Raw genomic sequence first — 72089 nt, 5'->3', positions numbered from 1 at the left:
AATAACATATATCCCCAAATAAGTGAAATTACTGAACCTACACCGAAGAGCCTTAGAACAATGGATTTTGCATTTTTATCTGACTCAACAACACACTCATTTGCTAAAAGTGTCAGTAAAGACTATTACATTGTTGCAATACTTGCCAATTTTTATAAGTCACTAAATTTGTCACAATTTGATACTTTTAAGTAATTTAAAAAAGTGTTATGTAATTTCTTTTACATTTCTTAAAAAGTAAGATTGTTTTTAAGTATGATAAAGTGTAATGTATTATATTTTGTACCCAGCATTATTTACACTCACCGGCCACTTTATTAGGTATCCCTTACTAGTACCTGGTTGGACCCCCTTTTGCCTTCAGACCTGCCTCAATCCTTCATGGATAGATTCATTAAGGTACTGGAAATATTCCACATAAATTTTGGTCCATATAGAACATGATAGCATCATGCAGTTGCTGCAGATTTGTCGGCAGCACATCCATGATGTGAATCTCCTGTTCTTCCACCACATGCCAAAGGCCCTCTATTGGCTACACTAGTACACTGTGGTCATAAAGTGATGGACATGGTCAGCAACAATACTCAGTTAGGCTGTGGCATTGACACGATGCTCAATTGGTAATAATGAGCCCAAAGTGTGCAAGAAATTATCCCCCACACCATTATACCATGATCACCAGCCAGAACCATTGATACCAGGCAGGATGGATCCATGCTTTCATGTTGTTGACGCAAACTTCTGACCTTCCCATCTGAATGTTGCAGCACTGTCATAAAGCGTGAATCATCCCAAACTGGTTTCCTGAACATGACAATGAGTTCACTGCACTCAAATGGCCTTCACAGTCACCAGATCTCAATCCAATAGAGTGCCTTTGGAATGTGGTGGAACAGAAGATTTGCATCATGGATGTGCAGCTGACAAATCTGCAGCAACGGCATGATGCTATCATGTCAAAATGATCCCAAATCTCTAAGGAACATTTCCAGTACCGTGTTGAATCTATGCCATGAAGGATTAAGGCAGTTCTAAAGGAAAAAAGTGGTCCAACCAGGTATTAGTAAAGTGTACCTTATAAAATGGCCAGTGAGTGTATAAACTAAAAACAAAGCAGACACAGTGATTAGTTACTGTTTTATTTCTTTACACTCTTAATGCACTCTTGAAGGGTATCAGCAGGTCTGTTTTGTGTGCGTTATCACAATATAAGCAAACATTCAGAGAGAACAAAGATCTTCATCGATCATTGAAGGGGGACAGGTTGGTAACAAGAAACCACAAATAAAAACTCCAATACCACTAAACCAAGATCATATTCCTAGTTTAGTTGTGGATCTAAAGTACAGTTTTCTAAGTAGCCCCTTCCTGCAAATCCAAGAGCAATGCATAATACACTGTTACAAGATCTTCATATATAATTCTATCTTAAAATACAGATAAATACATTTCATGGTCTCTAACGCAGGTGCGCAGAATCACACTTCAGTGCTATATTAGTTTTGCAGCCTTCCTGGACTCAAGTTTTTCTGCAGGGCCCCATCATTCCTGCAGGTCTTGTCGTGTGTGGTGTGAAAACAGAGTTACAAGTAGATGCGTATGTGGGAAGAGCTACAGTATCAGGACAAAAGTGACAGATCATGCCTAAAGTGCTGAAGGATGAAGCTCTACGGGTGGAAGAACAAGTCTTGAGCATCGACAGGCAGAGATTTAGACCTAAACACACACAAACGACACTCATTTGGTTAAGGCAGGTTATTTTAAACAAGAATTATGACCACGGTAAATGTACCACATAGCCCACATTGTTCATGTGATAACTGCCTGTCATACACTGAAATGGAGTGATTTCAATAATCAAACATTTTTCTACAACACACACACACACACACACACACACAAAAGCCCTAAATTTGGTGGTTTCTTAAAGGAACAGTTCACTCAAAAATGAAAATGTACTCAGCATTTACGCCTACAAACTTGTATGTTTTTAACTGTTCTGCTGAACACAAAAGAAGACATTTTGATAATTGTTGATAAGCAAGATGCTAATCGTCCCCATTGACTTCCATAGTATGGAAAAATGGACTATGGAAAGTCAAATATGCAACTTAGATTTACGCAAACAATTTGAATATCGCATAAAAGATTCACAAATGAAGCACCGTTTCCATCCAGTGAGTCAAGAACTGAAATCGTAACACTGTAAAAAAAAATACTGGTTTCCTAACATAATGTGCCAATTATCTTAAACTGGTTTCTTGAACATGACAATGAGTTCACTGTACTCAAATGGCCTCCACAGTCACCAGATCTCAATCCAATAGAGCACCTTTGGAATGTGGTGGAACGGGAGATTCATCATGGATGTGTAGCGGACAAATCTGTCACAAGACCTAAACACAATTACTTAATGTTGTAATTACTTAATGTAATGTACTTAATGTTGTCCCAACACAAATTAAAGTTAACTTAATAGTTTTTACATATTAAAGTGCATTGAACATAAAACAATTAAGTTGTCCTATAAAACAAAAGAAATTTGCTGTTTCAACTTATTTTAAGTCATTTTTGAGAGGACAAACATGTTTTTTTGAAGCACATTCAGCAGTTTATTCAGTTAAAACAGTGTTTCTCAACCACGTTCCTGGAGGACCACCAGAACTGCATGTTTTGGATGTCTCCTTTGTCTTCCACACCCATTCCAGGTCTTTCAGTCTCTGCTAATGAGCTGATGATCTGAATCAGGTGTGTTTGGTTGAGGAGACACAGAAAATGTGCAGAGCTGGTGGTCCTCCAGGAACATGGTTGAGAAACACTGAGTTGATGTGTTTTCATCATAACTTATATGCGTTTTTTTTTTCTTATCAGATTAAAGGTTTATCCTACTCAGTTGTGCATTTAAGTTTTTGATTCGCATTTATTAACATTAATGTGCATCTGGGTGTTTCCATTATGCAATTTTAATACAATAATCCAAAATGTAAATAAAAATGAATGGATGAGCTAAGGGGGACCACATTATATCCTTCATAATATCTTCTTTTGTATTCATCCAAACAAAAGAAAAAGTAAATAATGACAGAATTTGTGTTTTTGAGTGAACTGCCCCTTTAAATTGCTTTCATAACAGTCACCATCATGCTATAACGAGTGGCAAAAAACTATATTTTGTCCTCACAGTGTATGTTCAGCTCTCCAAGATGAGGCTGTGCTGTTCATTCGGCATGGTAGACAGATACATCATAGCTTTTTCGTAATATTTCACAGGAAACCTAACATTCTTACACCAACATATATTCTATCTATTTGAACATGCCACACAAAGCTCGGAGCAGGGATGCAGAGACGTTGCGTGAGGTATTCTGGCTGTCTGACGGAGCTCCTATGACTTTTTAACGTTAAAAATCACCTGTATACATTTTTTCACAATGGTAAATAAACTGAATGTAAAAACGGCCACGACAATACATTTTGATACCGTGGAAAGGGTTTAGCGGGAGTCGTCTGGAGCTGCGATCTTCTCCAGACTGGGCTCCATGCCCCAGATCTCACGGGCGTACTGACTGATGGTGCGGTCGCTGGAGAATTTGCCACAGCCGGCAATGTTGTGGATTACCATCTTGGTCCATTCTTTAGTATTCTGTTTGAGAACGAAGGAGAGAGGAACAAGAGTTGAGTCACAGTTGCTGCATTGCTGTGTTTCTGCTGTGTGTAAAGATGTTTAAAGAGATAGTTCACCTAAAAATGAAACTTCTGTCATCATTTACTCACCCTTTACGTGTATCAAACCTTTATGAGTTTCTTTTCTCTGTTAAACACAAGAGGAAGATATTTTGAAGAAAGCTGAAAACCTGTAACCATTGACTTCCATAGTAGAAAAAACAAATACTATAAAAGCCAATGATTACAGGTTGGATAACAGAATTACAAGCTGGAAACCTGTAACCATTGACTTCCATAGTATTTGTTTTTCCTGTTATGGAAGTCAATGGTTACAGGTTTTCAGCTTTTAAGTCTGTTATCCAACCTGTAACCATTGACTTCCATAGTATTTGTTTTTCCTGTTATAGAAGTCAATGGTTACAGGTTTTCAACTTTCTTCAAAATATATTTCTCTTGTGTTCAACAGAAGAAAGAAAGGGTTTGGAACCACCGGACGGTGAATGTTTAGGTGAACTATCCCTTTAAAGCACACTAAATGTCAAGCACTATGTAAACCTACACATTGTTAGTGAATCATATCACAAATGTTTTCAAATAAACATATTCCTGGAAGTAAGAGAAATGCCGACTTGAATTTATAACCCTGAAACTTGGAGTAATGCTAGTGTACTAAATCAAGGGTTCCCAAACTTTTTAACCTGTGACCCCCAATATTCTCTGAGGGAGTTATAAATATATAATCCTTGCACACAAAAGTGCACACAGCAATAGGTCTAAGTTTGTTTATCCTTTAATTTTGGAGATTGCCACTCAGAGACCATTCTCCATGTTCAGTTGTGGCCTGCATTTATTTTTAATGTATGTGAGTGCCGTAAAGGTGTCAGAAAGTTAAACCTGGTGCCATAAAATCAATGTGTTATTTGTCAATATGTGTCTTTAATATAATGTAATCACCACAGGGGTCACAAAAGAATCAAAAGGCTGATGGTTTTTTATTTTCATGTTGTTTTTTAATGTTTATTATTAACATGTTAACAATTTTACTATTAACTACTCTTTTGTTCTTCAGATTATGGATAAAATATGGTAATTCTAATAGTTCAATAAAATTAATTTGATTGACCGCCAAGCGACCCCTCCTCATTGTCACGCGACCCCCAATTTGGGAACCACTGTTCTAAATAATAACAATAAAAAAAAGAACACAAATATTGATCACTCATCTTATTCATATACGCTATAATTCGAAAAGTTAGGGCTGGTAAGAATTTGTAATGTTAGAACTTGTCATTCCTCCGCAGTGGGCTCACATCATCATAAGATGATAATAATAGGTGAGATTTAGGTTGTGATGTTAGGTGACCAAAATTCAATGTCTAGCCAACGTCTAAGGACAACGTTATTTTGACGTCCAATAGTGACGTCAAATGGCATTGATATTTGGTTGTTTTTAGGTTGTGTTGCAAAGTGAACAAAATCTAACTTAGAGCCAACATCTTAAACCAAAATCATATTGAAATTAAATACTGACATTTATTTGTCAGGTATGGCAACCAAAATCTAATGTCTGATTGACGTCCTCACAATGTCAAGCTGTAACATCATTAGACATTGACATTTGATTGATTTTAGGTTGGACATTGATGTTGGACACGGACGTTGGGTTCTGGCGTTAACCAGATTTTAATTTCCAAACAAAATGCAATGCCCCCTGACATTAGGATACAACGTCAATCTGATGTCATGTTGACATCCTGTGCCTGCAGGGTCAATGTCACATGATCAAATCATCTTGATTTACCGATTTGATGCTCAAGAATCAACCATCACTATATATCATCTATTGTTTCCTAATATTTTTGTGGAAAGCCTGATAGTTGTTTTTTCAGGATGCTTGACCAACAGAAAATTCTAAAGAAAATTCAACAGCATTTACTTGAAATAGAAATTACTTTAGCGACATTATATGTTTCTTTACTGTCACTGTTGAACAATTTAATATCAGCTTTGTTGAGTTTGAGCATTAATTTATTATACAATTCTAATATAACTAACCCTAATCTTTCAAACAGTAATGCATTTTCTGTATTCTAGAATAAGAAATATGATATCTAGAATAAGAAAGTCAAAGTATGTATCAAATAAAAAAGTTGCAATGCATTTTGCTAGACTCCTCAACCAATACATACCAAAACATTAGTGTTGTCAAAATATTTTAGTTCTCTGTAATACAAACCTTATAGAGGGCACTGACTTTGTCCTGACATTGGATGTAGTCTTCATAGTCAGCAAACACCTTGAACCTAAACACCAGACAGTCAAAATTTAATCCACGTGACTATTTAGATCATTTAAACTGTGACTAACACAAAGTATTGACCCCATTTCCACTTTACATCAGTCTTTGTTTAAACACTCAAATACAACGAAACAGCCACAAAACACCACAAACTGTCAATTTACTAAGTACTAAACTAATAATTTGTGATTAATAAATCAGGTCAAATGAAGGTATCCATACAGACCATGTTCATAGCATCCTCATCCTGATTACTTGCATGCTACTTTAACATTATCTTAATGTATGTAAGATGGCATTTGTTTATTTATAATAGTACTCACACATTGCACTTAATGATGCCATGATGTAATATAGAGCATGACAAAATAAATCTGAGCAAATCTAAGCATAAGTGGTCAGAAGAGATGCATTTGAATATATATTAATACCATGTGAAAACAGTAATGCATCTTGACTGACCACTTGTGATTGAATAACCTAAAAAGCATGGTGGAAACAAGACCTTCCAGAGTTTTCTCTAACCTGTCATGATGCATCAGCATGTTGACAATGTCTTTAAACTGGTCAGGGTCTGCAGGGCTGAAATATCCTCCAGAAATCTGATCCATGGCTTGCTTCAGTTCTGGAATGCGGTTATAATACTCCATGGCATCGTATCTGGAAACAAACCAACTTCAAGTAAGTCAAGCAGCTCTGCATCTAATGTGATCATTTCCTTCAGTACAATAAAATCAGCATTTTATTTATTTAAACCTTATATTCACTTTCATTATAATGCATAGAGAGATCACTCCCTAAACTGTAATAAAAATTCCTGGTTGCTTTGAACTTTTAAGTTGAACAAAAAAAACTTATGAGTTAAATTACATTGACTTAAATTACATTAATTTGACAAAACAGCTTGTATAACAAAATACATTTAAACCATTAAAACAAGAAGCATTAATAACCCCCAAAACTAGCTGAACGTGAGAGCAAAGTTGAATAGATGAAGTGGGGGAGAAGTACATTAACATACTCTCCTCAGGCCATGACCCAACAATAGTAAATATATTATAGATTGAAATACAATTAATTAATGTCTCTGTTGATTTCATCACTACAACACTGAAGTCACAAACTGTCAAATGACACCAAACTTGACAAAGTTATCTGAAAGAAGAACACAAGCCGATGAATTGTGTATGGTGAAGAGCATATGGTCACTGTAAGCAAATGGCAGAGATGTGTATTGGAGCTGTGAGGAACTCTGCCTCACCAGGAGGACCCATCCCATGCTTGGAATGTCTCAGTAGTCCTTCATTAGCATAGAAGGAAAAGTATATCATATTTTCTCAGCTTACACTTAAATTAATAAGTATAATTAGCATAAAAACAAATGTTGTTATGATTATATAGTTGTTTTACAGTCAATGTATCTAATAATTTTTCTTCTTTCATATCTATATTTTAGATAAATAATACATTTAGCTGCAGATTTAATATTAGTGTATGATACATGGTATCAGAAATGTGAATGTTAATGTTAAACTCATGCTGAATTCCCCCCTACAAAACATACATGCACAAAAATCACAAAAAATTTGCACAATGGACGAAAAAATTTCCAAATTAATTTAGGACATTGTTGATTAAAACTCATTATATTACCCTTTCTTATCCATAGCCTCCACATCCTTCACTCTCATGCCGAAGATGAAGAGGTTTTCTTCTCCCGCCTCCTCAGCCATCTCCACATTAGCCCCATCCATGGTGCCGATGGTCAGAGCTCCGTTCAGCATGAACTTCATGTTGCCTGTTCCAGAAGCTTCTGTTCCTGCTGTGGAAATCTGCTCAGACAGGTCAGCCGCCGGGATGACTGTAAAAAGACAGATTGAAGTACGCTGAGTAAAAACTGTCAGTTCTTAAATTATGAAAGTATTTTTTTTTTAATTCAGATAATTTCATCTTTATTTCTATGTAGTTCTAGTAAACTAAAACGGCTTCAGTCCAGTTTTCAGAGTTGAACTTCAATTCAGTTCATTCATTCATTTATTTTATTTTCGGTTTAGTTCCTTTATTAATCTGGGGTTGCCACAGCGGAATGAATCACCAACTTATCCAGCATATGTTCTACACAGCGGATGCCCTTCCAGCTGCAACCTATCTCTGGAAAACATTCATACGCACTCATTCACACTCGTACACTACGAACAATTTAGCCTACCCAATTCACCTGTACCTCATGTCTTTAGACTGTGGGGGAAACCGGAGCACCCAGAGGAAGCCCACTCGAACGCGGGGAGAACATGCAAACTCCACACAGAAACATCAACTGACCTACCTACTGCGCCACCGCCTCTCCCTCAGTTCAGTTCAGTGTAAAGTAAATATCACTGCTCAAAGTCCAGACATTAAATTTTAGTTTAGTTTTAGTTTGTTTAATAAATGGTTTTGTTAGATTCATTTAGAATTTAATTTGTGAACACATTGCTATTTTGTTTTTAGTTTTAGCCATTCCAGTTTTACGGAGTTAACAAAACAGGCCCATAGCCAAGGGGGTTGGGGTGGTTCGGAAGACCTGCCCCTCACTGACAAAAGTCCAGAATTTGCCCCATACACGAGTTCATTTGTCCTATTTTGACTGCTATACCATTACAAATAGTGAAAAAAAAACATCAAAAAAAGGCTTTGAGACCAAGCGGAATTGGGTGTCACTTCAGTGTGACTTTAGCTAGTCAGTTTTAACCAATGCTAAAAATATATTCATTTTACAATCTGACGTAAGTGAAGTCCTCTTTCGCTACTGGATTGTTTTTAAACAGAGAAAAAATTTAAAGGTAACTTTAATTCTAAATCCGGGACCTTATTCTTGAAAACAAAAAATGAGCAATAAAAATGTGTAAAGCATCAAAAGCGGACCCTATTAAAATAGATTTGAATACTATTTTGGCTATTGTTGTTATCCATAAATTTTCTAATGTACTTTCTTAACAAGAGAAGCTAGAAAATTTGTGAAGCTCTACATTATTATAATTATTTATTTATTATTTTTTATTTTTTTTTATTTAAATGGCCAAACTCTGATTGAGGAAAATTGAATGTGCTGGCCAGGTTGTTATTTGTCTAATAAATGGCAATAGACTACAGTTTTTAGTTTAAAACTTTAACAGAGTCTTGTTGTTTCTAATGATATTGAATTTAATAAATATGTATTTTAAAAATAAGTATTTTTTTCTTATTATCTTCACTATAAATCTTTAGGAAATATTTTTGGTAAATCCAAAAATGTGGTTATGATAGCCATCTGACAAGCTAATCCAACTAAAATAATACATAAAATGTCACTAAAATGCAGTATAATTAAATAAAAAATGAGGCCTATTATTGCAAAAAGGTCCACTTTTTGAGAAAAAGAACCAACTCTTTCACCAGGCTGGCTACGAGCCTGCAGAACACAACAGCAAAGTTTAATGTTTGCACAGTTTACATTAACCTCTTAGTAATAAAAATGGAATAATTGTTTGAAGAAACACTGAAACCAAAACCATGAGTGCAACTTAAATGTATAAAAGTAAACATTATGAAGAACTCAGACAAACTTGCTCATATTAAAAATAAATGTATCCGTTTAAATGCAGTTAGACGTGGCTAGTTTCTTTTTTTCTTTTGGGGAGAAGAAGAAAAGATGTTTTATATTTTTGGTACATCAGCATGCACTTGACTGATGTGTTTGGTGTAAAAAGCACCATCCTAGGTGTTGTCTAACAGGCACAGGTCAGATTTTCTATCATAAAATGAGTGCTTCTTAAATCTGATGATTGTACTGTCATTTATTTTTGCCAATAATTGTTTTATTTCAGTTAGTTTTAATAACTTAAAATATGTTAAAATAATGTTTTAAGTTCAAATTAGTTTTTTGTTTAATTTTTTCATTTGTTGTGTATTTCATTCATTATTATATATTAGCATAGTATTATAGTATTAACAATACTAATAGTAATAGTAATAATAGAATATAATTTTTTTCCAGTTAACAAAAATGTTGTTTTGACCAATAGTTTTAGTCTTAGATTTAGTTTTAAAAAAGAACTGAAAAAAATCCAACCTTTCTCAGCCAGTGTAACCCTGTAGTTCTCAAGGAAGATGACTTTCAGGCGATCTCCAACCACGATATCATTATTAACCACGTCTCCGATTGACGTGATTAGTTTGATGATCATCTTAGCTGTGTGATACCCAGGAGCGGCCTGAAAGAGGAGCGTATTAAACGATTAGCCTTCAGACTTCAGAAAAGTACAAATCTGAGTGGTCGGCGAGTGATCGGTCTCACCTTTCCTCCAATCATAATGGTCCTAGGAGTCCAGGCCTTGTTAGGCTCCTTCTTGATGCCTGATTGGAGGAAATGGTAAAGGTAAATGTAGGGATGCACCCATACAGAATTTTTGATTGTAATCATAACTGATAAGCTTTTATACTTGGAAGTTAATAATTGCTACTAAATACAATGTATATATAAATTTTAATCAGCCTGATTTCACAAAGTATATGCAAACAAATACAGTGGACACATGATTTTATTGTAAAAACCTTGATTGTGGAAAAACAATGCAAAGAAACACCTCTTTGCTGTGTAACATGTCATGTTAATTCTCAAAATATTTCAGTAGTGTGTAAGAAATGAATTAGTTAGCTTTTATATGGGGCACAGTGTGCTGGGCAGTAAGTTTTTTAATAATTGCATGTTAATGTGATGTTTCATTTTGCTGTAATTTGTAGTGTAACTATCACTAATAAGACTGAAGTACAAATATTAATTATATTACATTATATTAAATGAATATTTATGTATTATGTATATTTATGTCTTGTATTATAGAGTTGCTATTATTGAGTTACACACACTCATTTTCTTTCAGCTTAATCCCTGCGATTACCACAGTGGAATGAACCACCAATTACTCTGGCATATGTTTTTTTTAACTCATCGGATACCCTTCCAGTCGCAACTCAGCACTGAGGGTTGAAACACTCATGCATTCTGGTTAAGATACCTGTTATGTTCCATGAATGTCTCTTGTAGATATCATGTATTTATTTCTCTCCTTCAATGAGGCTTTAATTCTGATCAGGTGGAGTCAACCCTGTAAATTGGCTCCACCGATGGATTCTCAATCCTGATTGGTCCACCAAAGGATTGGCTTGTGGATATAAGACAGAGCTGGGATCTTTGGAGCAAGAATCCCTTCTGCTGGCTTGTTATTGGGGTTTTGTTCTTTTTGGTGTGGTTAAATTGTTGATGATGTCTGTGAAGACCTTCACTCCTCATGTGAGAGGATTTGTTTAACCAAATCATGTGGGTTAACACCTAACCTGTCAGAGTTTCTTTATTTTTCTCTGTGGCACAAAGACTTATTTATTTGTTTAATTCATTGTTAATTTATTGGAAGCTGTAAGGAGGTGGTTGCCATTTTCTTTTGTCTAAGTTTTCTCCTGTGTAAGAACAGAAAGGGAGTTAGTGTATTGTTTTGTATTGTGTTTTCTTTTATTTATTAATTTAGGTAGTTTAAAATATTGAAGTTAGGATGTTTTGTTTGGTATGTTGGCCTTGACCCCTCCTAAAAACTTGTTAGCTTCCTTATGGTAAATAAACTTTTTTTCTTGAACGCTAAGCTTGTTGTTTTCTTGAGTCAGTAGATGGGAACAAACTTAATCCAAACCTTCAGCTCTTTCTTTATTACTCCTTCCCAACCCTAGACTGGAAGGATGTAATATACAACTATTTGAAAATCTGGAATCTTCTGATTTACTGTAAGTAATACAGTGTTGCGGATTGCACTATGACTCTAATGGCTTCCATCACGTCATACTTCCAATAGAAAATGCACACCCTGATGAACTGATTTAATATTAGCAAACAAAGTCATTCTTACAGTTTTTTGGTGCACAAAAGTATTCTTGGAGCGTTGTATGATTACAGTTGAACCACTTAAGTCACATGGAATAATTGTACAATGTTTTTGGATCCTTTTGCTTTTGAATGTCTCTGGACCATCACTGACTATGAAGGACAAGAGAGCTCTCGGATTTAATCTAAAACATCTTAATTTGTGTTTTGAAGATGCATGAAGGTCTTACGCCCCATTCACACAGGGCTTCAGCGTCAATGCTTGACTGAAGGCGTGTCTGAAGTTGGGGCTGAAGCGATCGTCATAGAAGCGTCAGCCAATGAAATTCAGTCAGCAATAGGCCACTGTCTAGCTGGTGTATTTGCATACAGCGATCTAATTGGCTGACGCTTCTGTCAGCGCTTGAAAAGTGAAGCTAGTCCCAACTTCTGCAACGAGCAACACCTCTGAAGCGGTGCCAATGGATCTACAATGCAGTTCGGCAGCGCCTGACGTCACCCATTCAAAGTGAATGGGAAGCGTTGACGCTGAAGCCCTGTGTGAATGGGGCGTTAGGGAGGTTGTAACAACATGAGCAAAAGTAATTCATTACAGAATATTCATTTTTGGGTGAACTAAACCTTTAATTAAAATTTGAGTGATATTTTTTTCAACTTACGGTTGTAGAGAGTGATGATGTGCAGACAGTTCAACAACTGTCTTTTGTATTCATGGATCCTCTTCACATGGACGTCAAACATGGAGTTGGGATTGATCTTCACCTTGTACTGTTCCTCGAGATGCACGGCAAATTTCATCTTATTCTCCTGAAAATGGCGCAGCAACATGCATGTGAAGTCCATCATGCTAATGATCACTACACTGAATTTCTGCTCCATGTTTTATTTACTTTCTTACCTGTTTGACTTTGGCAATGTCTCGAATTAGAGCATCATCATCCACAAACTTCAAGAGCTTCTTCAACTGGCTCAGATCACGGATGTAGTCTTCACCAATTCTCTAATGAGTAATGTCAAACAAGGATTTACATTTCTCACACAAGCTTACAAGATACAGTTGAAGTCAGAATTGTAAGCCCTCCTGAATTATTAGCCCTCAGTATATATTTTTCCCCAATTTCTGTTTTATGGAAATAATTTTCTAAATATAATAGTTTTAATAACTCATTTCTAATAACTGATTTATTTTATCTTTGCCATGATAACAGGACATAATTTGTTTAATATTGCTTAAGGGGGTTGATAATATTGACCTTAAAATGGTTTTAAAAACAATAAAAACTGCTTTTATTCTAGCCAAAATAAAACAAATAAGATATTTTCCAGAAGAAAAAATATTATCTGACATATTGTGAAAAATTCCTTGCTCTGTTAAACATAATTTAAATGTTTTTAGTTTTCAAAGCTTACAAATTATGATAACTATCAGCAATGTTCCTGACCTCAGCGATAACCTCGGCCAGTCCAGGGTTGCACATGACGAGCCAGCGACGAGGTGTGATGCCATTGGTCTTGTTCTGAAACTTCTGTGGGTCCACATCATAGAAGTCCTTAAATCTGTACACAAAATCAACCCAAGTTAATTAGATAGGCCTGTTTTAGGGTTTTAAGAATATGCAAGTCATACAGCAGACCTAATGAAATTAAAAGAAATAAATTAGGTCATTAGAAGAACAAGAGATTGTGTAATAAGCAATATATTTGGAATTAAGGTATTGCCAGATTACCTAAATATGTATGCTTAAAATGTTAGTTACCCAAAAATAAAATCCAAAACCCTGCATACTTTACTCATCCTCAACTTGTTTTTTTTTTAAGTTTATTTAATGTTCTTTGTTGAACATTAAGAGAGATATACTGAAGAATGTTGGGAGAAAATGATATTCATTGATAATTATATTTTTTGTTCCTAATATGACTGTTGCAACATCCTTCAGAATATCTTGTTTTGTCTTCAACAGAAGAAATCCATAAAAGCTTAATCTTTTAATTTTGCTAATTGGAAAAACATATGCTATTTTTCTTTAAAATAGTTGTTATTTAGTTTAAAAACAATTATTCAAAAACTTTGTTCAGCAAATATAAATATCAACTATGTTTAATGTAATGCATAACTAAACAAATTATTTCTGTTTTAAATAAATACTGTTTATAATCATCAAAATATCATAAACACCTATCAGTTTCCACAAAAAAAATGACTGTAGACTTGGTAAATAAAAAAAACTTAGTATACAATTAACCCTTTATCAGGTGAAGAACCATAAGTAGTAACTTCGTTGACATTGATTACAATAAAAAACTGTCGCAGCTAAAAGGTCTTGTAATAAATGCCAGTAACACCCCTTTTCCAGTGAGTATTTCAATTCTTTATATTTATATATATATTATAAGGGTTATAAAAAATGTCATAATAACAAATAACTTTGGCTATACCAGGGGTGCCCATACTCTGACCTGGAGGGCCGGTGTCCTGCAGAGTTTAGCTCCAACCACAATTAGACACACCTGAACCAGCTACTTTTAAATAAAGTAAAAAATATAATGTTCTTAGGTGGGGTAAAGACTTTTAACTATATGTACTGTGATTGTGTTATGGGAATGTTTTGTTATTGTATGTAAAGCAAGACAAAGAATTTTCTGCCTCGGCTTGACGTAATAATAACAATAATCAATAAGTGCGTCTCAATCAGCACCCTTTTTCACTAGTCAGTGCACTGATGAAGTGCTGTTTAAACGTAAGACTGAACAGTGCTAAACTGAAACGTTTGCGCCCTGAAAAGTCCCACAGTGTACCATGAAAATCAGGCCACATCGATGTGCACTATGCGCCCTTAATGAAAGTTCAGAAGCTCTAAATATGAATCATGTGACCTAAATCATCAAACGCAATTACAAACGAGAGATTTTTAACATGAACGATCATATCTAGCTGGTGGCCCAGCGGTTAACACTGCCACCTCACAGCAAGAAGGTTGCTGGTTTGAGTCCCAGATGTTCTCTCCATGTTTGTGAGGGTTTCCTCCGGGTGCTCCGGTTTGCCCCACAGTCCAAAAACATGCAATATAGGTGAATTGGAGGAACTAAATTGGCCGTAGTCTATGAGTGATAGAATATGCTACATATGCTAGAATAGTTGGCGGTTCATTCCACTGTGGTGACCCCTGATAAACAAGGGACTAAGCAGAAGGAAAATGAATGAATGTTAAAATGTTGCTCGTACATGAAACAATCTAATTATTTAGCTAGAATGTACTTTTAAAAAACAGTGTATAATGAGAACATTCTCATGTCACAGTCAGTGTGTCCCAGTGTGTAGTGAATCAAGCTCATCATTGTCTTAACCAGTGTTCGAATTCGTGCACATTTAACCTACTGATGAACAACCTCGGGAGCTTGGGTGCTGATTAAGATGAAGCCAGTGTCTGTCGGTATACTAGAACCTTCCTGGCAGATGTATTAAAGCAAGTTGGAGCTAAACACCAGGACCGAGTTTGGCCACCCCTGGTCTAGACTTTTCTAATATAAAAATGTTTGTTCACATACACGGTGTCTTTAATAATGTCCGAGTGGATCTGTGCCACGCCATTGACGGCATGTGAGCCAACGATGCAGAGGTGAGCCATGTTGATCTTCTTCTGACCTCCCTCCTCTATGAGAGACATGCGCCTCAAACGGTCAAAATCACCAGGGTAGAGCGCAGAGATCCGCTAAAAAACAGGACACAAGGTCAAAACAGAGAACGTACATGGGCAGATGCTGTTCTTCATGAGAGATTTACTGAGTCATGCAGAGCAGAAGAGGTTGTTTATTCGACCTCACTGCACTATTTACTCCTTATTTGGAAGGGAGACTGTACTAATGCAGTAAGATACTGGCCTCCCAGTCAAAAAAAAAAACCATCAGATCTAGAAGCTTAAAGGTAATGTGTGTTCCCAGACCTCCATATGACGTCTGTTAATCTCATAGATGATTTCCAGGTGGCGGGGCAAGAGGTTTTGGAAGAGGTCCACAGGCCAGCGCTCCAGAGCTTCTGGTAAGACTGTGTGGTTTGTATATGCGCAAGTACGCACAGTGATGTCCCAGGCCTAAGAGAGAAATTGGAGAATGTCAAATAGAAAAAAAAAAAAGGATTCATTGGATTTACTCAATTTTTTTATGCCAAACTCAGGCAATTTTCAAAGTAGTCGTGGCGCAGATGTTTTCGCACTGCATGACTATCTGGGGTAGAGATCTGTTGCTGCTGTGTTTACACTGAAGGATGGATCGGTGACAGGGGGTTTTACACTGCACGACTTTACAAGAACAAGAAGAATTGCCAACAACATTGTCTTGGTCCACAACCAAACCCACGTGAGAAGTGACATGGAAACAACGCAAGGTCATTTAGTATATCTTTTGCTATTAACTACATAATGAGAAAGAAGCTTTTAGTGGGGAAGAAAATAGGGCTGTGTGATTTAGAGAAAATATCTAATTGCGATTTTTTTTTTGACAGATATTGCGATTTGATTTACGATTAAATCCCAACTTTAATCTGATTTCAATTTAATTCAAGCTTCAGCTCAATAATCAATTCTGCAACAGCTCATAAAAAATAACTGGTTTTTGTTCGGTGTCTGTGACTTTGAAACCAAAAGTTTCCCGTATTACAAATGCTGTTTTTCTTTAATATTAATTTGTCGATTAATGCATCTGAAGCAGCAGATGCCATCATCCCACTTGTTAGCGCTTTGATGTTTGTTTTATTTATTTTTTATTGTTGGTGTAGTTCAGTTGTGCAAGTCTTATTGGGCAGAACGAAAGTGTGCTTACTCAATTGGCTAGTTATAAAGCCCCGGTCAGATCACATGATTTCAGCACAATTTCCGTGACGTAGGGTGTTGTGGGGAGTTGTAAATGACAAATGTACATCGCGACACAAGATTCGATCGTTTCTTCTCGTGTAGTGTGGTATAGTTCATGACAACCCATACCATGCCTGCCATGCCTCACTACACTATCACAGAAAGTCTAGTTTATTTTATGAAGCAGAGCAGACTGGTTTTGAAGCACTTCTCCTCAGATGTTATTCGTGACTCTTGTTTACATATGTAAATATACATTTTATATTTTAATTCGATTTCGCTTAATTGCAGAACCATAGTAAAAAATGTACTTATTTTGCTCAACTGGCCTTTGAAGGGAATTAGCAATTTCTCCTCAACTTTTTTGTTTTTCTACCGAGTTGAGATATTGCTTAGATGACACGTCAAACAGACATGGTTGCTCGTGTCAACTTTGCACAAGCTTTTTTTCCATTTCTTGGGTCCAAATAGACCAAAAGAAGACCTTAATTTGTCTTCCACCCTCCCGCTGACCTGCAAATACCCATACTAAAGGAGGCTGCTCTCTCATTGGCTGTAGATAATCGCTGATGTTATTTTCAATCAGACACATTTTACACAGCATAACTCTGAATCGCAGGCAGCTCCAGATATTTAGCATGCCAAATGTCTCACGGGTGTTGGCGACTCATCTGTAATTCTCTCAGATTGAGTCTTTGATAGTTTAGACTGGTTAATCTGTGATTTCAGGTATTTCAGGTATTTGTTGGCAATTTCTCAAAATCTGTCTGCAAGTCAAAATCGGGGCTAAAATCATGCAGTCTGAGCTTGGCATAAGGTAAGTGGTTGCAAACAATTTATTTGGGTTGAATTTAAACAAACAAATTAAGTTGAACATTATTAAATTTCATGTTATTTCCCATATAAATAGTTTGCAGCAAATTTTTTAAGTGTAAATGGAAACATTACAAGAGGTAAAGGAGCACAATTTTATGGTGTCGGTAAACTGGACAACATTTATTATCCAATTTGTTAACATTAGTTACTACATCCAGCCCAGTGACATTATTCTCCTCATATTGTATTTAATTATGAGATTTACACACATTTTATGCACTAACTTGTGTTGAATTTGTTTGTCTGCTGGTATCATAATGTGTATACTTTTTATGAACTTTTAATGCACCTACAGTGCTCAACATATGAGTACAACCCTTACAAATCTCTCTTTTTTATCACTGTCTTTATTTATTTTTTGTAGCTTTTAACATGTACAACAGAAATCAAAACCAAACATTCAAAAAATAATTATAATAACAATAATAATAATAAAAATGTGTATATATGTATAAGTAAATGCGTATACTTACACATACAATGTAAAGGCACATCATATAACAACAACAGTATATCAATAGCAGGTGATTCAAGTTATACCGAGAAAAGATTTGTATCAGCTTCCTTCAGGAACTCTACAAAGGAATTCCAAGTTTTGAAAAACTTTTCAGGTTTTCTCTTGACTATATAAGTACATTTTTTTAAAGCAAAACAACAAGACAGTATTTTATTAAAATGAGCTTTTATAAGTTTTGCATGTATTAAACAGAAAGTTAACAGTTTTTTTATTTGAACTAGTAAAAGCGTTGTAATAGGAAATATATTTAGAAAACAAAGTTTTGGATATTTGGGTATATCTTGTTTTAATGCTATGGATGAAAAGTTTAGAATTGTCCCCCAAAAATTCGACCAAATGAAACTTCCATAAACAATGATATACAGTTCCTATCTCTTTATTGCATTTTACGCATTGATCAGGAATATTTGGATTAATAAAATCTCATTTAAATTAACATTTTCTATAGAAAACTTTACAATATTACAGTTGTGCATATACAATAGATTAGTCAGTACTTGAGCCAAATCTGGAGCTGATCTAACAAAATAACCTATGATAACGGTCCAGAATTAGCACACCCAAAATTATATACTAGAGAAAAATAGTAAACAAAAAATTTAAAAAGAGCAAAATTCAAAAGAAACAAAAAAAAATAATAAATACAATTTTGTTGAAACTGAATTTCAATATATATTCTTAATATTTCCAAAGATGTTTGGGGTCTAAAATATTATTTTAATAAATATATCTGTTTAATAAATCTGTTTTGTTCAAATGGATCAAAATACACTAACTATATTCACTGAGAAATGGATGAAAACATTGATTTTTAAAATGGGGTGTACTCCTTTATGTTGAGTACTGTATATACTGGAAAGGGTTCCTTTCATTCATTCATTTATTTACTGCTTAGTCCCTTTATTGATCTGGGGTCGCCACATCAGAATGAACCGCCAACTTATCCAGCACATGTTTTACGCAGCTGCAACCCATAACTGGGGGGGGGGTTACTTTATATCCTCAAATAATTCATATTCATTAGTTCAACAGTCATACAATTTGACTGTGTGTCCCTTTTTTATCTATCGTTTATTACTAGTAAATAACTCGAGTTAAATGAAAAGGGTATTTCCTACTCACCACATCCCAAGTCAGTTTCTCGTCATCCACCAGTATCCTCATCAGCTCAGGGATTGCCATTGCAGGATGAGTGTCATTCAGCTGAATAGCAACCTGAAAAGTACAAACAAAGGAAAAGACATTAGTACATTAGTATTTCTTTTTTTTAAGCCGGATACATTACATTTCTAACTGTATTAGTGCTACTAATAACTATTAAAAAAAGTATTATTAATATCAACCAATTACACGTGATGTGATCTGAATTGTGTTGAGTATTCGCTAAAACTCTTTATAAAAGACATAGAGACTTACTAAAGACTTAGTTCACCCAAAATAAAAATTGACTCACTATTTCCTCTTCCCTCAAGTGGTTATAAATCTTTTATGTGTTTTTTAATTCTGTTAAACACAAAAGAAGATATTTTGAAGAAAGTTGTAACACTGACATCCAGTAAAAAAATAAATACATAAAAAGGATGTCAGTGGTTACAGGTTTTCCAACATTTTTCTAAATTTCTTCTTTTGTGTTTAACAGAAGAAGAAACTCATAAAGGTTTGGAATAAAATAAATATTTTGGGTAAACTATCCCTTTAACATAAAACAGCTCTGGGTCTGACCTACCTTATCTGGCAGTGTGGACAGATCCATGCGCACTATTTCAGTTGAACCAAACTTGGAGGCTTTAAACCTGCGGATGATATCCTGGAGAGTCGCGGCCACCACAAAATACTCTTGCTTCAGACGCAGCTCTTTACCCTCAAAGAACTGTCAAACACAAACACAAACACAAACAGGAGGATTTGTTTACATTCAGGCTTCCAGAGTCATGAGATTTTTCGTCCTGTTATGCTTTATGTGAATAGACTTGAGCTGCACTCACATTGTCATTAGGGTAAAGCACACGGGAAATGTTTTCAGCCAGATTCTTGTCCAGAACGGCCTGGATGTAACCACCGACATTAACTGTTTGAAAAGTCAGAGAGAGTTTCATAAGACATATAGAACAAAGGAGCACAAAGCGACAGTAAAGACATTTATGATGTTAAAAATCATACAATGGCTGAAGAGAACTCACAGTCTTTGAGATGGAATTCACATGGAGCTTTGGCAGACCAGAGCCTCATTGTGTTAACAATGTTGTTCCTGTATCCTGGGACAGGAGTGTCATATGGGAGGGCAAGGACGACCTGGTAAAGCAAGCGGAATGGGAAAACATACAAATTAACCTGTATAAATAACATGCTGATTAAGTATGAGGCTGAGTAAGTTGCATAGTTCCACACTATATAGTGCACTAAAAACAATATTCAAGCCATGTAGTATGTCCGAATTCCTAGAATGCGAAAAAAAAAAAAAGTATGCAAGAAGTACCCAGATGACCTACTACTTCCGGCGAGATTCTGAAATGCACATCCGAGGGATGCTACGCTATCCCATGATGCTTCGAGAGGGAATTTATGTATGGGAGTGAAGTGATGCAACTGACATCTTGTAATCATAACAAAATGGTGGATGTAATATGTCTGAGTTCCATTCACAATACACACATTCATACTATATAGAAAATACTTTTCTAATGGTCGAGCAGTAAATTCAGACCCAAATGTAGTACCTACTGAGAAGTAGGTGATTTTGAACGCAGTCTTTTTTTAGTTCCACTGTCACTACAGAACAAATCCTGAATGCTTTACACTGTAAAAATGCTGGGTTCCACAAAATAATTTTATGTTGTTACAACACAAATCGATTAAGTCATCTTAATCATTTTCACAAATTTAAGTGGATTGAACATAAAACAATCAACTTGTCCCCCCAAAAAAACCTAAGAATCGTGCTGTTTCAACTTATCCTATCTTTATATCATATATATATCAGGCAGTGAAGATAACAGAGCTTAAATGTGCCAATTTTGTAACTGCATACTGTTAAAAAACTGTAGCTGTTAAAAAGAGTGCGCGCTCCCGTTTACTTGCGCAAAGCAACCGTGCCTAGAGGAAACACAAATTGAGTTTTAATGTGATATATGTGATGACATTGAATGTATTTGTGTTGCCTGTTTTTCTGTGATGTGTGTAATGTGAGTGCTGATGTGGTTGTGTGTTGAAGCCAAAGATAAATTTCCACTTGTGGACAATAAAGAAAGTAAAGAAAACAATATTGCCTACAATCATTTTCCACCAACAGTCAGACTATGTGTACACCTATTAATTGTCTTCTATGTATCCATTGTCAACTGTATATTGTCTTGTTTTTTGAGAGTATGTTGTTGTATTTTGCACTGTCTATATTTTGCACTGTCCGGAGGCAGCACCTTTGCTTTTAACTCATGATATGACATGATAATAAAAGTGATTTGATTGATTTTAGGACAATTTTGATAAAAGATGCTGAACACTTCAAATGTTGACTACTGTATATTTAAGTCTTTCTAGGCTCTCACCTGTGTGTCCACCCATTTCACTCCATCCGGGTGGTGCTCCACGCGACCATAGAAATGCACCGGACGCATGTATTCAGGCCGGGCCTTTTCCCAAGGGTTGCCATAGCGCAGCCAATCATCTGCCTCCTCTACCTGTCACATGACAGCACTCATTTACTAAGAGCAAATACACCAAAGGGAAGTGAAATAGATTTCAGTGAGATATTGGGTTTTACCTGCCAACCCTTCACAATTTTCTGATTAAAGATTCCAAACTCATAGCGGATTCCATATCCATATGCTGCCAGACCCAGAGTTGCCATGGAGTCCAGGAAGCAAGCTGTAGAAAAAGAGAAATATAAAGTCCTACTTACACCACCAATTCATAAACTATGTTAAAGAAACTAAACCCTATTACACAGCTTGTTTAAATACACGTTTTTGAAAATGAATGCCACTTCAGGTTTAGTTTCTGGGCCGTATTTGCTGTGTAAAGCAATTCAAACAAAAACAACTCAGCTCATTTAAATAAACAAGTCTTCCACCATTAAAGAGATAGTTAGCCAAAAATGTACTTCCCCTTTAGTTTTTGTCTTTTGTTGAACACAAAATGGAAGACACTTTGAAGAATGTTGGTAACTGGTAGTCATTGACTTCCATAACAGGAAAGAAATATTAAGGAATTCAGTGGCTAAAGATGTGCAAAATCCTTCAATATTTCCTTTTGGTTTTTAACAGAAGAAAGTGATAAAGGTCTTAAACTCAATTTCTGGAGGGCCACACCTCAGCACAGATTAGCTTCAACTACCTCCAACTCACAGCTGCTTAAAGCCGTGATCACACTGGACTTTTCACCTCATAGACTTCCATTCATATGCATGCAAATGCGTCAGACCGGAAACGCAAGCTCATGCGACAAGTTTAGCAGGTTCTGATGTTCCTGTATTGTCAGGTTAAACAATAAAAAAAACAAGTTTTGCCAAGTTCAAGCTTGGTGAACTCTGACCTCCGAAATCGCATCACTTGACTGCATGAGACCATTTAAAGATCAAAACATGACCTCTCTGGAAAGAAAATTTAATTTTGGAATATGTTTTTTTGTAAAATGTCTAATCATCTTGCGGTGTCACGGTGGCGCAGTGGGTAGCACGATCGCCTCACAGCCAGAAGGTCGCTGGTTTGAGCCTCGGCTGAGTCAGTTGTTATTTCTGTGTGGAATATGCATGATCTCCCCGTGTTCGTGTGGGTCTACTCCGGTTGCTTCGGTTTCCCCCAGTCCAAAGACATGCACTATAGGTGCATTGAATAAGCTAAATTGACCGTAGTGTATGAATGTGAATGAGAGTGTATGAGTGTATCCCAGTGATGAGTTGTAGCTGGAAGGATGTCCACTATGTAAAAAACATATGCTGGACATATGGCGGTTCATTCCACTGTGGCAAACCCAGATTAATAACGGGAATAGGCAGAAAAGAAAATGAATGAATGAATGAATGAACGATCATCTTGTTTAATCGTGGCCCTTTTCGCAGCACCGTACAACAAAATTTCGCATGCTGAAACTATTATGCTAGACCGCAGCATAATAGTCTCTTGTAGTCTTGAACACCTTGCTTAGTTGGATCAGCTGTGTTTGATTAGACTTGGAGGAAAACTATGGAGAGCTGCGGCCATCCAGGAATTGGGATTGGGACCTATAGTTTAGAGGGTGGGTAAATGATGACAGAACTTCATCGAAGATATCCCTTAACTTAATGATCCCAGAATTTAAAGAGACTGAGTTCACCTGCCAGACGACCAAGGCCTCCGTTCCCCAGGCCAGCGTCCTCTTCAATGTCCTGCAGCTCTTCCATATCCAGACCCAGCTGAGAAGAAACACAAAATATAAAGGCCCTTTCACACAAAAAAGGATATAATAACAACAACAAAAATGTTGTTCTAATAGTTAATGAAATAAAATATTATAGAACAATCCTCAGACCTCGCAGAAAATAATCAACTATCACAAACATTTATTTCCAGCGTATCTATCTGTATTAAAGCTTGTATATATTAAGCAGCAGACCAAAAAAATATTTTACAGCGCACATTTAATATACAGAACAGTATTGATCATAGCTTGAAAGACCCTCAAGAGCCAGATGGAACTAAATCAATTAGATAACTTCTAAGAATACAAATCACATTGTGTTGCATGCTTTTATATTTCATCAGCCCATATTAATAGGGATGGCCAAATAAACCAAGGATTCATAATGTTGTCAATAGCACTATTAATCTCGTCTGGAATTTATTCAAGTTGTGATTATGATGATGCAGCATTTTTCAATGTCATTTTAAAAAATTTAAAAATTTAGCCAACAGAAATTGGATCTCAAGTATGAAAGTGAGATAACATTTCCTTGGTTTCTAAGTTTTACACAGCAGTTTTTAAAATTGTATTTTCTATGTAAGTTTTATGTTTTGAAAGCGGGAAATCTCTGGGGTAAACAAATGCAACAGAGCGTCTCGTCTGTTTACAGCTCGTCTATGCACTAATTTTGCTGAAATGTATTCAGAGCCACATCGAAGAGGTCTGTTTGCTAGTTTAACATTTACAGTGCTGAGCATAATTAAAAACACCCTATATTGAAAAGAAAGATTTGTATCCATTTCTCAGTGAATCTAGGCATTGTATTTTGGTACATTTAAACAAAACAAATTTATTAAACAGATATATTTATTAAAATGATATTTTAGTCACCAATGATTTAATTTAGGCTTGTTTGGCATGCTGTCCCCGGAGAGATCCCTGAGCTGTGACATTTGCGGTGTACAATTGTAATGAGGCAACAGACAAATGTAAACACTGTTGAATAAGTGTTTAATGTATTAGGGCCGCACAATATTGAAAAAATATGACATTGCGATATTTTATTTTGCTGCAGTATACATTGTGATATGAATAGAATTTCACCAGATCTATTTGGAAAAAGTTCATTTATTTAGATCGACTGGGACGGTCAAGTCTTTTTCTTTGCAGTGCATCTGCATAAAATATAAATTTAAAGCAAATTAAATAAATAAACAGTTCTTTATGGTTTTCTGGGTGGTCTAACAGTATTCAAGTACAGTAATATAATAATCAAATGTTAAAAACAGGGTCATCATTGTAAAAATAAAAATAAATAAAAATGTAATAATATCTTCATCGTTTAAGCTTGAGTGAATAATCTAATTCTGCAATGTGACTATTGCAGATACACATATAGCGATATCGATGCTCAAATGAAATATTGTTCAGCACTATAATGTATCCTGTTATATCACTCAGCCATTAAAGTCATTTTCCTGAAATAAAAACACATAGAGCTCATCTGTTTATGCAGATCTATTCCTGCCTATGCTTTTATATATTTGTTACACCCACAAAATACAACTCTAAATAAATCTCTGTCTGTCCCTTTTGGGTATAATTATAACTTAGCCTATAACTATTCCATGAAAACGCATAGCAATTGTCATTTGACAAGGCATCTTCTCTGTTTGTACTTATAATATTTTTCAACAACAGAAGTATTATTGATTAATGACTGACAAATGATTACCATTTGCTCAGGATATAAACACCCCATGTACAATCAACCACAATATTTGACTTAGATCTCTATAATAAATCAAGCTCTTCTGCTTTGGGTTGATGGGCTCGTTTTACTGAAATCATGAAGAGTGCTATCACGTTATCACACAAAGATCTTCATACTTCTGTAGATGGAAGTTCATTCATAAAGATAATGATGCATGTGGGTCATAAACACGTTTTCTAAAACAATTAAGTACATATAAATAATAATAATAATAATCCAAAAGACAATGAAAACTCCTACAAGGGAATCAGGGGGATTCTAGTTTCAAACTAGCTAACAAAAATATCATCAACTAGCACTCTATATCAGTGATTCTCAACCACGTTCCTTGAGGATCACCAGCTCTGCACATTTATTTTCCATGTCTCTTTCAGCTCATCAGCTCATTAGCAGACTGAAAGACCTGTACTGGATGTGACAGACAAAGGAGACATCCAAAACATGCAGTGCTGGTGGAACATGGTTGAGAAGCACTGCTCTATGCTCTATCATTTATTAATATAAATGTATAATGTATACGTTAATACTTATTCATTATTATTTTTCAGTTATCAATCTCCTCTCACCTGATAAATGGCCTCGTCGCAGGCATTCTCCAAAGCTAAGTTTACCATGGTGTTTTGAAGGGTTCGTCCCATGTAGAATTCCAGAGAGAGGTAGTACACACGCTAGAGGTAAAGACAAAAGAGGATTAATGAAATCATTTTACTAACAATAATATAATATAAGAGCATATATTTAATTTAACCCAAGCAGCTGAGCGCCATTTAGAGCAACAGTGAGGTGGGAGCCATTACAGTCCCTGCTGCTGAGCAGACTAGCCTATCCAGTGACATGTATTATTGTGACAGGTGCACAACACAAGCCTAATCTGTGCTCCACGTCTGAGTCCTCACTGACCGCCACTGCGAAACATTCAATCGCTGAAGGTTGCACAATGATACATCCTACTATCGTGCAGGATTTTCCAGTTAAGAAGACATGTAGTAGTGTGTAAGTTATATGTGGCTTGTCTATATATGATAACAAATAGGGTTAGGGCAGAAGAATGTGTGCACGCTGTGTGTCTGGCACATTGCTCATGTAAAAATAGCAGCATTAGCTGTCAGCATTTTAAGGTTAAACACTTTGTCAGGAAGCCAGCCATTCAGATATAGCAATCACACCAAATTCCAAACATAACTACATACTAGCATTTACAAATGCAAGTTAAAACTTTAATTTATAAGCTGTTTATTTAGGAGGGAGGGGGGGGGGGGTAAAGAAAACTCCACAAAAACTATTGATTCCATTTCTAAGGTTTCCTTTGGAATGTGTTGAAGCTTTGTTTAGGAGAATATCTGTGATTAACATTAGGTATTATTATGCAAATTGCTAGAAGGTTGTAAGGATTGTTTTACAGGGAGGGTTTCAGTCTTTTAGATGCCACTCCCCCTACTTAAAATGTAAAATGCATCTGTTGTTGCTTGAATAAATACCCTATATATGCTGTGGAAAAAGTATCTTATAAACATACCTAAATATTATTGAAAACTTACTGTACTATAGCTCTAAAATACTGGTGTGTAAACGGTAGTAAATCGTCAATAACGGTTTATCTACAATAGATAATGTGTCATGTGAAAAGTCGCTAAAATGCTCACATGTTTGTGCAACAATAGACCATTTTGTTTGAATAGTCTGTGGAGACCTTTAAGGTTGCAAAACTGAGTAAAATTGACGCGTTTTATGGTAGCCTATTGCACTTTTTTAACGCTTCTGTTAAACGCACATCTGAATCAGCTCATTTCTGTTCCCGTCAATATGATTTAGTAGCGTCCACGACAATCTCTTAAGAAGAACTACTCACAAAGTAATATTTTGAATTACTTTGAATTCTTACCTGAGAAGACAAAAAAAAAAAAACAACCACAACAACAAGAACAGATGAAAAACCCAAAATAGCAACAGGAAACATTGAATGAATTTTTGACGACTTCATATAGCCTAATTTTGTTGGGAAAATGCCCTTTTTGTAAATAAATTTAATTCTATATAATTTTTATCTTTATTTTAATGTATTATTTGTTGGTTAGTTATCTACAAAATTAAAAGAATGAATACATTTTAGGTGAAGTTGGGTGCAAATAATACTTTTTAGCCTTAAGGGGATTAAGAATTACATTCAAGTAGGCCTGTTATAACATAAAATATAGTATTTGTGACAATTTTCTTTATAGTTAGAGTTATGAATTACAGTATCGCAATACTACTTGGTATCGTGATACTTTAGCTGCCTGGTATAGTATCGTAAGATTAATTAATGGTATCGACAACCCTAGTACTGTATTTATTAATCTATTTACAAGTCCTTAATTTCCCCCCTTTTAATAGGTATTTATAAGTTTGCTTTTAAATATATACATATTTTATATTTTTAACAAATGTTATATTATTTATTTATTTGAATAAAAAACAGTCATGTATCCATTATTTTAAATTTTTAAATAATTGTTATATCTCAAAATCAATAAATGTATCATAATATAATGTGTGATTTTGTAAAAATAGTTTTATAAATTATGTTAGATTTATATGTATCTTTAAAATTGTATACACTTTTTTTAAAAAATATGTTCTCCAAACATTTCTATGAAGCAACAAAACTATCTTGTTGCCCCGTTGGGAGTCCTCCGGCCCCAGTTGGATTCCATTCGTGTCTACACATCATGAATATAAATGAGCATCAGTTTTGTGAAAACCAAAGACCTTCGTTCAGATTTCAGGAACGGTCTGCATACTGAACAACGTTAGACAAAAAGAACCAATCACAGATCCGTATACAAGTGAGCACAACCAATTATAATCAGGTATGTATGCATAAATTATGATGATGACCATAACACTGTCAATGCAATCAACAGGGAATAATAAAACGATAATCTGAATTTGTGAACGTTATTTCAAAAATTCAATTAAAAGCGCAGCAAAATCTGAAATTATGTATTATCAATAACAAACCTTTCGCCTGTAATGTACACATATTTAGCGGCACAGAGTTGGACTTTAAAAGATGTTTCGACGTAGACATTTGCCTAACGTTACAGAAAATAGCTTGTTTTAGCTAGCATACGCAAAATTACGATTGATATTCCTTAAATAACTCCATTTAAAACGATAGTTTGACCTGTTGATGCCTGTCAAGGGCACGGCAAAGCTCTCTTCATACATTCGGTCTGCAGGACCTTGAATGAAGGAGCTCCTGACATCACTTATTGACATATTATGTAATTGCTGAAAATGCTTGCAGTCTTCCGAACCACAAGTATCAAGCGGTATTTCCTGGCAAAATACCAATATAACATAATATCACAAGTGCAAAGCGATATAAAGATGTTACTCTGCGGTTGTACTGCGCAACATTATGTGAGTCGTGTTTTCGGACTCCTCCTCCTGCTGTCAGTGGTGTACGTGCGGTCCCGGACCCCCAGGATGAAACTGCGGCATTTCAATAGCTTACTTTCGGGTCTTTTTCGTAGTAATGCTGCTGGGTCCGGATCCATCTTCCCACCAAATGGTCGCGGACGGTGTGCGCCAGGGCGAAGTAATAGTCGCGCTTCGTTGCAACATTGCGGTCCTTAACCAAAGTGAAGTGCAGATGGCGATTAAAATTGGTCTTAAGGTCTGCGACGTTTTCAACTCCGGCGAGACCCCGCACGGAAATTTGCTTCCTCTTCTCTTGGTCCGTCAGTGGCTTGGACATCTTGCAAGATTGTAATTATATAATCTTGTGTTATGTTCGTGCAGCGGGGATCTTCGTCTACGTGATGCCTGCTGCGTGTGTTGCTCGTCACCGTGATCTCCAACTGATGCTTCAGGGTCAAGCGCGCTCATTGGCGGCGCGCACTGCTCTCTCTATATTAGTCAATACACGAGAAGGCTACTATATATTTACAGGCTGGGCGGGCCATAATGCATTTAGACCAATTGTCTAAGAGTCACAATAGCCTAGTGACACAAAGCCGTGGGTTTGGAGGATTTGCCCAATCATGAAACACTGTCTGTCCAGATTTTTATATCACAATAGGTCCCATTATAATTACTTAGTAAGTTCAGTAGATGTTATTTTTTTTCACTCGAAGAGCATCCATGTGCAACCCATTTTCGAAGAACAAACATACTGGTTGTCAGTTTTTCTGTTTTAATTTACTATAAAAGCTGATTTTCAGTGATAGGATACTACAGTAAATTAAGTTAGCACAAATAGTTTTGAAATTCTAGAAGTTCCAGTCACTATATGTTGTCAGTCTCATCGATAAGTTAAAAGTCTTCAAAATGAAATGCATGATGTCAGTTCCATCTTTAGCTTTTTTTTTTTATTTTATCAGCATTTTAATTTAGAGTTTGGTTTGTCTTTCATTAAATACTTCATCTTGCAGATTAAGAGGGAGATGTGGAAGTCTGAGGGGAACTGTTATTGTGTTCAAATGTTAGATCTAAAGGTTCTGGCACTAACAAATCTATACTACAATTTACATCAATGGATTTGCTCTTCAGTGTTTGGACTTTAAGCAGTGAAAATTGAACCACACTGAATTAAACTACACTTAAACTCTAAAAACTGGACTGACAGTTTCAATTTCTATGTTAAGCTGCTTTGAGACAATCTACATTGTGAAAGTGCTATAGAAATAAAGATGAATTGAATTGGTGCAGGATTTAAACCTGATAATCATTTTCTAGTAAACACCTGCTTTTAACAGAAGCAGGAGAAATTGATTAATCAAATTACAGTTACAAATTATTTATCTGATATTTAAAACAGCAAATTATGTCAAACAAAGCCCTGCCCATTTGACATTTTTTCTACTATTATCTATATTAGTAATCCTTTTTTTCCCAGCTAGCTCCAGCAGTCCAAATCTGCTGCATTCTCACATCTTGTTGATACAATTAAACAGCTATATCCTGCCAATTCCCCCTTGACAGTGTGCCAGCATGTTTTTTGTCAATGTTGGTTCAAGTACTGTATCTTTGGTTAATCTCTAAGCTGCAAGGTCTTATTTTTTAAAACGTAGATTTTTAAAACGGTTACAATCAAATTTTTGAAGTCCATTTTAGACCCAGTGCTGTTGTCTTTACATATTGCCCTTGGAGTAAACACTCACAGGCCACCTTATTAGGTATGCCTTACTAATACCGGGTTGGACCCACTTTTGCCTCCAGAGATTTTTGTCCACATTGCATGTTATCAGAAGATGGGTTACTTTTAAAGAACCCCAAAGTTAATGTTATAAATGAATATGCTTCTTGATATAAACACATCCTCAACTGTAGCTTTCTATGAGTTGAATGGTTGAAATGTGCCAGTTGCAGGAATACTGATTGCTGACAAAGAGTTGTTTATGTGATCAATAAGATTCTACCAAACAAACTTTTTATTCATTTTTATTTAATTCTTTGCTTAATTAACCAGGAATGTACCATTGAGATACAATATCTCTATCCCAGGGAGTCCTGGTCAAGACTGGAAGCGTAGGACAAAGTTACAGAAAAATACATATCACAACACATAGACACACTGTAAAAAATGCTGAGTTGCGCACACACACTGTCCCTTCATGTCCTTCCAATGCAAATCGATTAGGTTAGCTTAGTGGTTTTTAGTTGATTGAACATAAAATAATTAAAGTAGCATAAATTAACATTCTCCTCTGATCTCTGGCATTAACAAGGCATTTGCCTCAGACTGGCCCATCTGACACCAACAACCTTGCCACGTTCAAAATCACTTAAACCACCTTTCTTCCCCATTTAGATGCTGTCTGAACTGCAGCAGATCGTCATGACCATGTCTACATGCCTAAATGCATTGAGTTGCTGCCATGAGATTGACTGATTAGAAATGTGTGTTAACGAGCAGTTGGGCAGGTGTACCTATTAAAGTGGCCAGTGAGTGTGAAGAGTATTTATTAGTATTTATGTATTGAGGAAGTATTTTCTGTTGCATTTGTTATCAAATGATACAGGTAGGCTTGATTTCAAGGTAAAATATGTCTTGTCAGAAAATTGGCAATATAGAACAGTTCCATAATTCTGCATTAAGATTAGTGAGGAGACAATTGGGATCATGCATGATAAAACAGTTAAAAAATAAAATAAGGAGCAGGTCACTACTGGTACACTATGCTGGTTCTGATGATATAAGCTCTCTGAGAAGCACAGGACAGGGAAGAATATGGAGCTACAACTAGGCTGGATCTAGATCACATAAGCTCTATGAGGAGCACTTAATGCTGGTTCGGTTTAAATAGGCTCGCTGAAGAGTACAGAAGAGCAACGGATCCTAATTAAATCAGCTTGCAGTGGAGCACAGGAGAGGAAAACTTTCTGAAAACTACGCCTAGGTAAGACTTCTGCAATTTGACAGTTTAAAATGGGATATTGTAATTTGCTGTAATAGCTCAGTGTAAGAAAACGGAGATGCTGTGTATACGAAAAGGAGGAGTGGAAAATACTTTGAGTTCGACAGTAACTTGACTGTTTAGGTTGTGATGCATTCATAACAGCAATGATGTAAAAGAGCAAGCAAAAAGAGACTATGATAAGTTTAAAAATGCAGAAGCTTGTAATTTAAATGTATATTTCCATTTCTAAAGATGTTCAGCGATTAAAACAGTTTTGATATACATGTTTTGTTTATATGTATACCATTTACTCACAACACACAAAAGATATGCTTAAGACAGCTGAAAATGTAACCACTGACTTCAATAGTAGGAAAAATGAACACTATAAAAGTCAATGGTTACAGGTTTCCAGCTTTTTTCAAAATATCTTGTTTTCAACAAAAAAAGGGTTGTAATGAGTAAAGGTAGTAAATGACAATTTCCTGTTTTGAGCTTTGAAATGTAAACTAAATGGAAAAACATGGCACATACCCTAAGGTCACAGTTTCTAGAATGCCAATTGGGACAGTAATGATGACAGAGATGACAGCACCAACTCAACACCATGCCAACTTTTATTTAGTTGAATGCTTCATTACAAAAATATTGAAATACATTTGGTGGAAGGCAATTAATGAAAGTTCTTTTAAATAAAAACAATTTTGAAAGGGGTGGGGGAACAAGTTGAACACAAAAAATAAAATAAAATACAGACCACCTAAATAGAGAAAGCCAATCATCTACAACATCTCGAAGACATCATTGATGCCCTTTTACACTATGCAGCAACAAATGCACAGTTGGTTAAGAGTGTAAACGGTGGTTTATACACCTGTCGGAATGTTGCTAGCTGAAACTTTAGCAGATGTCATTTTCACTCGCTGGAGACTTTGAAAAGAAAACATGGAGAAAAGCAAGCTGGCAAAAACAAAACAAACAAAAACAAACATTCCCTGCACATCAACTTCTTTTGAACAAACATCCTACGAAGAGATCAAATACTACAGTTAAAAATCATGAACAATTGAAGCAAATTTACAAAATGAACCACATGGTCTCACTTACACTCTCGCTAATTTGATTTATTTTGTCCAAGCATGGGAAACAGGTCTGAACTAAAGCCATTCGAAAGAAAAATAAATCTTTAGCAACTAATCACATCAAGCTGTTAAATGAACAGAACCAGGTACAGTCCTGTGATGTTTGAGTGTATATCTTTACTGCACCTTCACAGGGCCACAGAGACTAAAGCAGGCCTTTAACTCTGAGGCGGAGGTGGTGGAGGTGCAGGTGGCATCCCGTAGGGTGGCATACCAGGAATGCCCATCATGGTCACAAAGTTAGGGTCCATGGGTGGAGGTGGAGGCGGTGGTGCATACATCATGCCAGCTGAGCCAGGTGGAGGGGGCGGTGGAGGAGGCGGGGCACCAGGAGGAAGCGGAGGTTGGACACCAGGTGGAGGTGGCACCATGGATGGGTTGCCCATGGGTGGAGGAGGCTGAGATGCTGATGCGGCCGTCTGCTGAGGCTGTTGCCAGGGGGGCAGGTTTCCAGTGGCAGGGGTGGAAGTGGTGGTCGTGTCTGGGGGAACAGCAAATTTAAGTCATTTCAATCCCAAAAGATTATTTATTAGCCTTCAATGCCTAATAAGTACCTCTGTTATATACTTACTTTGTTGCCATGGCATTGGAGCACTGGTTGCCATGCTGCTGGTGGGTGGAGGGGGAGGAGCCTGCTGTTGCCATGGCGGAAGAGGTCCTGAGGGCGGAGGAGGTGGTTGGTTGTTAGGAGGTGGTGGTGGCGGGGGCATCATACCCATGGGTGGTGGCAATAAGCCTGATCACCAGACAAGTGAAGGAAAGATTTTGAGCGTTCGGGAGCACTAACTTAGTCGGTTGGTGTTTTAACGCCATGCAAGCTTTCTAAGCTATTTCCATGGGGAGTAATAAGTTAAAATAGTACAGGAGAGGAATCCATTAACCAATATAAGGCTTTCATTTCAATTTCAATTTGCTGCAGGATAAAAACTCAAAAGGTGCATTTTTCACGACAACAAATGCATGTTTTTCATTAGGGTTTGTAATGGTAGATGATAACAATGCCGTTCAAATCTCAGTTCATGTGAAAAAGTGACAACCTATTTGCTATATTGTGCATAATCAGCCAGCAAGCTGGCAAAACAATGCAAACTTAACACACAAAAAATATTCCAAATACAATTATGCAGATCACATCAAGGCAATGCAATTTTGAAGCTGACTTCTAGTGTTTTCAGGCCATTGTTGTGTAAATAAAAAAGCTAAATGCTTATTTTAAAAAAGTGTGATGAACACACCCCACCTATAACTGTTTGCTACTTGAGTAATACATTTTCCTAAGAGAATTCAAGAACAATTGATTAAATACTAAAATATGCCCAAACAAAGATGCCAGTCTGGAGTTGTGTGTGGAAATTTAAAATAAGCAGAAACATCACCCATCTGACTAGGATTCAGCTGCATGATTTCATCCATAAAGGAAAATGTATTACCTCATCTCTGCTAATACTCACCCATGGGGTGTCCAGGTGGTGCTGGGCCCTGGCCCATTGGAGGAGGGGGTGGCTGCATCCAGGGCGGAGGCATTCCATTGGGATTTGGTGGCATAGGAGGGCCACCCATGTTTGGCATTGGTGGAGGGAAGTTATGAGGGCCACCAGGACCCTGGTGCATGCCGTGGAAGTTCCTATTATCAGTAGGGCCGGAGTTCATCCAAGGAGGGCGATTCTGAAAAGTGATTAAAAAGACAAAAATTAGGTTATTGTTAATCAGCAACATACCATTGAAACGAACAAGACAGTAACTGAAAGGGCAATTCATTGCCTGTTTACTAGAGGCCATATCTAAGAGACTTAATCCCATAGACTACCCATGTTAAGACACCCAACCCGTACATTCATTGTCCCGTTTTGTGTGATATTTTATATTATAACTTTCTTTTATTTGATATTAGAAGTTAAAACTTTACTACACACCAGAATCCGACAAACTGATTAGCTATTGGCGTTATAAAAGTCATCTGAAACATTATATAATTTTACACCTGCATTCATAAACAGCCTAGCATAATAACAGTCTATATTGGAAATATTTGTAAGGAATCACTTAATAAGTTTTTCTTATGCTTAACATTAATCAATACATCAAAACAGTGACTTTAAAAGACCAATTAGTAAAGGCATTTATAAAGTTTACAACTAAGCATGTGTGTTCAGAATATGAACATGATACGCCAACCAAAAAAAAAAAAAAAAAAACCCCGGTCAGGTATCTCTAGCTGCCCCCATGTCTGGCTTCTGTTCAACTGACATTATCTGTGAGTGATGCATGGTGATGTGCTACTAAGATGGCGACAACAAGCCCCACCTACTTTGACCTTTAAATATACTCTTCAGAAACAGTCATGAATACTAGATCCATATTTTATGGATCTTTCTTTATTATGGATCTTATTAAACACTTTCAGCAAGGGTGAACTAAATAGCAACAATATTATTAGGGATCTTTACATTGTTAGCAAAAGTTATTTAAAATAAAGGCTGTCCATTTTAACTTTACATTTATAAAACAGTCTTTCATGGAAACCAAATCCAAAGACTTTTAAATCACTAACACCTTCGTAATTTACACCCCAAGCATATATAGCGCAATGAAAGTCATAGCTATACTTAACATTTCATCTGCACTTAATATTTACATAAAAATGTCATAATGAGGATTTGAATATCATTTTCAAAAATGTTGACCACTTTAAAGTCATGTTTAAAGAACTTTAATAGCAGCATTGAATTCAACTAATTGTAACCTCCAAATGCAGATTCTGGAGTACTGACAAAAGGCTTTTATTATTATTATTTTTTTTTTTTTTTTAAATTAAGAATGAACAATATTTTTGCTCAGTTTTTGAAAGCAGCACAGAAGAACACTATAAACCTTAAATTCAATTCTTTCAAGGACATAAGTTTTGACATAAATGCTTTCTAGGCCTTAAATTCAAGTCTAAAATTTAAGTACTTTCAAGAAACATGGTGACCCTGATAAAAGCAAGAAGAAATAGGCACCCTATAAGGGAGAACAGAAAGACTGTTTGGGCTTACTGGTGGTGGCTGGTTGTTGTTGGGTCCTGAAGGACGAGGTCCACTAGGCGGAGCATTGTTATGGCCTCCACCAGAAGAAGGGACTGGAGCCTCTCCTAATTCTGCCATAAGAGACAAGTACTCTTTATCCATACGAGCTTTATCCTGGGCAGACTGGGGTGGTTCACCTGGCCGTGGAGCAAAGGAACTGCAGAGAAGAGAAATACAATTATTTTTCTAGCCAGATGCTTACTCGACATGGCCAGATGGTGATGCACCTCTTTGATGGAGGAAAAACATTGCTCTGTGTTACCTGGTAAACTTGCAGTCTGAAGAGATGTGACCTGCTCCACCACACTTTGTACAGAGTGTTGTGTTTGTGATGCTGCGAGGCTCTGTGCTCTGCCACGGCCGCAAGATCCTAAGAAAACAAATCGTGAGCACACAGGAATCAACGAGATTTACTCAGCTACTGCCCTAAACGTACGATCAATGCATCTGTGCGAGTCTCTCACCTGTTATCATCCTCTCTCAGAGTGCCGTTTAGCCGTGCCAGCTCTCTCAACTGCATTTTTCTCAGATCATTCTGGTCCTCGGGGGTCTCAATGCCCTGCTTGAGGATATTACGAATCTGTGGACAGAACGCAAGCACTTAACATTGAACAATTTTTCTTTCATTTCTAGTAACATCACTAAACACCTGTTCAAGGGATCTCACCTGCTCTACAGCTTTCTTCACATTCTCCATAGTGTTAGCAGTGACCAGAGCATGAAGAGGTTCATCTTCTCCTGGAAGCATCTGTCCATCTTTACGACCCACCTTTCCTTCCTTTACTGAGCCTTTACCGCGAATCATGATCTTAGCACAGCACTCCTTCTCAATGTTCTTCAGAGTGTTTCCACTAAAAAAAAATATATTTTTTTTTTTTACTTACGTTGCGCTATCAGTATTTTAACTTGGGAGTCTCTAGCTCAAAGACACACTACTCACCGTGGCCCAATTAAAAGCCCAACAAAGTTGATCTCTGGATATTCATCCTGAGGAATCATCACCTTATCACTGACCCGTGTTGCCGGTGGTCTGAGAAATAAGAAAAACAATTAAACTACCTGACAGGACAGAGCTAAAGAGGTTTACACACACAAAAACAACACTTCTAGTAGCCATACTTGTAGTCAGCTGGAGGTTTGAATTCAGGGTTCAGTCCCACCATCTCTGTAATGAGAGAATGTCTCTCTTCTTCCAGTTTCTTGCGTGTGCGATATTCACGTGTGTTAAGCCGCTTTCCCTCGCTGTTGTAAATGGGCTCAGGAGATGGAGACCTGAGGAAAGGAAAGAACAGAAAGATGCAACGGCGTCAAAATGCAAAACCTGTAATGGTTATCAACAGCTAAACATTCAATGACTTGCCTATTCTGACTGAGATGTGTTTGACTAATTTGGAGGTCATTTAAAAAGTGCATGGGATGCCCCAGAGTGCTCACGTTCTAGTGACAAAAACGAGACGAACAAAAAAAATAACGCACCCTAGAAAACTATATTGAACAATTAGGAAGGGAAAAAAAGTTCAGATTAAAAAGTCAGAGAAGTCAGCAGCTTCTATTAAAAAAACGGTTGCAAAATTTGGGTCTCAAGTTATATTTAGGCATAACTAAAATGGGTTTGTCTCAATTTTTCTGCAGGATGAACAACAGGACAAAATCTGAGACAAACGGGGCAACCAACACACTTGAGCGCCTGTTCTTGAACGCTGATCTAACTCATCACATGCTCTCAAAGAGCATCCCAAATGTTACCTTTCCCTTGGACGGTGCTGAAAACCTGTTAACCTGCACAATGAGGCTCTGTGTTTGAAAAAAGTTACGAGACTGGGAATTTGGGTTAGAGAAATAAATTTGGATTAAATATTAACCTTCAACAGCTCTCAAACAGTACAGCCACACAAACGTGACAAGTTCATGAGAGGTAACCCGAAGAGGAGAAAAGAGGGTTGGGGGGAGAGAGAAAAGAATGCTCTGCTGGTTTTCTTTTGGGCTGATATCTCCAGCGCTGACAACTTGAAGCACCTCCAGCTTTGTTTTTGGCGAGCTGGAAGTTGATGAGCAATCGTTCCTAAATCCTGGAGTGGATAGACCTTTAAGAAGAGTTGGCGGTGTAAAAACGTCGGATTAAGATTCTGCCGGAGAACCTAAGGCTGTTCAGAGAGCAAGGGATGTGGCTACTAAAAAGACACTCTTACGTCAGAAACATGACATTCCTGCTATGTTGGATGCTTATGAAGTCTATGAGCGGCCAAAGTGATCAAAGTGTTAAGGTTAAGGTTATTCCAGAAAGAAAAGTTCAGAGGAGACTCCTCCGAGCGGTCTTCCAGTGCGGAAATCTGGAATACTGTGGAAGTTCCTGGACAAAATGGTGGTAGCCCCATTATGGAAAACCATTATTGACCATCCAATTAACCAACCATTCAGATTTTTTTTAATTTAAGGACTTGAATGTGTTTAAGACTGGATTTCGGAGGTTAGAAAAAAAGGGCAGTAATGTAATATATAATCTAATAAAAAATTAATACTTTCAAAAACTTAAATAATGACCGAACCAACTATCTTCAACTACAGCAACTACACTGGGAGAATCAATAAAACTACTGCAGCATTTCTAATAATACACAAGTATCATAGCACATGAAAAGCATGCAATTAAATATCTACAAAAACAGTTCAGAATAAAAGTAAACAAGATTTACTTTGGACAATCAAAAGAATTGTTGGTTTTATGCCTACACGTTTTGATGGGTCGAGTTAATCATCACTCTGTTAAGATATGTTCTGCAAGACAACTTAATTTCAAAAGCATGTAACACTGGCTAGCCAATGAAAGTCAGATTTTTTGTATGACAATGTCCTACAATAATAGCCTTTATTCAAATCTTTGCCTCCACATACAAAACAGATCAGATGTTTTTTAAAGGGCCATGAAAAAATACTACACAACAGTAATAGTTTGATTAAGGTGTTTACGTTCGGAGCAGCATTTTACAGCAGATCTTTTAGTCCTTAATATTGTAGTAACTTTGTAACTAAAACATTTTGACTAAGGTATGTCTTCAAAAAAAATAAGAGTACTGCTGATGATACTAACTAACTTTGCCATTTGAATAAACAAACAAAGAACATTGATTGCACACTTACTAAACCTGTAAACATCAAAACTGGAACCAGGTCTTTTTTTTTCTTTCTTTTTTTTTTAAGATGAGTAGCAAATCTAGATTCGTCAATTCATCATTTCTAGATTCGAAAAGCTCTCGTTTAAAAAAATAAAAAATAAAGTCCCTTACAAACATTTTTGTCGCATGTTAGCAGACCACTGTAATCCACACATGTGGGTCCACATGCGAGCTGTGCTCTCATCACAGGGAAATGGAAACAAAACCTGTTGCGGCACATTTATAAATGCAACACTGACAACTCATGTCTCATAACAATTCTTCTACTTGTTTGAATTATGATTGGCAACACAACATGGTATCTCTCTAAACATTGTAACAGGTAAAAGGGGGCTTCGAAGCTATATCATGCATATTAATTAAGTTGCATCTTGTTTATATTAGAGCACGCTGACTGAAAACTCAATTGTGTCACTTTGTACCAACTGGTACAGACAGCCAATCTCCATGCTGGAATTTACATAATGATCTCGTCGCTGTGACGTTGCTACAAAATTTCTCCTTTCAACCCAGGAGAATGAATTTGCTCTAAACAATGCAAAAACATCCAATTTTCACTTTTTAGCTAAATTAAATGTGTCGTAATAGTGTTTTTAGCAACGCGAGACACCTATATAACTATCAAGATCTCAAAAAATGTGTTTTGTCATTTCGTGACCCTTTAAAAATACAAAGTGTTTAAAACACTGAAAAGTTTAGGTTTGTAATACAATCTATTTAATTACAATAAAAGAACTTTCTAAACTCTTCAATTAAGAGGCAAAGATATGATGTCAGTTAAAAGCAAGGCATTTAAACTTATTTCTGTCACTTAATTACTTACCCCTACATAGACACTAGTACACTTACGAACTGGCCTCACTTAAATTGGCGCATTGAAAAGGTAAAGAAAATGTTACTGTTGGTGGGTTTAAATCGTTATTCCGACCTGTCCTCAGGGTTAACAGGGATTCCCAGGTCTCCTGTACGCAGTTTACGTGTCAGGTCTTCAATCTGCAGTTGGACTGGAAGAAATCAGGTTAGGAAAGAAAAAAAAACAAGGATGGAGAAAAATGTGGTTAACAACAAAAAGACCCCACAAAACCAGAATCAGTACACTGTAAAACTCAATGTGACTAGGGTTAAGCAACAAACAAAAAATTACCATGGTAAATTGACAGTTCACTAAGAATCAAGGTCAAGTAAAGACATTTGATCCTCTGTAGTATTTTTTCTGAAACACTGAAAGCCCGACAGGAATTCTGCAAAGCATACTTCGGTTTAAGCTTGTGTATTCTCATGAGCCCATTCCCCAAATAATCAGAAATTCAAGTTTCAAATGTTCAGCCAATTTTAATTTCAGAAACCTGAAGGGATTTCAGCAAATAACCATTTCAGAAAAAGATCATAGCAACAGGCTTTCCATTTTATGCCACCAACTCTGAGAAGTAAAATTCACATTATGCATATCCTTAAAAACATTAGGTCACATGAGCTAAAAAGGTGGCAAAAACATGAAGGCCTGTCGAGGGGGGAAAAAAAGTTGTGTTTGAAGAAATCAAAAAACATATTGGCTAAATGGCTTGAGCAAATGCATCCTCATATAAAAAGTTATAGAATAACACCAGCGTAATGAAATGAAATTGCTATGTTAAAAAAAAATAGCCATTAACACTGGGTGTGAAAAGCCAATACATTAACAATTACATTCAACACTCAAGTTATTGACACGTCAGCAACTTACCAGTAGTTACAAACAATACTCAATTAAGTAAAATCCAATATTTATAAATAAGTTCTAAGACAAACAGATCAGCCTTTAGCAGGTCGTTTTATCATGCAATTTATTTTGCTAAGGCCTCAAGCCACGCCAACCAAATCAGCCTGTACAAACCCAAAGACTGACCTGTAACCAACCAAATTACTGCATCACTCATGGAAGCATTTCATGGGCTTTCACATGCATTTCTCTATGACATGCTTAAGAGAATCGGACCCCACATTGAATGGTGCAGGTTGATGGTGGGTAAGAGACATGAGGTGTCAGTTATCAAAAGGAGGAGTAGTTAAAGAGATGTAGGTCTAGGTCACATTATAGTCGAAACAAACACTACACCACATGCTACTGCAAAACAAGTGCCTGACAGCAATGAGAAAGCAATTTACTACACACTGCTTTCAGACACAAGGGGATGGAGATGACTTTAGCAATTCAGTATCGGACCTGCATTGCTTTCGCAGTCGAATTGGACGAGACATTTTTTGCATAGTAAACATGAGCAGTGATGGAGTTCTGCAGCTGGAGACAGTTCACAGCAAGCAGCAACATCAGAAAACACAGTGGGTTCTTGCTAATGGACATCAGATGGTATATGCAAACATTGACAGTGCTACCAATACCTCAGTGTGTCCTAAACGAACAAAAATAAATAAATGGCACTCACATTGCACATTGATGGAGTTAGTGCATTCTAGTAAATACGGGGCAAAGTGCTGAATTTCGATGGATTGACTTCTTTGAGAAGACCATTTCTGAGAAAAGTCATTTGAGACATATAGAGATGACCGTTTTGAACTGTTGCTTTAACATAAAGGTTCTTTCACTAATTTGACATCAGTTGTATCAGCAAAGAAGTCAGACTAATGAAATTAAGCAGTTACATCCTTCATGTGATGTGCAAACTGTGAGAAAAAAAATTATAAACAAGTTTTGGGACAAAAAAAAAATTGACTTGTTTGGGTGTAGACAGAATATTCCCCCGTTCACATACAAAATGTTTTGCAACCTAAACTCTATGACTCTGACAGATGTTGTAATAGCAAATTTTAGATATTCACCTATATAAGCTCGTTCTTGGTCCCGAGTCAGCCCAGGAGGGATCACGGTGGGCATGCCCGGGATAACAGTCTTCTGATCAGGGGTCTCGCTGCTCCAGCGACTTCTTTTCCTTTTCTTCTGTCCAAAATCTGACAGGGGATGTAAAAAAATTAAGCCATTATGTCTGATTTGTGGATTTCTAAAGCCTGTAAATTAAGACCAAAACTTTCACAGAAACGTTCACCATGTCTTTATGATGCAAAATGTTTAATTTATTGAATTATTACACTTTTAAAAAGTAAACATAGGATTTTTTCTTTAATTAAAAAGAAATTATAAATATGAAGAGTTCAGATGCAAAAACCTCTTAAGTGTCGTCTGAAATTTCCATAAATTTTTCACCTTTGCCTCTCTTGCTTATGTTGAAATATTTTACTTTAAAGACCTGGAAAAGGACTTATTCTTTTCCATAAAAGTGATATTACGAAACATACTAATAATTTAAGGAATATTTAAGACAGCATTCTAAGGTTTTTAGCAGTTTAAGCAAGCAGTTTGCTGCTATATGCCACGTTATATTAACTTAACATCGTTAGCCATATAAACACTGCAATGTAATAAACATCTTTGTTCAGTCTGGGCATGTACATTTGCTGTGTAAAAGCTCCCAATCCTTTTTATACCATATTATGCACTAAACTGAAAAAAAATCTATATTACAAAAACAGTGTGCACTTTATTGTCTAATGTTAACACTGCTCGATTTCAAAACAATAGATTTTTCTGCATCGTATTTCATTTCAGAGTTCAGTGTTAAATACAACACAATACTTTAACGTGTAACGTTAGATTAAGTTTTGATCCCCCAAATGAACCACATGTTAAATAATTACACATTTCAAAGGTTTTTATTATGCAATGGCATTGTAAAAACAAGTAAGACTATTAATGACGGTAACCAGCCATTCTACTTTTATAAATGGAGGCCGTTGATCCTGAAGGAGTCAAGGCCTGTCCACGGTGTTTACCTCCGCCTCCCGCTTGAGACTGCTGTCCTACTACGATAGGGTTTGAGAGCGCAGAGCTCACGGCTCCGGGAAACTGCGGGAACCCAGGGTTTGATAATTGTGGCGGTTGGAAGTTCTGCAGCGGGAAAGGCACCGAAGGCCCAGGCGGAGGCATTAACCCCGGACCGGGGCCAGAGTCAAAGCCTCGCTTTGCGCCGATGCTCGGGTGCAGCTTACCAAGCGGGGTTGCGTTAGCTCCCGTTGCCATTTCTGGGCGTCAGGGGCTTCTTCGTGGTTCGATATCTGCACAGAATGTATCCGTTTCTTTTGTTGATAAATCAATTGATACGAACGCGTGTCTCCGACCACGCAACCTTCTTCTGTCACCCGCTGGATAAGATGGCGTCCGCTGAGATCGACAAAGGAGCTTTGACGTCAATTTAGAAATATCCGATTGGTCGATAGTCGTGTCAATCTGTGTTTGGGGAACATTCATTGGATCATTTAAGGTCTGTCGTGTTTCCGTCGGAGCAATTTTCTTACCTCTCATTGGTCGCCAAGCCGGCCATATGTTCCAGGATAGGTTTGCTCTTTCTGTGCGGTGTGGTCAGGTTGTAGCTAGATCAGATACGGTTATGGCTGGCAGACAACGAAAATTACATTTCCCATATTTTATTAGGGCGACAGTGTTTTTTTCACAGTGGTTAGCACTGTCGCCTCACAGCAAGAATGTCACTGGTTCAAGCCCCAGCTTTGGCAGTTGGCCTTTCTGTGTGGAGAAAATGAGTATAAATGAGTGTATGGATGTTTCCCAGTATTGGGTTGCAGCTGGAAGGGCATCCGCTGTGTAAAACATAGGAGCAATTCCATGCAAATGTCAACCTTGTCATAAATAAAAAAAAGATTTCAACATAATAGCAAAACTGTTTCTGGGTTTTTGTGCTTTAAAATACTCAAAAATGTCTCCATTAATGTTTTCAAACTATTATATTTGACTTACCAAAATCACAAGAGCGGCAATTCCCCATCTGTCACATCAATAACGAAGATTTTGCCTAGTAAATGGAAAAATGCCAAATTAAATTAAATCAATCATTTTTGTTTTATAATGAGCCAACTCTTATCCTTTTGATGAGCATTGTTTCTGAAATTTTACTGCAAATGTCACATCCATAACGCTGGAATTGCTTATTTGCTGAATAAGTTGGTGGTTCTGTCCACTGTGGCGACCCACGATAAATAAAGGGATTAAATGAACACTTTAGCTCATGAAAATAACCCTACCCTAACCCTAAATCCAACCGTCACAGTACTGTAAACATGTTAATTATTGGTATACAGTGTCACAAAAAAATGATGATATACATATACACAGCAGTATCTTATCTACTCTTTACTGTGCAGGTCAGGTTTTGGTAGATACAGTAAGTCAATATGAGTGATAAAATTACATTTTAAACTTAGATTTTATTTGTATTATAGTTTATTTTTTTCCCATTTACACTACTGAATTACATTATATCCTGACCTAGCTAATTATTCTACATTTGTATAATTCGAACCCTTAGAATCAATAACGGTCGAAGGAGTGGCGCAGTAGGTAGTGCTGTCGCCTCACAGCAAGAAGGTCTCTGGGTCGCTGGTTCGAACCTCGGCTCAGTTGACATTTCAGTGTGGAGTTTGCATGTTCTCCCTGCCTTTGCGTGGGTTTCCTCCAGGTGCGCCGGTTTCCCCCACAGTCCAAAGACATGCGGTACAGGTGAATTGGGTAGGCTAAATTGTCCATAGTGTAAGAGTGTGTGTGTGAATATGTGTGTGGATGTTTCCCAGAGATGGGTTGCAGCTGGAAGGGCATCCGCTGCGTAAAAAACTAGCTGGATAAGTTGGTGGTTCATTCCGCTGTGGCGACCCCACATTAATAAAGGGACTAAGCCGACAAGAAAATGAATGAATGAGAATTAATAACAAAACAAAAAAGTGCAGTTTTAAAATGCTGTTTAGCAGTTTTCAAAAAGCTATATCTCATTACTTTTGATGTCCTCTACAGACACATGAGTCTCCGACATTATGCATTTGCACAAATCACCCAATTTAGCAATATCAGAACAATGTAATAACTTAATTTTCAAATTAACTATTAATTCAAACTATAAAGTTTATTAAATGATAGAATTTATGGTTATCATATTTTTAATGGATTCAAGATTCAAGTTTTAATGGAGTCGTCAGGTAGCCTATCTAGAATTATAGCACACATCAGCACAAACACTGTAGCACTTACTAGTTTTCGTTTCAAAATGATCATTATTGTTAATATAGATGTGTTTTCGTATTATCATTATTAATATTAGGTGTGTGTGGGTGCAAAACCTTTACCTGTTCAAGTATTTTTCTTTATGGTATGGGCAGGTGGGTGTAATGAATTTGATTTTAGTAATTGTTTTAAAAAAAATTATCTGTGCTTTTACAAATTTAAAGTGATAGTTCACCCAAAAATTATATACATAACTCAACATTTACACAACCTTGTGTGGTTTTAATTCTTTTAATGATTTTCTTAAAGTAGGATAAACAAATAGTATGGAAGTCAATGGTTCTTTAAAATATTATGCTTTGTGTAAAAAAAATAAAGGAAGAAACTGAAATTAGTTTAAGTTAAACAAGTAAAGACCGAGTTAATGATGACAAATGTTCATTTTTCTCTGTAAATCAGTCTTGGCATGCTGAAGTCTATCTATTATCCCATCATGGGAGAATTTCTAAGGGAAATCAAGAATATCAATGAAGAAACAAGAAAAGAAAGGCTAATTAAAATAAAACACAATTTCGATAATTATTCTCCATACTAAACCATAATGATTTATAGTTTTATACAAGTTAAAGCTTCCAGGTTTAAAAGAGTACCCCAACAATGACTGAAGGTACAAAAATTGGAGGGTCCCTTAAATGGCATAATGTATTGTCGGCCCAAAGTTTTTTGGTGACTGAAAATCTCTTAAATCCTCACATCTCTAATATCATCATACTTTTCGATTCCCATTGTTGCACATTTCTGCTGTTTGATTAGCTCTTAGATCATACAGAGTAAATAAGTCCAGAGCTTATCATTGTTATTGACATAAATTACCATGATTTAATATAATATTGTTTATCAGCCTGAGTGAGATTCTCTGATAGGAGCTCTCCAAGATTTACTAAATAAAGGGAAACTGCAAAATTAAATTTTTCCGTTTTCCACCATGTGTCTTTGACCCAATTTATGTGTCCAGAGCAACTGCAAAAACCCAATTGTGTTAATCTAGAGCAGGGGTGGCCAACCCTGTTCCTGGAGAGCCGCATTCCTGCAGATTTCATTTGCTACCCATATCAAACACACCTGAACCAATTAATTAGGACCTGAACACCACGTGATAATTACAGGCAGGTGTGTTTAATAAGGGTTGCAACTGAAATCTGCAGGAAGGCGGCTCTCCAGGAACAGGGTTGGCCACCCCTGATCTAGAGAGAAAAAAAAGACAAGATTTTTTTAAACTTTTTTTTTTTAATTAATGAAGAAAATATTTACAGGTTTTTGTACGAAGAATAAAAAAAAATAAAAAATAAAACAAAAACACAGGACTACATCAAGTTTATGACAATAAAAGTAGATTAGTGCTGAGATGTGGGCCATCTCTACTGCCTGTGACCCAGTCGAGACAGGAAGCATCACAACTTCTAAAATGTTCCGTGTGCAACCAAGAGCCACCTGCACAGAGAAGAGATTATCACAAAACTGTCAATCATTCCGGCTTTAGTTTAGTGGACTTCCACGTGCCAATACTGTAATACCTGAAATGTAAATAAGACACTTGACAGGTAAAGTAATACATTCATTACATCTAAAAATAATAATGTGTCAAATATTTATGACCATATTTGGCCTCTAGTTTAAATACATGAGGTTATAATTAATTGTAATATGGACATTGCAAAATGTAAGATTCAGGTAATTTGACATGAATAAAAATTGCTTCCCAATGATAGACAGCATTTAAAAAAACCTACTTCATCCAAAAAAAAAAATTCCATCATCATTTATTAACCCTCATGCCATTTCAAATCAGTATGTCTTGACATTATGTATGTATATGTATATATATATATTTTTTATATAGTATCCGAGGGTGAATAAATGATGATAGTAATTCCCCCGAAAACAGCTTTCAGTTTGTGCCCTAACCTTTTATGATCCTAAAAAGATCTCACCTGAGTGCGCACAGGAATTAGGCTAGTAAGCATAGCGCGCCCGTTCAGCGTATGGGTCCCGCGGCACGTCATACGCAGCAGTCCTGGGAAGCACAGAGATGGGAGAGAGGCGCGACCGCTCATACGCGTATCCCTCCGCCTCGTGTGGAGCTCGTCGGACCGGGCTCCGTTCACGGACATAGTATGAAGAGGTGGGAGCCGGAGGAGGGGGAAGGGGATGGCGCTCATATGGGTCGACAAGGTTAGAGGGCAGGCGCTCTCTCACAACTGGCGTAGAAGTGGGGGGAGGAGGGACAGGAGGTTGAACCGCGCGTCTATCTTCGAAATAACTGCCTCCGTACGGACGTGCCCGATATTTCTCGTAGAAGTCCACTACCCCATACGGATCTCTTTCCTCATAAGGTGGTCGTCGTATCGGGTACGCAGGCAACGCACCGGGGTAGGCCATGCCACTAGTCCCATACGCAGCCTCGCTTCCGTACACTGGAGCCATGCTATTATCCGCGCCAACACCGTAGCCCGCTGGCATACCATAACCCATTGCACTCTCAAAACCCGCACCCCTTCCATACCCAGGGACAGCATACCCTGCTCCACGGGTGAAGCCATGTGAAGGTGCAAAGCTGCCAGCGTAGGCTGGCTCGCCACTGAAGCCGCGATGAAAACCCCGGCCACGATCGCCGCCCGAATCGAACCTGACAGGCCCAAATCCTTCCGAGCTCGGGCCCTCTCTGTAGGAGCCGTTCTGGTCCAATGGACATTCTTTGGACCAGTGGCCTTCCTGTCCGCACCGATAACAACCCGTTCTCTCTCCCATTCCCGGCGCGGTACGCAGGCGGCTAGTCGAAAGCTTCACGCTCATCAGTTTGCCTTAAGGAAAAGAAAAAATTTGCCATGATGGTTTTGTTTTACTAAACACGGAGCAAACGTCAATACAGTTAATGCAGCCATAACTTACACTTCACACTACGATTCACAACAACTATCGACAAAGACACGGCCAAAAATTTTTTTTTTTTAACTCAGCATTGAAACCATTACAGTTTATTATTAAATTAAAGGGGATAGTTCATTCCAAAACTTAGAATACTGTCATTAAATGTTCACCCTTCAATTGTTCCAAACTAGTAAGAAGTTAAGATATTATAAAATAGTAGGTAGTCTCTGACCTTAATAGTATTTGTTTTTCCTATGGATATCAATGATTACCATTTTTCAGCTTTCTCAATTCAATTCATCTTTATTTCTATAGCACTTTTACAAAGTAAATCAGCTTAACATGGAAGTTCTGGTAAATTGAAACAGTGTCAGTCCAGTTTTCACAGCTGAAGTTCAGTTTAGTTCAGTATGGTTAAATTTTTATTGCTGAAAGGCCAAATACTGAAGAGCAAATACATCGATGCACAGCTCCACAATTTCCAACACACAAGTGTTGAACAGAACAAAAAAAATAATAAAACACTCAAGAGGTTTGGAACCACCTGATGGCAAGTAAACTATCATTTTGGGATGAGCTATCCCTTTAATGTCAACATAAAACAGTTTCCTCACGTTACTTCTGCAATCTGAAGAATTTCAGAGCAAAAGAGGACATAAAAGGATGGTCAATTACAACAAATGGCATGACTAGGCCCAGACAGAATCTGTGGACATTTTTTTGCTATTTCTGCAAAGAATTTTGTAAAAAAAAAACAAATATATTAATACATTTCTGTGAATTTATGTGGAATGATTTCAGGAGCATCATAACTAAAATCTTAATATGTAAAATAAAAAATAATACATTTTTAACTTTCATTAAATGTTTAGAATGCATTTAGATCCACCTATTTGGTAAACAAAGCAAGTCTCTCATATAATTTCTCTACTAAAGGCAGAAAATATGACTTTACAAACTGTATTGTAAATAAATCATATGAACATTTTAATATTAATATTATTATAATCACAATAATATTAGTGAAATTAATTTAAACATACACAAGAAAATAAATAGGCTTAATGATGGGCTAAAAAAACTGCGCTCGCAGATTCCGTGTGGGCCAAGGCATGACTTTATAATGTTCAATTTGAAAAAAAAATAATAATAGAAGTGTACTGGTTAATTTAAAAATGAGGCCCTCATAATGACAAAATTAAGAAATTACTAGTAAAGAAACCTATGGACTTTAAAACAGTCAATTTCATGTTAACATTAACATTGAACAATGAACTGTCTGTGTGGGAAAAAAAGGTGACACATTTACTCTTACTTCAAATAATTTACGCTAAGGTCATCCCATTGTCCATTTTGTCCTGTGTTTTTGGCTGATATAAAAAATGCCATTTTAGAACTACATGCACATCCTCCATAGATCTCTGTATAGTAAGCTAGCAGTAAATAAACCAAATTATACTCACTTATCACTTACCAATTTTTCTACTTACCAACCTGAAATGCTCACTTTTGGTAATGTAACAAGATAATATTATTTTTCTTTATTTAAACAGGTCAAAGGACCATACTGGTTCACCTTGAAAGGCTGTGTTGTCCAAGCCACTGATGGCTTCCATAGCATCTTCCACTCGCTCCATGTGAACAAAAGCATAGTCCTTCACAATATCGCACTCAACCACAGGTCCGTACTCCTCAAACTTGGCCCTGAGTTCTTGGTTGGTGCAGCTACTGCTGATGTTTCCCACATGGAGTTTTGTAGAGGTCTTGGGTTTCCCTTTGCTCATCTCCACATTCATGGCCATACCATTCAGCATGTAATGATGAAGATTTTGAATGGCTTCATCTGCCTCCGATTTGCTATCCATGTGCACAAAGCCAAAGTTCTTCACAATGTCACACTCTGAGATCTTGCCATACTGAGAGAAGAGGGAACGGATCTCCTCAGCCGTAGTGTTCGGCGAGAGGTTCCCAACAAAGATTTTCACCATTTTAATAATGTAAATTCAAATTTCAGGATCTGTTGAGAGAAAAAGAAAACAGAAAAATCAAGAACATGTAGTGCACATCTAAAGAGAATGGTAAGCTTCATACAAGTTTATAATTCCATAAAAGGCACATTTAAAGGGATAGTTAGAATAGTGTAAGAAAGTAAAACATTCAACGGTTTGCAATCGCTTTGACGGAGAGTAAACACGGACTACATTTTCATTTTTGGGTGAACTATCATTTGAAAAGGAAAGTTCACAGAAAATTTGCCAAAATGTACTCACCCTTAAGTTATTCCAAACTTGTGTTGTATGAGTTCATTTTTTTCCTGCTGAGGTAAATCAACTGTCCCACTGACTTCCATAATAATGTGACCAAGGTAAATAAGGGACAAGAACAGTTTGTTTACCCGTGTTTTACAAAAACATTTTTTAATCGGAGGAACAATACTAATAAAGAGGAAAATGTGAAGGGTAAGTAAATGAGAACTTTCCTATCACTTTAAACACAATGCACACAAATAACATGATTTCCTAACAAACTGCTTGTTTTAAGCTTAAAATCTAAATGTAAATGATGGAAAAACTGTATAAATCTGGTCATTTGTTCCACAGATGTTGACATCATGGTCTGAATCAAAAACAGTTTTTTATTATTAACCCAATCTTTAGGAAGATTCGGCTGAATTGGAACTAAATGGAGTGTTTCTCATCTCAGGTGAACAGTTTATTAAATCATAAAACTAAGACTCTCTCTTGAGGATGAATAGGATTTGATCACTTTACACTACATTTGGATTACGGTACAAAAACTAGTAAACTATGGAGCCTAATCGGTCTCAAAAATAATACAAAGTACAATTCCAACAAACACAATTCATGTTTACAAAATCAGATTGTGAATTCAAAACACGGTTCATAAATACACAAATCTAATTCGTAAGTTCGAAACACGATTCAAAAATACGCAACTCCAATTTATTTGGCTTAAATATTTATTATATTTACTTGTGGATTCACAAACTTCGTTTACAAATTGGATTTTGTAAATATGAATTTTGTTGTGCATGCATAGGTTTTCATTTAGTAAATGTATTATTTTTGAGACTGAGCTGGCTCCATAAACGAGGAGAAATGCTACATTAAATTATTGCACAGCTACAAAGTTCCTTCTAACAAATAATTGTATTGTGGAAACGTGCATTAAAGATTTATCTCCAGTCACGCCACAAAACTGTTCAAAAGAAGTCGCGAAACGAGGCGGGCTTCCCATCACTAGCAGAGGACAATGGGAGAAAAGAAAAACTATCTTCCGTGCACTGATTTACGAGGCGCGTAGTGACAAAATCTATACATTTAAAACATCAATACGCGACAAGTTGTGTATTAACAATGGGATCCAAAGCATTCACTTGGCATGCGTTACCTAAACCAAGTTAGCCCACCATCCATCTAGCCTTGCAGCAACTAGCTAACCAGAATAAAGGCTAAAGCACTGTAGAGAACGAACAAAACGCCTAATCGACATACACAAAAGCTAAGACAAAGTGATTAAACGTTAATCTAGAAAACATTGTGTTATTTATACGTAACAATGGATGTGTTTCATACCTTTTCACAATGCTTGCAGAAGCCGGTGCGAGATGAAATGGCGTCACTGTTGCGTCGCATAAAGCGAGGCTGGTTGGAGAATCGCATGATGCTAGCGCTGCTGCCCATCCCCTTTTCATTTCTCCACCGAAGATATGCTGAAATTGCTCGCAATTCGACAGCCTTCAGACATTTTTTTTTCCACCAAGCACGTGGCCAGATAGTTCATTCCATTATGTTACATAAGCACCAAGCCCCAAATACGATAAAGTAAAATGAATAGCAACTATCTAAAGAAAATAAGATGTTAGTATGAAGCACAGACAGATTTATTGTCACCAAAATACCGGTTTATTACAAAAGATAATTCATAAAACACACTCCTGACTTCTGTAGGAAATATACAAACTACAGAAAACCAAATTTATAAACATTTTCACAGAACTTCCCCAAGGCACCCATTAAAGAAGAAACGCCAGTGAACGCCAGCAGTCTCGAAGGTGGACAAAGCCCTGAGTGAGAGTTGGTCAGCACATCGCATTCAGATTTTCAATTCACTTCCATGTGAAGCCAACCTTTTCATCTACGTGGTGCTTTTTACAATCTAAACATCTCCTGTCATAAACAGTCATTTGTGTGAACAGAACACAAAACAGTTTGCATCCACCTGAAAGCTGCCCAACTACTTGGGTTGTATTAAATCAGATCTTTTTTATTTTCTTTTTTAAGTCAGTTGAGAAGGGAGAAACGATCAAACAACCTTAGTATATTCAAATAAACAAGCTCTCAAAAAACACTCACAGACATTGGTAAAGTAACAAGTTGTATGTCCAGTTTAACGCATTAGATACAAGACATTTCAACGAGCAAGATGTAAAAACAGTTTGTACATACCAATCATCTGTAGAAAATAAGAATAAAAAGAAAGTGGAATGTCGAATTTGAGTTTATTTTCCCATTAAGTCTGTTGCAGCTGCAGGATTACAGATTGCCACACCCCCCGCATATACACAATGCTGGCATTATTATTGCCAAAAGAAAAATAACCAGATTGTCCTCACAAAAACTCAAAAAAAAAAAAGGTGGCAAGTCAACCCAACAGCTAAAAGGAAAAAAATTGGAGCACAAAAACTAAATAAGTGATCACAACATGACAGGGAAAAGCAGAAAAAAAAAAACAATTCGTTAAAAAGAAACTAAATATGCATCTTTAAATCGCAATTAATAGCAGTTAAAATATTATGCTGACATGAAAAACCCCACCTTACCTCCTGATAAAAGTGAAAAGCTAAGCAGAAACCAAAACTTTCTTTGCAATCATGAATCAATGTCTCCATTTGGTAATTAAACAACAGTTTGTGTATCATGGGTAATACATTAACATGGCGGGCTAATAAGCATTGTGTTGAATGTGCCTATCCAATCCTGAATCTTTGAAATCCAATAAAGCATCTGATCAAGCCAAAGTCATATCGGTGGAGCAGAAGTCTCATCACTTGACAATACCTAAAAGAAAAAAAAAAAAAAATGGAAAAAAAATATTTTCATGAGACAAAACACTCAACAGGTTATTTTTGGCTATACATTTGAACCCAATTAAAGTGGCTTTGCTTACTAGTGCACTCGAAACGGTTTACGCTTAGAGAACAGATCACGCTGATATCTCAAATTGAACGACCCGCATTTCGCTCACCTTAGCATGTGTGTGGCTTAGTATGCGTATCGAACTCGCTCGGTGTATCCCTCCCTGGCCCGCGGCAGGCTGTAAGCCGATGAGCTCCTTGAGACCGGGGAAAGTCGCGAGCGCTCGTACGAGTAGCCTTCCGCACCGGCGCCCACACGTCTGATTGGACTACGGTCCCGCGCGAAGCTCGCTGCTGCTGCTGTGGGAGGTGGAGGCGCCAGAGGGCGTCGCTCATAGGGATCAAGGCTGGGAGGAGCCAATCGCATCCTTGAGAGGGAGGAAGAAGAGAGGGGGGGAGGAGGTGGAGGAGGGGGGATGGCGTGAGGCCTATCCTCATAGTAGCTAGAGGCAGCTGGATGAGCCCGAAACTTCTCGTAATAGTCAATGCTCCCGAAGCGATCTCGTTCATACACAGGAGGTCGCTCAGGATAGCCGGTCGGCACCCTGGTTAGGTACCGTTCTCGAGGCTCTGCTCCATACTCGCCGTAGCTGGGACGCCGACTCATGGGTGGGGGAGGGGGAAGTGGCCCTGCTGGGTAACCTCTACTAGGATGACCTCCAGGGCCACCCATGCCGTAACTCGGGCCGCCTCTTGGAGGGCCTCTACTGGGGTATCCCCCCATGCCTCCGCCATAGCTACCATTCTGGCTATGCCTGCAATCTTTGGACCAATGGCCCTGTTCTCCGCAGATGTAACAGCCGGTTTGGTCTCCCATGCCGGGCGCTGTACGAAGACGACTCGTGGACAGTTGTACTTTGATCAGCTTGCCTTTTGAGAGGAAGAAAACACACGCAAGACAATGTAAAACTTTCTTCCGCTCACGTAAACCGTCATTTTAAAGAGAGAATTATTGCATCAAGACAGCTACTTTGTACTTACAGCACTTTAAGGGTTAGTTCACCGAAAAAGTAACAGACTGGCACTATTTACTCACCCTCAGGGTCATTCCAAACTGAGTTTGTCCAAAAGCCTTGGATTAAATGATCAGTTTATAAACTTTTTTTTGGTTACAATAATGGTGGGGGGGTCAGAAATCTCTTTCGTTTTAAAAATAATATATTTATATATACATACTATCAACTATCATATATACATACTGTTATGATATATGAATACATGTAAAGCCAATATCTGAGCGGATAAAGTTTTACCAACTAACTAGAAACTTTATATCATAAATAAATTAAGTGATTAATCCAAGTGTTCTGAAGAGAAATAATTATTTTTAAATGTTTAAATCATCCTGGTTATAGACTTTCAATGGCAAGACCCAAAAAACATAAGTTTCATTAAAAATAGCTTCTTTTTGTGTAAAAAAAGATGAAGCGTAATAATAGATTGTTCAGCAAAAAAAATATTATTTACTCACTCTTCACATGTCCCAAACCCGTTTGAGCGTCACTTTTTAGTTGAAAAGAAGAGTGAAGAATGTTGGTTGGAAAGCAGTACCTTTTTCCAATTTTACCAACAATTAAAGCCAATAGACCCTTTTCACAAAACTTATGACGTTTTCAACGGACATCATAATCTTAAATTCTTTTAAGTTTTTAAAGTGTATTAACATTTATGTATTACATCACCTTTGTGTCAAATTACAAAAAAACTATTTACAGCTTATGCGAGATGTTTCTAATGCAGCATCTATGGGGCAGAGAGTAAACTTGCCTCAGTCTGACTTTTTTTTTTTTTTTTTTTCCCCTTTTTCTGAAAGTCTTGATAACACCATTTTGGCGTTTTTCTTTTATTATTTCAGCAAACAGGATTGTAAAAAAAGATTTGTAGTACTCTCTCATGCACTGCCCTAAAAAGACGACTTCTGCTGCCGAGAAACCCAGATATGTAAAAAGGGCCTATTACTATTGGTTTCCAACATTCATCAATAGATCTCTGTGTTTAACGCAAAGAATAAACTCAACCAGGGGCGGACTGGGACAAAAATTCAGCCCTGGCACTGTAACCACATCAGCCCACATTACCACATCGACACAGCCCCACTCACGGACACGCACATTCAGTATTTATTTTGGTGTTCAGATGGTAAAATAATGACATTCTTGCCAGATTTTAATCTTGGATTGGGTCGGCCAATCTTGAAATCAGGCGGCCGTCGCCGATTGGGCCAAATGCTTAACGTTTATTATTATTATTATTATATTTATTTTTTTATCAACATCATAATAATAAAATAATAATAAAAGCTTCCTGCACGTAAAAACAATATATTAAAAAAAAAAAAAAAAACTTACCGGCCCACATTTAAAAATTGGTCCGGCCCTTCTGGTTTTTGCCAGAATTGCCAGATGGCCAGTCCGCCCCTGAACTCAACTCATTAAGGTTTGCAAACAATTTAGAAAGATAATTTACTTGGAGGGGAACTACCCCTTAAGTGTTTGGAATGACCTGAAGTTGAGTAAATTACGAATAGTATAATATCAGTATACCAAAGTTCTAGAAAAACCTGTAGCACATTCTTCCCATGCTAGAAAAAAAAAATGTAAGGAGTTAAAAGCAACTTTGGGAAACCATGGACTTTCGTCGTTTCAGGGTTATTGTTCACCTTGGAATGTGGTGTTCTCCAGCCCACTGATGGCCTCCATGGCATCATCCATTCTCTCCATGTGAACAAATGCATAGTCCTTCACAATATCACACTCAACCACGGGTCCGTACTCTTCAAACTTAGCCCGAAGCTCCTGGTTGGTGCAGCCACTGCTGATGTTGCTCACATGGAGCTTGGTGGAGCCCCTTGGTTTTCCTTTGCTCAGCTCCACATTTATGGCTTGACCCTTCAGCTCGTAATGGTGCAGCTTTCGGATAGCCGCTTCGGCCTCCTTCTTACTATCCATGTGCACGAAGCCATAATTTTTCAGCACGTCGCACTCTTTTACTATGCCGAATTCCGAAAAAAGAGAGCGCAGATCGTCCGCGGTCGAGGTCGGGGATAGGTTGCCAATAAAGATCTTAACCATCTTTGTTGCCGTTTAATCCTGGACAGAGGGAGCATAGTTTCGAAATGCACGTTATATCAACAGATGTTTCCCTACATCACTGTTGTGTTGGCCTACAAACCAAACACAACTAATCGATCGCATCAGAATGATTTACATACAGCTCAGCCATAAACACGCAGTGTGTGTGTGTGTGTGTGTGTGTAAAGTGTAAGATCGGTTTCAGTTTTAAATGGAAGTTGTGGCGCAGCTGAATTTACTCGCGTTGTAAGTTAGGCCACGGAGTCGCGTGACCATCACGAATTAACCCCCTTTCGGTGTCTATCATTATATATAAAATATGTATTTTAACACCCGATACAAGAATTTGTAAGGCCGATAAGCGTCGGTTGATTTTTTAAAAAGCTGTAGGCCAATGATGTCGGCTCTGTTATGCTAAGCTAACACGACTAGCGTTACATCAAGTTACACTTAAATAAACGTCGATTTATCATGAATACTCGTTTTTGTAGCACTCCGCTATTAACTACATTAAGTAAATGTAGAATTTAAACTAACAGTGGTATTAAGCACAATCAAAATCGCATGTTGTACTGATTTAGCATTGCCTTACCGTTGCGAGCACGTAATCTCACCGCCCTGCGAAGATGAATGAAGCCTAAAATGGAGTCGCCCGCCGTCACCAACAGCACTTCCGGTCCACAAGCAAACAGGAAAAACGCAAAGCTATCAAATGTCTGAATAGCTTGCGAAGACGGTGCTTAAAATATTTTAAATAAGACAAAATATGTGTCCAGTCTTCATTACCGATAAACATTAATGCAAGTGCTTGCATATTAAAAGGTACTACCGTAGCGTTGGTTGCGTTTTATATACCTGTATAGTAGCGTATGCAGTCGAGTTTATGTATGCGGTACACCTACACAAGTGTTTGATAGCAATATGTATATCTATTTTGTGATATATCTATATATTTTGGTATATTTAACACTCTGGTGAACAAAAAATGCGTAAATTAACTCTTTAAACGTATAAAAAAAGATTTTATAATTTGTGTAGCTTTCTTTGAGTGGTGCGGACATTAACATGCAACTATGAAAAACTCGTATGCACCGTTTTTATTTTACCTAAACAGGTGATACTTTTACATCAAAACCTTTATTGCTTTATTTAAAATGTATTTATTTGTGCACTTACCAAATGAACATATGCTTTTATTGAGAACATTATGGATGCATCACATGCATTTTTCATCTCATATAATAATCATGAGGAAAATGACAGAACAGCCATCTTTATATATTTTTATTGCAGTATTTGCACAAGACAGAATAAAATGGGGGGGAAAATCATTAACTGTTTACATAAAACTTACCCTTAATCATGGAGGCCAGCCTGAATCAAGTCTATTTTACAAAGTAACTTGTAGATGCAGTACGGCTATATGCATTATAAACCTACACCTTGTTACAATCAAGATAAAATGCATGCTTAACCTTGATACATCAAGTAACTTACCTGGCATAAATCATACATTAAGTTTATAAAAGAACCATTGATTGTTTATGAAAATATTGGGAAGTCCATAGACTTGATTCTAAACGATTTCATTGAGTACATAAATTTAGACGCCACTGGTTTATTGCAAATACAGACGAAGTGTCGATAGAATGATAGGAATTTCGCCGCAGATGCAGTCCCATACTTCGTAATGCTAACCAGGGGTTATGAATTCTAATGCGAATATTTCAATAACCAGGTTGCTTGGTAACTTCTATGCCCTTTTAGGCAAATTTAACAGGTTGGCAAAAAAAGCAAAACGACGATCCATGTTCCAGTCTTTTTATTAAAACTTTCAACTGTCCCTATGAAAGAAAAAGATACAAAGTCTTTGAACTGCGATATTCTGCAATTAAAATACACACTTACAGCACAACTTCAATAAGCCAGTAAACGAAAATGTTTTATTGCTGCGGAGACTGTATTCGTACTTGCATGCCGCACTAACAAATGTATTGGAGAGGAAAAGGAGAGGGAAAAAGAAATTTTATACACAAATGTATTTTTAGCTCTGAATCAAAACTCTGTCATAGCGCATGTTACAGTAGATTGATAACAAAAGAACTCATCCAGATTTTAAAGATAAAAGGTACAGTGTGATACATGTGTTCTTTGAAAGAAACTCTTATCCTTACCCTTAAATGGGTTATTCTTTAAACCAGCAAATTAACCTAATTTACGTAATCTGGCTTAGTGCTGCACTCACCTATAAAAAGCTAAACAATAAAAACAAAGGCAAAATAATAAAAAAAATAGCAGAATTGACAATTTATCATGAGGACGATTTTAAGCGTGTAAAAGCGGTTGTTTTATAGAATGTGCAGTCCGCAACAGAACTCTTCCACTATGGTGCGCAGGCGAACGCAACGCGCTCTGGCAGACAAAGACGTATCGCGGGACGTGCACCTGGAGACGACGACGACGATCTTGTTGAATAATTTACACCTGGAAAGAGAGCAAACCACATGAGTCAAACGGCTGCAGTGTCATTTGAGATTAAATAAAACCGACAAGTTTAAGAACATATTTATGTGCAATCTAGTTCAATTTTACGAAGAATGAATACGGTCACTTCAATTTACAATCTAAAGCACTTCGATGCGAAGGCCACTGTTACACGAGCACTGCTTTAAAAAGACCATTCGTGAATTTACGAACCAGCACCTTTGATACAAAGTTTACGTTACTGCTATGTGCGCATCATTTAGATCACACGCAGAAATGAAAAAAAATATATATATTTAAAAAAATTAAAAAAAGTACATAAAACCTGAGTTTTAGGGCATTTTTAGATTGCGGGTCCTATTCTCACCTTGGGTTACAAAAGCACAGGTGTGCACTCTAATAGTAGCGCGCAGGTGGTGGAGGAGGCGCCGCCCTGTCAGCATAGGGGTCTCTGGGCCGAGGCACGCTGTACATCGGGGCCCGAGACATGGAGACGGGGGAGAGACGAGAACGCTCATATGAGTAACCATTTCCTGCGGGTGCCGGAGGGGCAGGAGGAGCGCGTCTGATGGGACTGCGGTCTCGTGCATAGAATGAAGCTGGCGGGGGTGGGAGGGGGCGTCGCTCATAGGGGTCAAGGCCATTGCCAGGCATTCGATCTCTCATTATAGCGGAAGATGGGGGCGGAGGGGGTGGGGGGATGCCGCCTGGACGACGGTCATCATATGCGACACCGTAAGGACGAGCGCGGTACTTCTCATAATAGTCAACCACATCGCGTTGGCGCTCGTATGCTGGAGCAGCACGATCTGGGTATGGGGAGCGTCTGGGCGGGGGAGGTGGCGGGGGTGGAGGAGGGCCAGGGGGGTACCCATAGCGTCCCCTAGGATAACCAGGGGGCTCTGGGCGTTCACCGGGGTAACGGGGTGGCCAGTATCCAGCATCAGGGTGACCATAGTCATCCTCCTCTCCTCTTGGTCGGCTCTTGGAAATCTGCACATGAATTCGTTTGCCTGCAATAGCAAAAACAAAATCAATACTTGAAAATGCCACAAGTGTGGAAATGGAAGCAAGCAATTAGACAACAGCTTTATACCTTGGAATTCAGTGTTGTCCAACCCTTTGATGGCATCCATGGCTTCATCAGAGTTGTTCATGTGTACGAAGGCAAAGTTCTTAATTATGGCACACTCTGCAACGGTGCCATAATCTTCGAACAGTGCTCTGAGTTCATCATCGGTTCCCTTCTCCACATTGGCAACGTGAAGCTTCACTGGACCCTGGTTCTTGCCCCGACTTGCTTCAACATTGATGGGTGTTCCATGCAGCTTGTACAAATGAAGGTTTTTGATGGCCTTTGTGGCACTTTTGCGATCATCCATGTGGACGAATGCAAAGTTCTTGATAATGGCGCACTCAGTGACTGTTCCATATTGCGAAAACAGAGACTTTAATTCGTCTACTTCTGCCTGCTGAGGCAGATTACCAATGAAGATCTTCACCATCTTTGCAGATGTGTTATGCCAAGCCTATAAACAGACAAAACCCAAAAAATAAACACTTTAATGAGCTACCAGAATCCAATACAATCAATTGTGGTTACATCATGCGCTGTGGTATGCATGTTGAACCTAAATATAGCTTACTATGAGAAAAACACGCCTTAAGATAAAAATGAAATCGAAAGCTTTCATTTTACTGTAACTGAGAAGCACATCAAGTCAGACCAGTTTATGCAAATTCTTTTAAACCATTTACTCCTACATATATGCAAATACTACTTGATAAAAGTGATTACGTTAAAACTATTCAATATAAACTAACAAAGTTTGGCACTCAGAAAAAAAATATAACACGTCCCTACGACATACGCCACGGCCTCGTGTGATTACTTAATGCTAGGTGACTAGCACGCATCGAACAAACCCTCTGAAAATTCACGGGATGTCCTTTAAAACACTTATATTCGAAAAAGCATTACTTACAAAAGGAATACAGCGAATGATCGTTGATATATGGCCCGTGCCTTAAAAGCAAACTTCGTTTTTAGGTTTGAATAAGCTAACGCTGTTAGCTTAGCTAGTGTTAGCCGAACAGCCGTTGCGCGCCGAGATAACGACGATCAGACGATTTTTTACGGTTAGTAAATTAATAGGGTTTCAACGCACTATACATATATACATTACATGCGTCAAAAATAATAAATTATATACGCTGGTGATAATTTAAAATCAAGTTTATAAAGGTCAAAGAACAGGAACTAACACTCACCGCTTTCTCCTCGCCACAATGAGGAAGAGGGTGGGTCATTCAGTAATATATTTCTTTAGTCCCGCCCTTATGGCAGAATAAGCCAATCAAATTTTACAACGTGCATCACGCGGAATACTCTGTAGTAGAATAAAGTAAAACAGGATTATGTGATGTACATAAATCGTAACGATTTGGGATTGTTTACATGATATTGACGGACAGCTAATGAAGATTAAATCAGTCATATTCAGACTCCGATATAAACTACTGCAAACACTGAAGCCGAACTAAATGTCAGTCAGCCGAACTAAATGTCCACGCTTAAACTGGCTCCATAAGAGCAAGTTGAACATCGTTTTATCCGAGTTCAGTTTCAATAATCTAGATAACTGCTCGTGCACATTACTGTTGTGAAACTGTAAAAGTCGAGCATAGATGCATCGATTATGTTGTGTGCTACCATGGCAACTACGAGAACTGAAATCAATAATGAAAGAAAATGCATAAGCGTTTAATGATTTTCAACAGGATCAGGTTAAACATTTATATGAAACGCAACAAGTTTTTATACGAAAATCTCAGGATCCCTTTGCCAATTCAGGGAAATTGTCAGAAGAACAGATCTGTTGTTCATCCCACCCAACAAGTCTTTCAACATTCACCAACGTCTCTTGAAAGAGACGCAGTAAACAAACACACTAACGTCATTACGTGAATTGTTGTTATCGAGTTAGCTGCGAACTTATATCAGACATGAAATTTAAATCAGGTTTGATTAATTATTCGCTACAAAAAAGTATCTACATGGATAAAGGATAGTTCCGAAATTGTAGCATGGATAAAGGATAGTTCCGAAATTGTATTTAATATGTTTATTAAATAGGATTTTTAATGAAATAAAACGTCTTTGGGTCTCCAACATTGCTTTTTTAGAAAACATTTATTTAGAAAGGAAGAATTGTACAATATAAATCAGGAAGTAATCTGTAAGAGAGACTACAAGTAGGCTACAAACAGGTGATAAGAACAATAAGTTACAAATGAGAAAAAAATAAAGGGGGAGTACAAAATAAAAAAAAAGAAAAGAAAAAAAACAGAATTAACTTACTGGAACCAAGATATTTTTATTCAACATTCATTTTAATTTAACTTGCACACTTTTTGTTTTTAGAAAGGTAAGGAATCGATTTAAATTAAGAAATTACAAATGAGGGAGAGGATTTAAAAATATATTGTTTGTGGAGGGACTCCAACATTGTTCGAAAAACACTTGGTTGTGATGACGAAATTAGCATGCAATCTACACACAACACCTTCCTGGAAAAGCCGATGGAGGCTAACATTTCTCATCAGCTTTCGTCATTGTACAGCTTTTTAAGACGGTATCGGGAATGGCTGATAAGACCTCATAAAATGATGACCATAAACGTGTTTTAGTAATATATAAACAACCATTTTATCTAGTCATTATTATGTCTCGAGTGCTTCAAGTTTAAACATTTAACTTTATTTCCCTACTTTTTTTCAATAATAATGAGTCTTCTCCACTCCAAGCTTACTGGATAAATAATTCTGTGATTATAACATATTATTGTACAAATAGCTTAAGTATTCAAGTCTCATGCATTGCGCAACTCGGGAATTTTCTAGTGTCACATGTCCCAGGCTGGAAGGGGTGGATTTCAGTGCTTCTGATGCAACCCCCTTTGTTGTTTTCTGCAGTTCTTACTAACAGTCCGTTCGGAGCAGCTGTCCGTTAGTCGATAATCTTTGCAACCAGTTTCTGAAGGTGAGCGTCTGTTTCATTTTATTTATCACGAAACTTTACTTATGCTACATGTGTTTACAAACAGCATAGGCTACTCTAAAATAGTTCGCTAGCGTAGTGCAATGAATCAGGTCATTGATTTCTGTTGTCCTACAAACCAAAAGTATAGTTGACCCAAAATTGAAAATTCTGCAGTAATTTACTCCCCTCGGCCAATGTTTTGAGTTGCTTCTGTTAAAAACAAACTATATTTAGAAGAAAGCTGGAATGCTATTTACTTTTGTTAACTTTAATATGTTGGGGAGCGGGGAAATAATAAAATTAATAAATAGAAAAAAAATATATATATATATATATAGTTTATATATATATATATATATATATATATATATATATATATATCATTTACTAATATTTACTATTAAGTGTTTATAAAATGTATTAAATATTTGTATTCTACTTTAGAAGTTGACAAGTCTTTCAGCTTTCTTCAAAATATCTTCAAATAAATTGATAAAGGGTGAGTAAATAGCGAGTAAATTTTCATTTTTGAGTGAACTGTCTAAGTGATTTCAGTGAACTAATGTGCTTGCTTGTTAACTTTTTTTTTCTTAGGTCTAAATATCAGAAGTTCTTCTCCCTTCTGTCTTTCACAATGGGTGACATTAGCAAACTTGAGACTCAAGAACTGCTCACTTGTCTTCACGTACAACTTTTCCACCCGAATCAAGCCAACCGTCCGCTCTTCCACAACCTGCCCTTGAACGAACCATACGAAATGGACGCTGAAGATCCACTCAGGCTTGGCCGTGATGGAGAAACCTGCCCATTTGTGCTAAATGACACCACTGTCTCCAGAAAACAGCTCTCAGTACAGGCGTACAGAAAACCCAACAGCTCTATCTTGAGCTTCACCATCCAGAACTTGAGCCAGAAAGTCAATCTGATGGTCGGCAGCTCTGAACTGAAACACCTTGAACGAGCTGAGCTTAATGACAAGGTGCTCCTCCGTTTCGGACGATACGAGCTGCTGATTTGGCAGGAACCTGGAGATTCAAAGAATAAATTTGAAATCCTGTTTGAAACATGCAATACTTCCCCTTCACAGGAAATGGGTATCGGTGTGCCATGCAGGCAGCCTGTGATGGACTCCGGCTTGCCTTGGAGAAACAGTGAGAATGGAGGACCTACAAGCCAAGAGCCTCTGGAGTCTGATGAGACGATTTTCGTGGTATAGATACAATGCTTTTTCAAAGATTACACTAATGTGTTTTAAGAGGAAATACAGCTTCAGTCTTTGAATTTCACAATTTCAAGTTTAGTGTTACCAGCCATTTCCATGCAGTTATTTGTGGCAGCACTATGAGTTACACTCCAATTTAATTTTGAGTGTATATTGGGGTTTGCTCTGCACGGCAGCAGTTGACCACTCTATAAATTGTATATTATTATAATTATTATTATCCTTGATGTTATTACTGTATTGTTAAATAGTCAGAGGCTACTAAAATGCTGCTTTAGCTTGTGTTGCAAGAGACATTACAAACATTGTTATCATTTCCACTGGAATGCAGCATGTTTGTGCATACGGTATCATTGTTTTCCTTCATTTGCACAGATATTTTAAGTTGTACTTTATTTTATTGTATATTCGTTATGCATTTGCTCACAACAAGCATTGTGTTTTCTCTCCATTATTGTTCAATGCATCTGTGAGACTATTATATATTTTGATTTGTTTTGTATTTATTGTTACATTGTGCAACGTGAATCAGTCTCTTAAAAAAATGTGAAATACCATGATTGAAGCATTATTCATATATCTTGCATTATATCATATATATAATAAACTTTTGTACACATATTTTATCCAGATTGTCTTTTTAGCAGGCAAAAACAAATAATTAATTTAAAGGAAATGTATAGCATAGTCTAGCTCTAACTTGTCTCAACACACCTCAAATCACTTTTTTTATCAAATCAAATCACTATTATTGCCACATCGTCAGCAGCATGTGTGCTATGATGAGTGAAAAGCTTACCTGCCAGGACATTTCTAGCAAGACAACTAACAACCTGTTAGCTAGCCCAGGTGTGTCTGATTGGGGTGGGAGTTTAGGACCCCTGTCTTAAGCTGAACAACTTGTTACATTTATTTATTTTTTTTATCAAATTACATTATAATAATTTGCTTTAATGCCATGACTATATAAAAGCTAATTATTTATTTTACAATGGATGTTTCAATTGTAATGGACTGTGCAGTAAAACTGGATGGATGTTTTATCGTTATAATATTATACATAATATATAATCCTAAATATTAATAATCATCATAAATAATTTTCTGATACAGCACTGATAGTGTTCTTAAATATAAAATCAACTTATTGGCGTCTTTGGTGTAAAAAAGGTTAAAAAAGGTGTTTTAACTCAAAAAAAAAAAAAACGTTTGGTCTTTGTTCATACTACTCATTTAAAATGAGCTGAAACAACACAATACTTTTGAGTTTTTTGGGAGACAACTTAAATGTTTTATGTTCAATCCACTCACATTTTTTAAATCTATTATGTTAACTTAATTCCTTTATGTTATCCCAACACAAATCGATTGTGGGCAATCTAGTATTTTAGTTTCTGAGCAATAGTAGTTAGTTTGTTGCTTGTAAACAAAGGTATTTATTATTAAGGAACTCTGGATTTTAGTGTTACAATATCTGAAAAGGTTTCTTCTCCTTCCTTTTTTTTCATACTGGTGGAAGATCATGGTTAGTTACTGATCTCTAGAAAGCAGTTATAAATGTTCCAATTGTCAAACCGGGAATAACATTCAAAGCAGGACTTTTATCCCACCTTTTTACCCCATTTTATTACTTAAGGTAAATTAGGATCTCAAGAAAGATTGCAAGGTTAATCCCATGAACTGAAACACACCTAAGATCACTATTCTACTGCTTTATTCATTTATACCTTTACTTTAAACTCAATAGACTCATCTCCTGTTCTCATTCCCACAATCAACATAATCGCTGATATGCATCAGTTAAGGCAGACAGCAGGTGATTTACAGTAAATGATGTCAGAACAGATAAAATCGAAACTCTGATGCAACTCTCAGGAGGAGCAGTCATTAATCTTTCTGAAAATTATATTTATTGTATTTAGAAAAGACCCCATAAAACCAAAGGTAAAGAGAAATTAAAAACAATCTTGCCGACTTAACTTTTTTTTAGCTGAATCAAACTAACTTTTCTAGTTATCTCAACTTACATCAATCAAACTGACAAAAAATATGAGGTTAAACTGTTTTTAACTTTAAGTTGAAGCAACATAAAAATATGTGTTGTCCTGTAGCTTTTACATCATATGTTCCGTCCACATTACAATGTAATTACATCACTCTGTATTTAAATTTTTGCAGTGTAAACACCATGATGTAAATATATCATACTTCCCTAAACATCTTGTGGTCATCTATGCTTGTTTACTTTATCAGCGCTTTTGTTTGGGACTTAAAATGGCTTCTTGTGTGGTTTATAATCACACATTAAGAGTTTAAAAGAATAATTCACCTAAAAATTAACCTATTATTCATTCTCCCTCAAGTGGTTTGTTTCTTTTATTGAACACAAAACAATCTATTTTGAAGAAAGCTGAAAACCTGGAACCACAGACTTCTATAGGAAATAAATATTTTGAACATAAATGGTTACCGCTTCCAGCTTTCTTCAAAATATCTTCGTTTGTGTTTTAAAAGGTTTTGAACAAGTGGACGAGTAAACATTGGCAGAATTTAGATTTTTGGGTGAACTATCCCTTTACGTCTCCTGCCTTTTCCCACCAGATACACACAGTGCAGCAGGTCACAATGAGTCAATGTGCTTCAAGCCATTCAAGGAACAAATACCAAAGAAATCGAATAAAAAGTGGAACTACATGTTGCACAATGTGGAAATGGCAGGAAGTGAGAAATCGGTCAAAGAACACAGTGATCAGTAAACAGTGACCCAAGAACATGATCAATGCATGCTCAGAAATCTTTGAGAATGAAACTCCACATGACATTTACACATTCTTTGTTATGCACATTGTCAATCTTATTTTTATGTACATTTATGTTAGAGGTTAACGCCAAAATAAAGAGAAGCAAACTGCACAACGTTTAATGTGAATATTGCTTAAAGGAAAGGTTAACCCATGCAAAAATGAAAATGTTTCATTTATTCATACTTAACTTGTTCCAAACCTGTTTGTCTTTCTTACTTGTGTTGAACACAAAAGAAAATATACAGAACAAAGCTGGAAATCGGTAACCATTCATTTAAAGTATTTGTTTTTCATACTATGGAAGTCAATAATTAGAGGTTTCAAGCTTTTTTCCAAATACCATGCTTTGTGTTCATCAGAAAGGAACTCATAAAAGTTTGATACCAATTGAGGGCGAGTAATTATTGAGTCAATTTTCATTTTTAGGTGAACTATCCCTATAATCTACTACGTTATGTTGGTATGTGCCGAGTTACAGTGGAAAATATTCTTTAGATTATTAACAGTTTCTACTACATAAAGAAAACATTTTCTTTCAAAGAACTAATCACTGGAAGGTTCTTTTGGGATCCTTAGAAAACATGGCATCATTGGAAAAACCCTTTGTTGGAAGCTTTATTTTAATAGAGTTCCAGTGGAAACCCCCCCGCTGAAAGAGCTATTTTTAGGAGTGTAAGATGACACCTCAGACTGACTGGGTCAAAAATGTCAGGCCGAAAGCAAAAAGGAGAAAAAAGGCCTGTTTTCAAATGTTTGTCTCTGCACGTGTTCAGATTGAAATCTTTGTATAGTATCTGCTTTGGGTTTCAGGTGAGTTTGAATCACTGAAACATGAACAGTGTTGAGTCTTTCATTGGGATAACATTTTCTTATGTGTGCCAATCAGGTTTTCCCCCAGCTCTGTCACAGAAGGGGACGAACAAGAACTGAAATGTTTTTTAGGCATTAAAAGCATAAGAAAAGTATTTGCTTATTGTTAAACAATTAAACAGTGATTTAGACCTGCTTTTAGGGCTGCACGATTCTGGCTAAAATGAGAATCATGACTTTTTTTTTTTTGCTTAAAATAAAGATCTAGATTTTCCTCATGATTCTGTAGATATAAGATAAAGGTCAGTATGAGTAGGCTATTAGAATTATTGTTATTTCCCAAACTTATGGTAAAACAACAATGTTAGGCCTATGTGTAGGTCTACTGTTGTTTAAAATGTTGAATTTTGTGTATAGACTTGGAATGGTAGACTTTAAATTTGCCCAGGCGACTGGCAATAATGCACAGTAAAGTGATTACAGCAGAATACTATTCATAATTCTAAAGTACATAATATAGTTTGATTCTTATGCTTACAATCTGTCATTGACAACATCATTAGACCATTTTTTTTTCACTAAAATAAAATGAGCCATTTGTCATTATCATATTCCCTCTTGCATTATATTCAACATTATATAAGCTAGAGTAGTTAACCTGGCTGGCACCGTCAAGCATTTATTCGCAAACACTTTGTATTCACTATAAAAGGAAAGACATCAAACACTTGTCATAATCATAATTTTGCAATGTGATATGATCATTTAAATGATGTGCGCACTTTTAATTTAACTTTTTAATTTTTGTCATCGCTTTGAGAAAAAAAAAAAACATACATAGATGCAAATCATACTTCCCGCACAGCAAATACATCATTACATTTTTGCGTCAATTATAAATTTTAAATACAGTATGTGACTCTTTCAAAGCCATTTGGAGGTGTCCATGTTCCTGAAATACGTATATAAAACAATGTGAAGACTTGTGAGACCGTTTATCTCTTCTGAACTTTAAAAGTCTTTTTTCGATTTCAACGGACCGCGCAACTAACTGTACACGACTCAATCAATAAAGGTAATATAAGTTAACAAACAAGGGGTTTGATATACATAAGGGCTGCAAGATATTGGAACAATCTGCGTTTGCGATGTTTTTGTTTTTTTGCAATATTACGATATGAATACAATTTCACCAGATGACTTAATAGCTGTATTTGGAAATAGTTCAGGTACAGAAATTGAATATTCAAATGCTGCATAGCATCTTCATTGCTTAAATAACTCAATACATTTATTTTGGTATTGAAGTTTTAAATGACACATTTCCTTGTGCCTGAATGCTTTAAACTTCCTTGATATGCTGCTCATACAGTCACAGGCCTTAAAACATTGACTGTGTCTCCTGGTCAAATATAATGCCTATTCAACACTACAGATCCTGCAATTTGACTATTGTGGATGCACACAATGCGATATTGATGCTGAAGCAATATACTGTGCATCCAGCCCTAGTATACATGCATGTAATCTGATTTTGCATCAAGCATAAAGATGAAGCAAACAGCTAAAAGTAAATAAAAGTACAGCTAAAAAGCAGAACAACCCTATATTCAACACACACACACACACAAAAAACACTTGACTTAATGGTTAGTGTTGCATGCCAGTGAATATCAAATACAACAAAAAAGACATTCACACCTTGATAGCTGAGCTTGATTGGTTTTAGATGGTATGCAGATTCTGGCAGATCTGATGGGTCATTTTACATTGAAAGCTGTGTAGACGACCCCGGCTATGGTTTCATTTCTCTTAAAATGGGGGTCTTGTCTTCTTTCTGCTGAGATGTTTATTCAGTTTGATTGGTTTCTTGTATTTGTAACTCAGCTCACATGGCTCTACTAATAGCTTCTTTTTTCTGATGTATAAAGATCAAGTTATTTTAGCAAAATCTACCTTTAATTTTTTCATATTTACATAATTACTGTGCCAATTTTAATGTATTGTAAAATTAATAAAACCGGCTACTTTTAACCTACTATCAGTTGCACTACACTACATTGTCTAAGGCTTTGTACTTTTTGTTCTCGTCCATAATAGTCTATCAGCCTCAATGCATTAGGTGTGAACACCCTCCATTCACTCAGCAAGAATACAATGAGCGAGCCCAAAACTAGAGTTTGTATGCAAAGAAGAAAAACTGAAAGGATGAAAAATGTTATTTAACAAGATTACAAAATTACCATAACATGTCTATCACTGTAACCCTTTTATAGAACAGCATTACCATAACATTAGGATCCCAAATAGTGCCAAATATTCCACTTCATATTAAATTGCTCTCTAACACACATACACCAACAGTCATTCATTTTCTTCAATCATCATACATTTGTCCTGCCGAGACATATTTAATACAACTAAAAATTATTTAAAAATTTGCCTAAAAAAAGTGAATTGGACTGCATTGCCTTTACTTCTTTTTGGCAAGATGCTTGTTTTATTCATTTGATCATTTAATCATAGTGATTTCCGTCTTGTTTTAAACAGTGGGCCAATGATGTGTTGCATTTCCTTAGTTTGGAAAAAATAAGAATTATGCAGGTTCTGTTCACTAAGGCCGTACTCACACTATGTATAGTTGCCTCGAACCGGGCCAAAGCACGCTTGTCCCGTCTCCCGTCTCCGCCAACGGCCCGCACTCACACTACAATCGGGCCTGGGCACGCTTACGTCATCGATGCTGCGCTGTTCAGTAGAGAAACGCTCTCGCTCAGCACAGTGGAGGTTTCTCTAGTTATATCGTTTCAGTCGTTTGATAAGCAGTGACCTGCAGTCAAATATTTCGCCAAACAGTCCTTGGGGATGCAGTGACACGCAGTCAGATATTTCGCCAAACAGATCGGCCACTTTTGGCGCTCATAAACAATCATAAAGTCCTCGTTCTGCAGGAATGAGGAGGTCTGCTGAAGGTGCGCAGCTGTCGTGCAGTTAGGGGTTTGCTGCTTTAATAAACTAAAAGTCATGTCTCGTTTTTAGTTTCGGGCTTTGGCGCGTTCTGCACAAAGCCCAAGTGAACCGCGCTCAGGCCCACCTTCTCCAACCGGGCCAGGGCCGGCCAAGTGAACCGTCCCTGAGCTTGATTCAGCGCACTCACACTTCTCAAATGATCTGGGAAACGGGCCTGGGTACGGTTCAGATAGCATAGAGTGAGTAGGCCCCAAAGAAAACTTCATTCAGAGGTGCATGCGCCCGACCTCCCTGTGATAACAGCTGACGGACAGCCCACGTCACGTGGGATTTTGCAGTCGCAAATACATTACATGAAAACAGAAATTACATTTTTGAGGTGAAATATATCTTATAAACACAGCATGTGACTTAGAGCTGCACGATTCTGGCTAAAATGAGAATCGTGATTTTTTTGCCTAAAATAGAGATCACGATTTTCTCACGATTTTGTAGGTATAAAATAAAGGTTAATATAAGTGGGCGATTAATATTGATATTCTCAAACATATGGTAAAACAGCAATAGGCTTTGTGTAGCTGTACTGTTGGTTAAAATGCTACTTTTTGTATAGACTTGAGATTTGTCCTGGTCATTAATGCTGATGATAAATCTGATGTTGAATTATTGTGTTTGAGACATACGCTTACAATCTGTAATTTTCTGCTTAAAATCTGTCACTGATGTAATTTTCATGAATACAGAAGACTGGGTGAGTATTTTTGCATTTCGGCAGGTTTTGGATATTTTTGGGGCTGGAATCAGTCAGCTACATCTGGCCACACTGTGTGCGCTTTCGGTTTCATTTTAACGGCTAAGAGCGGTTTACTTCCCGCGCAGCTCTCAAATGATCGCTCTGTACCACAAACTGAATGTTATTTGCAACATTATTACCTGTAATTCACAGCTTATGCAGATTCTGTTCACTAAAGTAGACTTCATTTAGAGGCAAGCGCGTGACCGCCCTCTCTGTGGTAACAGATGACGGTCAGCTCACATCACGTGTGATTTTTCAGGTCTGAAATACATTACATGAAGACAGAAATGACATTTTTGAGGTGAATTATATCTTATAAACACAGCAAGTGACTTCTTCCACGTTGGTTTCCACGTTGCTGAACAACGTATGTAAAACAATGTAAAGACTTGTGCAGCCACCATTGCTTCTCTCCTGAACTTGAAAATATGATTGACAGAATAGTAGAAATGTTGGATTAAGATTGTCTAGGGGGTCTAATCGAGACTGTGATATTTTTACGATTAATTGTGCAGCTCTAATGTGACTCTTTCAACACCATTTGGAGGTTTCCATGTTGCTAAACAACGTATGTAAAACAATGTAAAGACTTGTGCAGCCACCATTGCTTCTCTCCTGAACTTGAAAATATGATTGACAGAATAGTAGAAATGTTGGATTAAGATTGTCTAGGGGGTCTAATCGAGACTGTGATATTTTTACGATTAATTGTGCAGCTCTAATGTGACTCTT

At 37.0% G+C, this 72089-nt stretch overlaps 6 protein-coding genes across 21 annotated transcripts; 1 reads left to right on the top strand and 5 right to left on the bottom strand.

Annotated features, from left to right (window-relative positions):
• Window positions 1-1126: 1126 nt before the first annotated feature.
• pygmb (phosphorylase, glycogen, muscle b) lies at window positions 1127-29149 on the bottom strand. 9 transcript variants are annotated; one of them, XR_015494625.1, is made up of 21 exons: window positions 28748-29149; window positions 25815-25916; window positions 23409-23487; window positions 21859-21962; window positions 21644-21775; window positions 20279-20390; window positions 20084-20166; window positions 19825-19968; window positions 19221-19313; window positions 15800-15946; window positions 15405-15568; window positions 13301-13415; window positions 12757-12858; window positions 12518-12665; window positions 10284-10342; window positions 10059-10200; window positions 7622-7829; window positions 6494-6628; window positions 5906-5972; window positions 2808-3646; window positions 1127-2667 (listed from the first exon to the last, which is right to left on the bottom strand). XR_015494625.1 is itself a non-coding variant. In NM_001328031.2 (21 exon segments), coding segments are annotated over 20 exon segments (2529 nt in total). In that variant the 5' UTR covers window positions 28991-29149; the 3' UTR covers window positions 1127-1719; window positions 3485-3496.
• A 3084-nt stretch (window positions 29150-32233) lies between these two features.
• Window positions 32234-43222, bottom strand: sf1 (splicing factor 1). 5 transcript variants are annotated; one of them, XM_087259850.1, is made up of 12 exons: window positions 42840-43222; window positions 41832-41960; window positions 39943-40018; window positions 36961-37113; window positions 36782-36871; window positions 36509-36692; window positions 36306-36421; window positions 36104-36211; window positions 35812-35998; window positions 34228-34441; window positions 33348-33512; window positions 32234-33257 (listed from the first exon to the last, which is right to left on the bottom strand). In XM_087259850.1, exons 1-12 carry the CDS (start codon window positions 43084-43086, stop codon window positions 32935-32937), a joined length of 1992 nt encoding a protein of 663 aa, XP_087115976.1. In that variant the 5' UTR covers window positions 43087-43222; the 3' UTR covers window positions 32234-32934.
• A 3117-nt stretch (window positions 43223-46339) lies between these two features.
• On the bottom strand, window positions 46340-51683 carry rbm4.1 (RNA binding motif protein 4.1). Its single transcript, NM_199705.1, is given in 4 exon segments — window positions 46340-46563; window positions 47064-47933; window positions 49577-50017; window positions 51597-51683. Coding segments are annotated over 2 exon segments (1260 nt in total). The 5' UTR covers window positions 49989-50017; window positions 51597-51683; the 3' UTR covers window positions 46340-46563; window positions 47064-47085.
• A 220-nt stretch (window positions 51684-51903) lies between these two features.
• On the bottom strand, window positions 51904-57019 carry rbm4.2 (RNA binding motif protein 4.2). The gene is given in 4 exon segments (NM_199677.2): window positions 51904-53081; window positions 53269-54028; window positions 55818-56247; window positions 56822-57019. Coding segments are annotated over 2 exon segments (1155 nt in total). The 5' UTR covers window positions 56230-56247; window positions 56822-57019; the 3' UTR covers window positions 51904-53081; window positions 53269-53285.
• Window positions 57020-57496: 477 nt separating this feature from the next.
• rbm4.3 (RNA binding motif protein 4.3) lies at window positions 57497-61007 on the bottom strand. 3 transcript variants are annotated; one of them, NM_213317.4, is given in 4 exon segments: window positions 57497-58713; window positions 59081-59726; window positions 59810-60242; window positions 60985-61007. In NM_213317.4, coding segments are annotated over 2 exon segments (1026 nt in total). In that variant the 5' UTR covers window positions 60219-60242; window positions 60985-61007; the 3' UTR covers window positions 57497-58713; window positions 59081-59109.
• Window positions 61008-62674: 1667 nt separating this feature from the next.
• On the top strand, window positions 62675-64603 carry tifa (TRAF interacting protein with forkhead associated domain). 2 transcript variants are annotated; one of them, XM_087259610.1, is made up of 3 exons: window positions 62675-62755; window positions 63200-63254; window positions 63350-64603. In XM_087259610.1, exon 3 carries the CDS (start codon window positions 63390-63392, stop codon window positions 63969-63971), a length of 582 nt encoding a protein of 193 aa, XP_087115736.1. In that variant the 5' UTR covers window positions 62675-62755; window positions 63200-63254; window positions 63350-63389; the 3' UTR covers window positions 63972-64603.
• The last annotated feature ends 7486 nt before the right edge of the window (window positions 64604-72089 follow it).

This window comes from Danio rerio, chromosome 7 (genome assembly GCF_052040795.2).
Source record: "Danio rerio strain M-AB ecotype USA chromosome 7, GRCz13ab, whole genome shotgun sequence".
In the NCBI taxonomy this organism is placed as follows: Eukaryota; Metazoa; Chordata; class Actinopteri; order Cypriniformes; family Danionidae; genus Danio; species Danio rerio.
Note: the sequence above shows the minus strand (reverse complement) of the source record. Positions and strands in the feature narration are given on the sequence as shown.

What these genes read in the sequence shown, in the direction of transcription:
- sf1 (XM_087259850.1), bottom strand. Translation starts at nt 43,086, where the DNA reads ATGGCAACGGGAGCTAACGCAACCCCGCTTGGTAAGCTGCACCCGAGC. An exon ending in CCAAGAACGAGCTTATATAG is followed by an intron (nt 40,019 to 41,831) that starts GTGAATATCTAA and finishes GATTTCTTCCAG; the next exon opens with TCCAACTGCAGATTGAAGAC. An exon ending in CTGAGAGAGGATGATAACAG is followed by an intron (nt 36,212 to 36,305) that starts GTGAGAGACTCG and finishes TTGTTTTCTTAG; the next exon opens with GATCTTGCGGCCGTGGCAGA.
- rbm4.3 (XM_087259053.1), bottom strand. Translation starts at nt 60,218, where the DNA reads ATGGTGAAGATCTTCATTGGTAATCTGCCTCAGCAGGCAGAAGTAGAC. An exon ending in GGACAACACTGAATTCCAAG is followed by an intron (nt 59,727 to 59,809) that starts GTATAAAGCTGT and finishes TTGCTATTGCAG; the next exon opens with GCAAACGAATTCATGTGCAG.
- tifa (XM_087259610.1), top strand. Translation starts at nt 63,390, where the DNA reads ATGGGTGACATTAGCAAACTTGAGACTCAAGAACTGCTCACTTGTCTT.
- pygmb (XM_087258988.1), bottom strand. Translation starts at nt 28,990, where the DNA reads ATGTCCAAGCCACTGACGGACCAAGAGAAGAGGAAGCAAATTTCCGTG. An exon ending in ACTACGAAAAAGACCCGAAA is followed by an intron (nt 25,917 to 28,747) that starts GTAAGCTATTGA and finishes CTTTACCTCTAG; the next exon opens with CGTGTGTACTACCTCTCTCT. An exon ending in TTAACAGACGTCATATGGAG is followed by an intron (nt 15,569 to 15,799) that starts GTCTGGGAACAC and finishes CCTGTTTTTTAG; the next exon opens with CGGATCTCTGCGCTCTACCC.